Source organism: Anopheles marshallii, chromosome 2 (assembly GCF_943734725.1).
Source record: "Anopheles marshallii chromosome 2, idAnoMarsDA_429_01, whole genome shotgun sequence".
Taxonomy (NCBI): domain Eukaryota; kingdom Metazoa; phylum Arthropoda; class Insecta; order Diptera; family Culicidae; genus Anopheles; species Anopheles marshallii.
Window position 1 is genome coordinate 39969345 of NC_071326.1, and position 72089 is coordinate 40041433.

Below are 72089 nucleotides of genomic sequence, written 5' to 3' on the forward strand. Positions count from 1 at the left end.
TAAATCACTCGCCAGCAGGGCCGAGGTTCATTCGGCTCCCGCTGGGCACGGCCTGGCTGCCCACAAGTCATAAATTTCACTTTATTACAAGGTCCGGCCAAAATCACCCAGTTCAATGGACCGGTTCCCAGCGTGGCCTCCGCCATTGACCATCGCTGACACCATCTTACACCAACGGGGGAAAGGTGCGATCTTGTTCGGTACCTTCGGCTGTACGGAAACGGGATGGGGAAAATTGGGAACCAGTAACGAAGATGATGGTAGCACCGATCGTTCTTTTTTATCGTCCCACCATCAACCTGAGCCAACACCTGAGTGCTTTTTTTTTGGAATCAACGCAATCAGAATGCATTGTAGCACACGGGTGGCGTGTTATTGCGTGTTACATAAAATGGCCAGTAAAAGCATTTCGGACAGAAGTTCCGAAAATGTTCGTGCATCATTTTCTGTTTAAACTATATGTGTTTTAATGTTTCGTGCAGTGAGTTAGCCATAAAACTGTTACTTCTACATTTAAATTCGTTTAAGTAAGCATTGCTTGATATCTGAAACAGTTCAGATAAATCATTTCTTCATTTACTAGACACTAATAATGTATTTTCTATTTAAATCCAATATCATATTACGTGTTTAGTGAATTGTTTGAAATGAATTTGAGTCTTGATACTGAAATTTAGCACTTTTTTTTTAATTCTGAACACTTTATCATGTTTAACTTTATGGCAATTCGATTGTAATGTTTTACACTTCACATAAAACGAACGCCACTAACAAAGAAATAAACGCAACGAATTGGCATTTCTTCAAAATCATATAAAGTCAGTGTTGACATTTCTCAAACCATTTTGAAATGGCACATTTAAGCAGCACAAGCGAAGGTGAAGACAATGCAAAGTCAAGCTTTACAGATGACATAAATCACACCTGTCCCAATGAAAATGTCTGCCCAGTAGGAATGCAACGTTGAATGTTTTTGACATGGGTTGTACTTCAAAAAGAGAAATTGAAACAATAGACTCAATAAGCATCAGTCGACTTTGAAGTGTTTCTTTGAAAGGAAGTGTTTATTAGAATAACAAGTTACTTATTTAATGCATTTGACTATTGTTTACATAAGTGGCGTGACGCCTTAGCACCTTCTACATTTCACTCAAAACTCCATATCCGTGAAAAGTTTTTCTAAGATGTCAACACACTGTAGCTCCAGCACCGGTACACAAGCAGAAACACACACCCAGAAAACTAACAACCAAACGGCCCATACCTTACGTCTTGCAACCTAATACACACCGAAACACACCTGGGCGAACGGTTTCGGTGTGCAGATACAATTTGATTTCTAAATTGTATCGTCCTCGTGTCTCCCGACGCTACCTGGTGGGCCATTTGCTGTGGCTGACAATTCTGCTGGGTTTTGCGGGAGGATTTCCAGTTAGTGAAGCCGAAAGGGCAACGCGTTCGCACGAGCCCTTTTTTAAAATCCTCCAGTCCGAAAGTTCTCCTCCATTGCAGCTCACTCTCTGCCTCTCTCTCTCACCCACACGTTGTGGAATTCTAGCAACCGAAAGCCACACAGACAAATATGCTCCGTATGTTCCCTGACCGTGCGACGGGACCGTGAACTGCATGAATTTTAGATGAGGGCAATTTACAGTGCCTAGTTTTTTATTCATACGGAAGCTTTTCCAAAGACCATCCGAACCGATCCACTCAGACCGACCCTGAGCCAGGGCGGTTGTGCAGGGCCAGAACTTTACCGACCCAAACCAACACGAATGGGAGGTTCGGGCCTGGGGATGGGGAAAAAAATCTCCTTCACAACCGATATTGACTTGAACCGACCGAAGACCGCAGTCCGGAAAGTGTACGTGAAAAATGAACTGGCTGGAACCAAACCGTTGACTCCGTTCGGTGGACTCGCTCCCTAACCAATATTTCCCATGCCCCACCCTGCAGAACGATCATCGCTGCTTGCTTCACATGCGTGCATGCCTGGTCCTTGACATTTTGACTCTTTGGTCGAATTCAGACGGAGGGGATCAAATGGATGGTGGAAGATTTGAACTCAAGCGCGTTTCGCACTCATTCGGAATACTTCCCAAGTTTTGTGAGTATATGCACACATATCGACAGATTCCTCGTGAAATGGAAACCCTTCGCGCTGGTGTATGTGCGGAGCAGCATTGCGTGTGGCACCTTTACGAGCAGCTCTTACATTGCCTCGATCGTAAAGAAGCGAACGCTGGCTTAGAACGTCGCGCGTAAAAGAAGCCCTCAAAAGCTTCCCGAAAACGACAATTCTCGTAAAGTGGTAAAAGTTATGCACATCGTACAGCGCTTTACGTACGCCATTGCGTAGCAGACCCGGTGATAAGGATTACGAGTTCAAGGTATTGGACGGACACGGAATTACTCCTGCACACGTACTCGCCGTTTGGCGAATGTACATTCTTGACCGAACGCATGTCATGAGTGCGATTGTTGGTAAGTTGCATAGTAGGGATTTTCTGGCTTTTGTTCGAGAATCTTCGGCAAGGTACTCGAACGAATACAAAAACTTCCCTGATGCTTAATAAGACACAATCAAGGAGTGGAAGTTAAAATTTAATTCTCGTTTAATTCAACTTACAATCTGAAAAACATTATTTTATTTATTTCATCCAAAAGCGAGGAGTAAATTTCAGACATTTTTGCCAAAGAATTTCTACCTGAAATGGATTGAAAAAACTTTTAAGCTGGTTCTTTGTTAATGAACTTTAATGTTTGATGATTGATTGTTTGCTTAATGAGTGGAATGAATTGATCATGTATATGATTGGGTCATTGGTGCTGTTGTGACTGTTGTGTTTACTTTGCAGCTTAGCAGTAGCACCCCACAACGCTGCAGAATGCTGTAGATCTTAAAGCTGATTTCAAGTCAATCCTTTATTTCGATATTCTTTCAGGAGCAGTGCATTATACTTTCAGAAGAAAACTGAAGACAGAACGGACAAGATGTCAGTTAAACGAACCATTAACTTTAAAAAGAATAGACACTGAACCATTCTCCTTCTCTACTGCTGCATTCATAATTCGAATAATAAACAACTCGTACGGTATAAAGGGCAGTTGGTACTATGCATTCGATCACGGAAATTGAAAGATCATAATTCTAATAGATTTCTTTTCCCTAGCCTTTGTTCTATCAATTCAATCGGGCCGTTGGAGTATTGGTAGTATCACCAGTCTTTCAAGGCAGGACTGGTCTATCTTTGCAAAATTGACTACCCAGCTACGGATAAATAAAGTCCAAGAAAGCAAGGGAAGACAGACCTAGACCTCATGAAGTTGTTGTGCCGATAAAGAAGAAGTTCTATCAATTTTGCTGAGCTGTTCATTATCAGATATTCATTATTGGTATTCAGAAATACAATAAACATAGTACGAAGTTGATTATAACACCTCGGAGTTGGCTCTAGAACTTTGTAAAATCATTCATAATAAGGGATCTGTAGGAATATTAAAGATGCTTTTCCAATGATCCGATGCTGCTACCCTGTAATTTTCTTCCACTATTGCCTCGTTTATAATGCTATATCACTACGACACTTCATTTTATCTCTCTTCTATCTATCTTTTATCTATTTTATCTCCATTTTTCATTCATCTCCAAAACAAGTGTAGGTTGTACAGTTCAAACACAAATAAACCCAAGTGTTTAGAACTGTGTTATGAGTAAACTGAAGCGATACAGAAAAAAAAATCAACGTACTAAAACCATTAATTATACAAACTCCAGAGAATAGACCGTTCTTTTCAAATCCGCCTTACACCAAATTCTTATTGTCCTTCTCTTATACTAATCATCTCAATTTGATTTAAAATGGTGTTTATTTTGTGAGATACATAAAGCTTCTTATTTGAAAATCAGAAAAAAAAATGGTTTTCATTTTTTTCCCCAACAAAACGATTCTCTGCCTGACCCTGAACCGCTCCAGAAAACTTCATTGCAATTCGATTAGGTTACTGTACACACTATGCATGGTTCTGATTGTATTTATTATCATGCTCCGCTTATGCTTTCAGTTTATTCGGCTGCATTCCAGCAAGGGAATCGAGTTGCACAATGCACTCCCTACTCCTAGCACCACCGAATACTGCTTCATCTGCACAGCCACTGCAGTGTAGAAGCGATACAGTATAATAACAGACCAACAAAAAAAAATCCGCCTTGGTCGCAAACAAAACCAGGTTGCGATGATAATCAAAATATTACAGTTTTGAGCATTTAAGGCAAACCCATCGTTGGGTCGACAAGAATGGGGTCGAAAAGGAATGTCCTAATAAGAGTTCTTGCGCTCTCGAGTGGGTTTGTTTTCATCTGAAACCCGAAAGCAAAACCGCTGCTTAATCACCGCTTTCAGCTTGTGTCTTGATTATGCATACGACGTATTCTGCAATCTGAAGCATTATCTTCTGCTTTTTTGCTCCGTTTTGAGCATGTCGGGGAAGCCAGCGAATCCGCAGTGGTGCATTCTTAAACTACTTCTTATTTGATTACAAAGTCCACACCGGTAGGGGAGAAGATTATGGGCACGGAGCAGCAGAATAAGGTTTATGGTAAGTAAGTATTTGAGATGCACTTGTATTAACTTTCGCTCATTACCATCAGCTTGACGATGAAGCACATTCGAGCCTTTTATCTTGGAGTTGCTCTTGTAATATGGTAAGGCTATGCATATAATTCACTTATTTTTAAACCCAGTGAACTTACTTTACGATTTGCATTGCAATTTAGGTATTAAAGTTCGTGGTTTTGATGGTGAGACACTGCGTAGCTAATTGGACCACCTGTAATTTTCGTCTAAACATCAGGAAGAAATCAATAACCATCTATTCTCGCAAATCTCGCAAACATCGACAATTAAACTTCACGCACATTTTGCTTGACGTAACCCAAGTTTATGCTTTTAATGTTACCTAATGATACCCTAGTCAAACCCTCGTAACAACGGCTACATGCATAACATTTCCAGCTAGGGAACCGACTCCACCGTTCCCCGCAATGGATGACGCGTAATGCTGTTAGTTATGATTTTCCTGCTGACTGATTGATTTTGATTGATTGGATATAAATTTCGTGCGAAAGTCGTTATTGGCAGAATGTGAGTAAGTAATCTTTGCTACTGCGCTGGTGCGTTCGTACACTCGTTCCGGTCAGAACGTTGCTTAGCACAAGTTGCTTAGCTACGGCACCAGCATTTTTGCTTCCATCGAATCCACATCCGCCGGCAATGGAGAATTTATTAGAGGAAATTAGATAAAAGCTTATTTTTCGACGGTTCTCCACTCGCACAGAATCCGATTCACCCTTCTAATAAGCAGCTTTCACTCTCCGGCAGGAACGTGATGGAAAACTTTTATTTTTCAACGACGCACACCGCTTGCAATGTTCGATCACATCCCGGGGCAATGTTGGCCAGAAGCCGATATTCCGAGGCACCGTTCGTTCGTTCTTGTCCGTCATGCATGACTTTTCGAGATGATTATTGAATTCTTCGATTTTGCTCCACAAAACTTTGGCCGGGCGACAGACGGCTCAGCGTAACGGTTGCGAGCGCACGGTGAGCATGTGACACAGGAAGATGACGAAATCGTTTGGAAGTTAAATTGAAAAAGTTGCTACGGGCAATCCAAGTTCATCGAATGTGATGGACGGGTGGCCTTGATTGCTACTTGAAAGATTGGAAAAGACCAGCAGTCTAGGTTCGTTCTAGGGCTAGTCACTCGTCTTACGTGTGACACGTTCCAGAATTGCACGAAGTTCGACCTATAGGAGCATGCTTGAAATCGATGTTTTCATCATTTGAATATGAGGTGAAAGGTTGAGTGGGGTGATAAAATGCTCACATGTTCGGGTGTGTGAGAAATTGCAAAACATACCTGAAGCATTATCAAATGGTATATCTGGAATTACTACTAGTCGATGGTCTACACATTCTACACATTATTTAACCAACAGAAGTATGCAAAATTAATATATGCATATTTTCTAGGGAAAGTGTATGGACTACAAATAACATATGCTTTAATTTATTTTAGTTCCTGTAAACTTTACAAAAAATAGTAGAAATATCTTAATCATCTACATGAAGATTTTGATTTGTAAAAATATATACTTTTTGCACGCAATAAATTTTTTTAAGCAAGCTTCTTTGACTTGTAATATCAAACGTTATTTTTCTACTATCTGGTATCATTTTTTTTATATTTTTCGTACAAAATCAATATCTGTGATACTTGATTTGTCAGGTAAACAATTTCGACCTCACCATCGACTGTTTTCTAGGAAAACAACACCGCACACGTCTCACGCCTTGCGATACAATCCCAATATTACTGACCTATGCCAATTTAGTAAACTACCATGCGCCTCCATTCACGTGTACGTAACGCCACTCAACCACCAGGCGTCTCCATCGAATGTGAAATTTTGTGACGGTGGGAATTTATTCCAATTTTAGCTCAATTTCGTACCCGTACAGCAAGAAGCAGATGAAGGGGTGAACTTTAGGAGGAAGTTTGAAGTGCAATAATATTTGCAGCGATCTGACCTGGATGGAGCCGAATGTACCATGAAACTGGTGGGGGACGGAGCTGTGTTTTTGGTTTCCAATATTTTCCGTTCAACGATGAAACTGTTACGAGTTTAACATGGTCGAACGATTTCCTAATTTATTTTCGTCTCATCAAAAACACAACATGGAACCAGCGTTATGACGCATTTTTAGAGCTTTATTTTTAGCGCCGAGTTCGCAAAACATCTAGTCAATAATCAAATTTTGCTATGAACTCATAGTAAATTTTAGGCTATAACGGCAAGCAATCTATGAAGATACGATAGAAGAGAATATGCCAGGAATTGAACATATGAACATTTTAATATACAAACAAATTGATTTGGCTGATCTTCATGAGTAAAACATAATAAATAAAATATAGCTCAGAATAAAAATAAAACCACATATGAAACACATTTCTTTTTCTCGAACAGTATTAGGGAACCATTCAATAAAACAATGATTTGTTAGTCAACTGTAATTGTTTGCAATCAACACCCATCACCACCACATAATGGTCGTACTGCATCCCAAATGGATTTTTAAATCTCCTTGCCAATTATGGCGCTTTTCCCATAATCCCTGTACCTCTGTGTGTACCCGCAATTAAACTGCACTCACTTATGCTTCGGTCTTTTCAAATGAAGCTTCAATTCATCGTCAGCCCCAGAGAAACTATACACACACACACATAAACAACCCACCAGAACAAACCGTCAATTGATTTGTTTCGATTCGTTCCAAACCGACAATGTAAAAGCAAATCGTGGTTTAACACTCCGCCTAATCCGCCCCGATTTTAGACCCCAGGATCGATCGCCTGATGTCTATCATCGGGACCCCCGCTTCCTTCTCGCCCGCTCCCTTCCATTCTCAACAAACAAACTGCACCAAGTGAAAACGTGCCATAATGGTGAATGGTCGCTTCACATGCCGCCTCTCGAAAGCTCCTTCGCTCTCGCATTGGCTAAAAATCACCCAAAACGGCACGTCAGTGACAGGTGCTCGGGATCGAACGGCACTCCCACCCGGGGAGTTAAGGTGGGGTGTCAGGTGTGCAATGGGTGGAACTAAATAAATACGAGCCGAAGCAGCGGGCCGTCCGTCGTCGACACGGCACCAAAATCACCGCTCATCAATCACGGGTGCTGGGGAAATTTTTGGGAAAAATCCGTTCCATTCCCGTGTGCATGATTTACCACCGTTTGGCAAGCGTTTGCCGCGTTTGGCCACTGAAGCGCAAAAGAGGTACCACACCCGTACCCACGTTTCCTCCAACCCTTGTACCCCCTTTCGATCCCTTATCCTGGTTCTCCACAAATCTGGCTATCCGCAATCCACTCTTGTTCGCTTCCTCTATCTACAACATCGTACGCCTGTCAGTTGTTTGTTTCAGTCCGGTGTGTATCGTTTTTTTTTTTGCTTCAATTTCTGTGTGTATGTTCGCTTGCTGCCCGGTTTGCCACCGCTTGAAGGATGATTTAATAACCGAACGCAAACAGATTAACCAAACTACTTCAAGCGGAACGGTGCTCGATGGGGAAAAACATTTCACTCCCTCTCTCTCTCTTCCTTCCTCCTTTTTTTCTCTCTCTCTCTCTCTCTCTCAGCAGAACGTGATAGCGACCCACCTAAGCGACCCATGCACAACGGATTACCTACGCTTTTTCACTAGCCCATGCGAAACCTACTGGGCGTGGGATTGATTGTGCAATGGATTCACCGAAATATGGTTGCCTCTCCGCCCTCCGCTCTTCCACCTTTTGCCCACCGCACCCTCAGCCCCCTTTTGTCACAATCCATTAACGATCGTCTTTTTGCGTTTTGTTTACCGTGTTTGGCTGGTGCCCCGGAAAAAGATGTCACATCCACATGTCCATGAATCTGACACGCAAAGCAACGTCCTTAAACAATGTACAAGCCGCATTGCAGACAGAGAGGATGAGGGGGAGGTGGAGAACCTCAGGTTATTGTGGTACGGCACGAAAAGGGGAGGCGAAAACAAAAAAAAACACACACAAACACAGGCGCTCACACTCCTCGGGCCATTAAATATGATTTCATGTGAAGCTGCATTTGCGTCGATTCGTTACCATTTGCTATCCCCGGGTCGGGACTGATTGGATATTATTGTATTGGATTATTGCAAACAACCGTTCGGTTAAATCGTTTCCACTAGCCCCATAAGCAATCGGGCAAATTGCACCTTCCGGGATAGCGCACACGGGAAGACACGTACAACCGAGGCCGTGGCCGAGTCCAGTTCGAAATGCCTTCAAATAATAACATTATCGGAGCATTGTTAGTGGCCGATTCCGTATCGCGGGTGGTTGGGAATGTCTCGCAAGAGTTTCCACGGGGCCTTGGAATGCCTGGTGTCCGTCCACTCACTGTAGCCAGTTTCCACCGACAGTGTGAAGTGGTACGAAAACGGCGACGTGATCGCACGTTCGCGTTCTCCACTATTTTTCCGCCACTTTAGAAGGTAATCTACTCCGAGCACGCCATCACCCGCATCGAAATCGAGAGCTAAACTTTCCGTACAGCGCTACGCTTTAGCACAACTTTCTAGCGAGGAAATGCTTCAATTCCACCATGCAGTGGGATTGGTTGGTTGAGCAAAAAAAGAAAACCACAGCGAGGCAACAAACTTAGCTCACCCCTAGTATTTGGGTACGAGATCCGATGCTAACCGTAACAAAACACACAGCAAAACCATGGCACCTTATCGTGGGGCGAAATGTGCTTCGCAAAACCCCGCGTCCGCGAAGATCGCATCGTCTTTTGATGCCGGTAGAATAATAACAAGGCTGGATAATTATCCGGGAAACAATCACGAAACGTAATCTAACCCACCCGCAACAAAACGGGACTGTGAATGTGAGCCGTACCGTAGTTTGGCAGGCGGTACCATAAGAAAAACATTATCTTTTCCCACGCGAAAGAACTGCCGGGGAAGAAAACACACATTCTACTGCTGTTTTTCTCGCTGCTTCTGTCCTCCGTCAATGCAATCCTTCACCAGACCAGTGTGTGCAAAGCATCAGCTGGCGGATGGAGTGTAGACGGCACCTTACTAAACTCCCAAAATCTCGTGCCTTTTTATTTTGTTTGAAGCGTTTCCTTCCTTCTCCAACACCAGCTCTGTTGTTTATCAATAATTTCGACGTAATTTTATTTCGTTTCAATTACGGCACACTTTTTTAGCGCTGCCAGCGTTGCCCAACTGCGAGCAGGCTCTGTTTGTGGCCGGAAAGATGCGAGCGTGCGAGGAAACTGCGCAACTTCCGTAGGAGTTTAAATGAAACGCTCCGCTATCTGATGCAAACCATTAGTGAATAAATGCCCCCGCGGGAGATATCTAATAGCTAGCTTGCTTTATTATCGGAAGCACATCGGAAGCAGCCGTATGATGTGCGAATGTGTTTAAGCCATTTTTAAACTTCCAACTAAGTCGCGCGTGGGATTTACCCAGGAACCCGGGGTTTTTCGGGTTTGCCCAGATTAACGATGCAGACGGGTGAAAAAGTTGTTTATGTTGTAGGCGTACGTGGCGCACGGTGGAGGCTGTGAAATCGATACCAGAACGTTGTTTGATCTGCCACTCCACACGTGGGAGATATTTTATATCCTAACCCCTGCTTGGGATGCTGCCGCTCAAGGTTTCTTGTAGTGAAGTTAATTGCTAAAAATCCGCTCTTTTGCTTTGTTTTGACACGATGCTTTGGACGAGGTTTAGCGTTGGATATATTTTTACCCCGCATGATGCCTGGATTTAATTCGCCTACCTTTAAAGAATCGGTCACTAAAGTTTTCCACCCTAAACGTCCGTCCTCGTTTTTATCGTTACATACTAAAGACAGTATGTAAATACAACCAACTTTAAGTATTAGAAATCCCTTAAACCCGACCTGTGTTCTAAAATTCTAAATCATTATAGCAACCAAGTTTATAGGAACCTGACGCTTTCATAAGTTATGAGAAAAATGTTGCTACCATTTTTGGATTATTTTGAAGATGAATATGCAAAGGTAAATATGGAACAACTCGACACTCGTGTGTGAAGTAAAACCGCATTGTACAGAATCGATTTAACCTGTAAAACTCGATTAAGATCAAAAGAAGTCTCCCACTGCATACCACCAGTGTCGTATTCAATGACTCTTTTGAGAAAAGTCATTCATTTGCAGCTCCAGTGAGGAGTCATTCAAATTATTAGTCGATTCTCAAAAAATGTAATGATTCTGCGAGGATTCATGAATCTTTGAGAATACTAAAATCTTTGAAGACTCATGAATCTTTGAAAATTGTTGCATCGTTGAGGACTCATGAATCTTCAAGGATTCATGAATCTACAGAAAAGTGTTTCCGATTCATTCATTCGAGTCAAAAACCATTCAGTTTCTTAAATCTGAATCAGATTCAATCAACACTAGCGTAGAAGGATGCAAAAAACCTTGAAAAATGTGCAATTTAACTAGTAAAGGATCCAGGATTGGCTGAAACTTTAACACTTGAACTTTAAAACGCTGTAATCAATATCAATACACAGAAACTAGAAAGTTGGCAAATTTCCACATTTATCTCTACGTGCTAAGAAATGGTTTCTACTTTCGCACTTCAACTAAATGGCGTCTCATATCGCCCCCATACTGGTGAAGATCATTTACACCAGGGTCATTCACTTACCGGCTACAGTTGTTTGTTCTCAAATCATCACAAAGTTATTGCCCCACGGAATGTTTCCCGTGCTCAAGAAAATTGCATTGTCAGAAAAAAGTCTATCCACGTACACACAGACTCTTCACAGTACACACACACACACACACACGTCATGTTCCGTCTTGATTGACTACTGTCGCACCATGTGCCGGTTGCTAACGTTACGGGATTATCTAGGACACCGTTTAGCTAGCGGGCGAGCGGCGAAGCACTGCCAACAAAAGACTCCATTGCACTCAGCGCCGGCCCAGCCAGAACGCCTGAAGCGCAGCTTTCCCGGTCCCGATCTGCCTGCTATCCTTTTGCACCGCCCCGATTGACCACCGCTAGCAGCGCCCTCTTCCGTACAGCTGCGACATAAGCGCAACGACTCGAGAGTTAAATATAATCATTAAATATTTAAACCATTTTCCGACCGCTCACACATTGCCGCCAGCTCAACACGAACGAGACGAAGCAGAACACGAGAAGCTGAGGTGGGGAGAAAAAAAATGGACCCGGCAAATGTCGGTGATGGTCCTTAAAAAGCATAAGTGAACGTGCCTTACCACCATCGCGCGAGTCGAGAACGGGGCACCGTGCGGAACGCGACGAAGGAGCCACACGCGTCACAAGTATGGTGCGGATGCTCATGCTTTTTAATGTTGATGATCCTTACCGTTCCTCGCTCAAGTGTGGCCTTCAGCAGTGGTTCAACTCCCTTCTGCCGTTCTTGCCTCCTGGAAGAAATGTATAGCGTCTGAGCTATGTAGCCCGGCAAACGTACCATCCGGCCACGGATTCCACGTTTGTCGACCCCATCGACTAACGTCGAGGATGCTCTCAGAGATTTATTACAATCACTCGTAGTTCCCGGTTTCTGCTGTGTTTCCTTTCTTCGTGAATGCTGCTCGCTCCCATCCGAACGCAATGCTAAACTGTTTCACTGCATCCCTGGAATACTGATAACTTTCCATATGTAAATGAACGTTAGTGGCATCGTCCTTGCTGGAACACGAGGAACGTACGAGCAGAGGCAGGTAACAGGAACGCAAGCAACCCAGTGTGACAATACATTTTTGGTACATTTCTGTCCATAGCTCGATCCAGTTTCTCAAGAGTGAAGCGTACGGGCATTGCAACATTGGGAAGGTAAAAGAAAAACAAAGATAAAATGGACCATTCTCCAGCGATAGTGTGATAGCTATACAATTTTATGCGACGAAACACCACACCACTGACACCGGACCCTAGACCGCTTTCCCCAATTGGTGTAAAAGTTCTTGCAAAAGTTCACCTTTTCAACAGCTTCACTATCCGGAAGAAAGCGTAACATACTTCGGACATCGTCACACCATGCCGCCGGCGTTCTGAAACCATTGTTTTCGTACGGTTTGCTTTTCTTTTCGTTTGTGATTTTATGCAAACTTTCGTCAAACACGAAGATTTGCTGGCCAGCTGTAAGACTACCGCAGTGAAAAGAAAAATCAACAACAAGCCACAAACTAGGAGACACCAACGTTGTTTATACTTGTTGTACCAAACGGATGGGACAGCAGTTGGGATAAAAAATTAAAGAGTTGAAAAATTAATGCTATAACGTGTAAAGGAAAAAAAACTAAAGACACAGTGTGCGATGCTACCTTCTAATATTACGCTTCGTGCAATATTAGAAAGCTGCTTGCGTATTACATTTTAACCCCACATCCTCTACCAACATCCAAATAATTTAAAAGAAATATTACTTTAACGATAGCTTTCAGCTCTTTTTAATGCTTAAACTTTAGCGTGATACAAGTACTGTAGTTTATAAAGCTGTCTCGATGACAAATGCTACTTCCCTACCCGTTTCACAAATGATTCAATAACATCTTTACAAGCTCACCACCCGTTACAAACGCATGTGTAGCCGCTGGCAGCCCTATGCCGTGCGGCACTCTTCCATTAGTATTCAACGAGGACCGGTCGTTTCTAAATTTCAATTCAATTCAAAGACTCGGTCTCTGGCCGCTGCTGACTCCGGCACACCCGGCAGTGTGTTGCGCTCCGGATATCCATTTCTTTCATCTCATCTTCGATCATCCGTTCATCGAACGCCATCGATACGGTTGTGGAATTAAATTACATAATACTATCGGCACAAAATGATACATCCGTCAATTTGCATCTAATTTTTTTTTCTTCTTCTTTGGCTCTCCCCAAACATCCAAACAACCCCTAGCCCTGCGTGGCCGTGAACGGTTCGTTAAAGGCCATTCAGCTGAGGACCGGTGAAGCTGACTCATTGCCATTCGGTTCACTTTCGCAATGATGCCACTCAACGATATTAAGCCATTACGGGCTGTAAATGGAATTCTTTCATACGGCTGGGAATGAATGAGCGAGGTGAATGCACTTTAAGAAACACGTAAGTGAATATGATGAAGAGCAAAGTAACACCAACACCAAATCCATTAAAAACTCAGCAAAATGTGTAAGCGAAACATCCATGCACCTACGTATATTCTTCATTACTTTAAACTCGATTCACAATGCTACTCGCATCAAATTGAAAGCTTATTTAGTCCAGAAAATGAAAAGACTCACAATTATCTCGGTATGGTGTCGACAAACGACACCGAAATGAAAAGACACCTTCATTCCCGTGTTGCTTATGTTTGACGCTTACTCCAGACCATATTACACCACAGCGAGATGGGAGGTTGACTTTCCGCTATTCACAGCTCGCCCAACAAGTCGATTTACACGAGTTTCAAGGAAAAAAAGCCCTGCATTTGGTGACAGGCACTACTGACTCGATGCTAACTTACTTTGGTCACAAATAAGAACAGACAAAACCTCTAACAGATATAACCACTCTGGTAGTCTGTGCAGTGGTATGAACATTGAACCAAAACAAAGAGACAGAAACAACTGCTCATTCGAACCTTCCCATCCTACGGCAAAGTTTCTCCCTTCCTGCGGGATAATGAAACTTCACCCTCGTGGTGCCATTTTGTGGTCCTTCATGCACAACTGGCCAATAATTTTGCAACCACAAAGCACGACAACACCGGTTAAATGAACCCCTGGCCCGGGCCCGGGATAAAGTAAGCGAACTGTGTCGGATCTCGGCCCGGCATCGGCTTTAGATACATATAATTGCCCAAAGAACGAAACTGCACAAAAGCATCAAACACGCCGCTTTTTCTATCGCTTGAGTGAAGATTCATTTTCACAACAACAAACTTTCTCGCCCGTCTGCACGGTTCCACATTAGCTCACCTTTCCTACCGATCGGTTTCATAGGGGCAGCGCACAAATTACGCTTCCCTATCGATTCGTACCGACAGCACCTTCCGTTGCCATGCTCGTGATGCGAAGTTTTCGATGCTTAGTTTCACCACAGAACCTCGGATGCTGCAGATGGATGAGTCGGTCCCGCTATGAGGTTATCGATTTTTTCTCCTGGATCCATGCACATCCTTCACCAGAAGCCACGGACCTATGGTGACTGCATCAGTTTCAGCCGAGCCAAAAATAACCTACAGCAACACGAACGCTCACTCACCGTTGTATTCTTCCCTGACATAGCATCCCTTAACGCCCTTAACGATCGCTCTTCGTCTATCCACTACGGTTCCTGGCGCGAGGAAGAGAAAACGCTACAACAAACCTCCAGTCACCAAAACTCAAACCATCCGACCGAAGCGACTTAGCTAAGCTTGAATCATGGCTTAGAATACAAAATGTTTCAATCGCTTTCGGTAAACCATCCGTCGTGCTGCTTCCCGTCGCTGCCGATTGGAGTCTCTGGTTGCATCGGTTCCTGCTGGATGGAAACCGTTCCTTAAAGGTGCGTCACTGCTGCAGGTCTCTAAGGGCGACACTGCGAAGAATAAGCGTTGACTAATGCTACATTTTGCAACCGATACACGGTTGCCATTGGTTACAGTGCTGTTGTGCGGGATGAACTGAAAAGCGTTATTTAGTTTTATTTTGAACAATGTTATGGGAAAGTTAATTTAAGTTGTTAAGAAAGCTTGGTATAATTTTAACATTTTATGGTAAATTTTCTTCGAAAGCGAAATTACATAAATTTAAATACGTAAATCATACATAAATCGCACATTCAAGCATTCAAAACCTCGAGAAAATTGAATGCTCGTGAAATTATATAGACGAAAACATCCTCAAATACTTAATTTTCATTAAATGGCATATGTTTCAAGAGTGAGAAAATGTAGTGAGGAAAGACATTAGTTAAGAACAGGGTGAATTTAAATTTAAAAAGCTTTTTCCGGGGATTTTCGATTCAATCCTTTAAAAGCATTCGAGTGAAATGAAAAATAAATTTCAAGCTGATATTACAGTCGAGTGCACGATGATGTATTTTGTATTATTCATACAAAAGGATTATTCCCGGTTTTAAAAGAGGGTTTCATTTTTCACCTGAATTTTCCTATAAAACAAAACTAATGTTGCAGTGAAGCTCTCGTTCTGTCCCAGTAAATGGTATTGAATGTTGGATTCCCACCGGCAAAACGTTGGTTGGAGAAAAAAAAATTCGAACATTGAAGTGTCTGAAGCAATTCCGTCATTTGTCGGTGTAATGAGTTGGTTTTTTACCAAATGCCGAGGTTTCGATTTTATCCGCGAAATTCTCAGCTTTTTCTTGCTTTGGTTCAAATAGTTCTAGACTGAGTCGAGATTGATCTAACGGATTTGAAGCTTTGTACATTATGTAAATTGTATTTTAGAGTTTACAGCTGACTATGCTTCTTTTTAGAAAGGGTCTAGTAAGCGAACGTACATCAGTACAGTAAGTAAAGTCTAGTATTATTTTAACTGAATCCAGAAAAAGCACAGACTTTGCTTAATACTTCGTGATTCAGTTCTTAGCTTACAGGCGAGAAAAATGTCAACAGAGTTTGTTTACATTTGAACAACATCCAGAAAGTGCGAATGATTTCCCCGATCTACAAGAGGAAATTCTACTTCAACTTTGACAGAATCCAGTAACGGGTCACACTCTTCCAGTTCAACTTGAAAACCCTGTATGGAGAAGTAAATAAGTTTGCAACTAACAAATTTTCTTTTGGTTTCTTAAGAAAATGGAAACTGTGATTGGAAAAATTGATATTTCTATGTAATATATTCACCTCAATGCTTAAAAACCGATTCCTGCGATATCCTGCACTACTATTATGTGCGGAACTGTAAACCGCCGACGTCTTCGTGCACTTACGCTCGCAACGCAAGAACTATATGTGTCCGATGCATGTAAAAGCATCGAAAGCACACGTACCGGTGACGGTGAATGCCGGCCGTCGGCAACCGCACTGCATCCTAGCAGTTGCATGGCCGTGCTAGCTTTACGATGTCGCAGAATCAACCAACATGACGGTAATCCAATCAGGCGGGAATTACGGTACAATTTCTTTCGGTAAAATTACTTTTCAATTTGTAGCGAGCGTCGTAAGAGATGCGACGGGAACGCAAAACCTCAACGCGTGCGGGATGTGCTTAGGATTTGTAATCGAAACCGCTTGATTCCGGTGGCTTATCGTGGAATGAATTTATTTCGGTTTTGAGCGACGCCGGCCACCGTTTAAGGGGTAGTAGTTTTGGGAGGGAAAACAAGCAGAGCAGTGGCCGGAAAATGCCACACCACAAAACGGTGCACACACTCACCGCATGCAACGGACCGTTGAGAAGATCCTTTTCCAGTGGGGAGGTATTGTTGCCCGTTTTAATCCTGCCAGCGATGGAAAACAACAATTTAATGCACTTGTTTTGATGGAAAAGTTTCACCCAAACCCAAGTTGTTTGTCAGTAGCTCGAGATCCTTTGGTTGTTTTTCCTCAATGCTTACAGACTAACGTTGCTCGCTTTCATCTCCATCCTACGGGAGCTTAACTCCAACGGGTTGCATTCGTTTGGAGCATTTCTTCCGAACGATTCCCATTAAATATGGCCAAAGCTCTACCGCTCCACCAACCGAGCAACGCTCATTAAATTATCCATAAATGCTGTGCTTGAAAATGGATTAAGCTCGCAATCCGTTTCGTAATCAAATTGCAAACGATCGCCCAATGTCCGCCTGCTTGCCGTCCGCCCAGCTGGGCCGTTGCGTTTCAATGGCGCCTGTAAAGTGGAACGGCGAAGCGAAGAAGAGAAAAACAACACGCATACTTAAAAGGACACTAAAAACTGGACCATCGGTACCTACCATAATGCCATCTTAATCGAGTTATAATCATACGGGCTATAAAACCTGAAACCATTACATTGGAGCATTGGTTGATGGTTTCCGTGCCGGCCCTATCGGTTCCATCATTTTGTGTAAGGATAGTAAACACACAAACACACACATAGTGCAAACTCTTGCACTTAGTGCATGTGTGTATCAAAGGAAATGTGGAAGGAAAGCGCCCGGTTTTATGGTTAGTTATGGGTCTAAAACCATAAAGTGCCATTAACGGTGGCAATGAAGGTTCTTTCGCTGAGCACGCTGGATAATAATTCTTCCATCGACATTGCATTGGGTTTGGGTTTCTTTTGCCAACCATTTCCACCCCAAAGGGTCCCGCCTCCACGGGTGGGAGGGGACAATCCTTTAAGCTGACTGTCAGAACAGGAACGGACGAACGCGACACTGCACGGTGCACTCTGCCATTTTTCTTTGAAGGTCATCTCAAGTGCCGCTAATGGTTGGAACAGTCCCTCGGGACACGATGGAATGAGAAAAAGACCTGAGGAAGGCATAAAATAAATACTGCTTTGCGAGCAAATCTTAACGAAGCTCTAGAAAAGGGAAGAAATGCAAGATTATTACAGAGGTTTGGCGTTGAATTTCAACCTCGCTCTGTTTGTGTCGGGTTAATATGTTGAAAATACAGAAGATAACAGTCCGAAACTACAGGAACTTCCGTCCAGCTGAAGTTGTGAAATAACAAATTAAAACCTGCTAAGGCTGTGCCTTTTGATGCATCTTTACTGATTTTTTTAAATGGACAATATAACTGTTACAGCTACTACTAAAGTTCCAATAAACTCACAAAACATCATTCAAAACAGTGAAACCGTTTCCGCGAAAGCTTTCATTGCGCTAATGAAAACTGGTGAATGCGCTGAAAGCTGCTACCATTACGTAGCAAACAAACAAGCGATTCACGGTGCCGCACCAGATGACAGAATCCAACACCCGGGCACCGGATTTCACGGAAATCGTTACGGTTAGCTTGCCGGCAAATTTCCATCTCAATGCACCAACGGAAGAAATTAAAATTGGTAACTGCATTGCTATGCCCGTGCTGCACTGTGCAAATGTTTACCATGCATGCACATTGACGATATGCACACTGTCCTTGAATGCGCCACCTCCCGTGGGTTTCTAAGACTGCAGCGCGCTCGGTGTGCTACGTTGCACCGAGAAAGTCAAAAACCCTTCGGGCCACGGTGACGAAGAATGTCACCCCCGTTGAAAGGATGGATTCGGTTCGCTCGGTGGATAATCTTTGCACGTATGCAAAGCCACGTATACATAATTAATGCCCGGGACCGGAGCGAAACTGGGGAAAAGTTTAATTCGCACAACTTTGCAACCGTAGCATGGGACGAGGCGCACCCAAAACACGGCGCTGTTGTTACCGTGTTGTGCGTACGCGACCGTGACCGTTTTGATGCACGGCTCGGTCAAAATGGCACTGCGGCTCGTTGGGAATTGTTGCAGTGTCCCGGTAGCGAATGCGATCTTGTTCGGCAACGAACGTCACTATCAGTGATGGGAAATCGATCTGTTCTAGCAACCATTGGAGTAGCTCAAAAGAGGATAGGGTAGGGGGGTAGAAAAATAGAAGTACACTAATTAATTTGATAATTTCCCTCTATTTGCCCCATTCTTCTGCTCCGGAAGGTTATTTTAATTTTATTTACTCTTTCAGTGCCGTTCAATTATTAAATCTCTTTAAGACTCTTTTTCATCCTATTCTTCCTTCCACATTGCACGGGATGTCGCCAGGTGCCAGGGCCTCGTGGACCTGAGGAAATGTATTGACTCTCTAATCGATCTTGTTGTCTGAGCATCTCTAGAGCACATTCATTAATTTGCATGATATATCATACCGTGCACTAATAATTTCGCTTGAAACGTACGTTTCCGGAAAACAGGACAGAATCTCAATGTTTGCAAGATTCTGTCGAGCTCCACAGGTATTTAAGAGTAGCAAGAGAGTCCTTGTTGGTCCTTCTTGGAACACTTTCAGGGGTTCGGACGTAGCCCAGCTCAGGGTGATTTCATGAGTCTTATTAGAATGATTAGGTTGTTTGTATGCTTGTTCGTTCCCCTTTGACTCTCCAACCCACATAAGATTCTTATGGGACATATCTCATGGGCAATCAGCCACTGCAGATTCAGAATCTCTACACAAAACTTGTTTGCGAAATTCAAGTAAATTGACTTTTACCGAACAATTTCTCGAAGTCGACTCAAATGGCGTCGCTTGTACCAATCGGACCTAAACGTCAATATCATCCAAGTCTGCGACTCTCGCTAGGAAAGGAAAATCCCCTCTTGGCGAATTGATCTAATTCAGGCAATATGAACTGTATCTGACATTTTGTAATCCAAAAATATTGCCTACTTACTTATCAGGCGCTACAACCGCTTCGCGATCTTGGCATGCTGCAGGAGTCCTCTAAACCGCTCCATTATCCATTATACTAGCCCTCCTGGCGGACTCGTCAACGCCAGCTAACAAATTTAAACAATAAAATAAAGTGTAATTCAATCCTCTTTTACCCCAATTAAGAAAAATGCTACAATACATAAGGATATGGATATTGTTTAAAAATACTAAATATTGTTTAGCGTTGTGCCATGCACATTGCACATTTGTGGACCTATTGCTAATTAAGTGAATGTTTTATAAAAGTCTGTACAGTAAGGTCAATTTGGTTGAAAGCATTTACCTCCAGCAAAGACTCCATTAAAGTGTAAAGATGTCTAGTTTCTGAAATAAATATATAAAAATATAGTACAAACAAATTCCCTACAGATAGAGCTTTATTCGTACGTTCGAAATGCCGTACAAGTGAGGTGAATTGCTCACCAATCCTTTTCGGAACATGGAATGATACACAGCGGGGAAGTATAATGATACATTGATACATTAAACTATTCACAAACTGCTTTACGGTTTAAATATTTAAGTTTCCAAATTCTTCATCCGTTCATCTTAATACACTCCCCGCTATAACTTAAATAGATTGGACATCAAGCTGAACCAGCCGAACCAGCTTTTAAAATAACATGCAACCGAACATCAACCCATCCATCCATGAAAACCCCAGAAGCCGAAACCCACTTTTTTCCCGTTGCACCATGTATATGAAAATTGCATTTTCAAATTTATGAAAATCAACCCACCCCGTTGGGTTGGGACCCCACCCAATCGGCAATCGGAGCAACATCGGCACGCTCTGTCTTTTAAGGGGTTGCGGGGAAGGCACCGGAATATGTGGGTCCCCCGTTTCGTTTTCTCCCGAGAGCCCCATCGAGCCCGATGACCGAACCGGATGACCGAACCGGCCGGGAAAGGCCGTTGCCTTACCCCACCGAACCGCGTCTTGTGGCTGCCACAGCGAGTGTGCTCTTTCGGTGCTCTGCTCGCTAGATTGATCATCGGGTTCGATGTAAATGAGGGCTAGATTTCTCGCCTGACCTGACATCTTGCGGCCTTGCCCGGAGCATCCGTACCCGTACCCTGTCGCACTCTCACCTCCGCCCCAGTACACAAGACACCGACGGGGCTGGTTGGGTTAAAACCCGGGACACAAAACCACCATTGTTGCTGCATTGCGGATTTTAAAATTCTCTACCAACGCTAACCGGGAACCGGCTGTTTTCGCCGTTCGTCACACCGCAAGCCAGTTTATCGATGTAATATACCAGGGAATGAGCAGTACGTAACGGGGATAGGGCACTACAACCTGTTTCGTGACTAGATTTTGTTGCTTTTTAGTTATTGTATTGCCAACAATTGGACTGTACCAGCGTCAGGTCACGCAAAGCTGACAAAATCCGTCCCAAGTCCGCACGGTGACAATCATCCCGGTGCTGAGGCCAAAACCACCGGGGAAAATATGCACACATCCAGCACTCCGCCTTCATCCCTTCACTGCCGCACCTTTCATGCCTCCCCGGGAACCTTGAACGCCGGGGCACTGATAGTGTGTGCCACCCTGCTCGGCATGCCATTCAGGTGCAACGTGTTTGTCGTGCTAATCTGTCCCTGTTCGAGACATACAGCAACAACAGCAAAAAATCGGGCGAGGTTTATATGAATTCATCATCCAACCCCAGCACGAATAGTGCCGTGCCGTATCAAACGCTGGACCTACCGCTGCGGCACAAATCGTCCGAGTCCGTGCACGCGTCCCAACGCGCGCCGCATGCAGAAGAATCGACGAAAACGATCAAACTTCCCCAGGGTTCTAGTTCGGTTCACTCACGAAACGGTGAAGCAATGGCGTCGCCGCACTCGGACCGGTCACTCACGGCCTGCCTGTGTACGGTTTTCCCCTGATTGGCACGATGTCCTTTTAGCAGGCAGCCCCAATACGTACTCGTGCTGCGTTTAGCTTCAAGTGCCACCCTTGCAGTGGCGCTCAGGCAACCGGAAATCGTTGCGCCAGGTCAGGAAAAACTCAACGAACGCCACCCCTCCGAACACGTACCCGGCACACGCGTTTCCTTGCATTTCCCGGCGAAATGTTTGCGTTCCCTCTATCTGACGTTATTTTCCAACGTTCGGAGGTTACATTCAATGCCTGTTTCTTATGTTTGTGTGCGGTTCGGTTCGTTCATTCCAACGAGTTATGCAAAACAAAACAAAAAAACACCGTGCGTGCGGCACTCGATGGATGATGATACTCCCCTCGCTTCGATCCACCCCCCTCCCCGGGGGGTAAGTTGTGATATTTTTATTTGCCACATATGTGCCCGCCTACCAAACAATCTTCGATGTCCCACGCATTTCTGATACCGGGCTGATCGATTCCAGCACCCGTCTACCCACGACTACCCGTGAGTGTTTCACATCGATAAATCGTACCGTTGTTATGCCTATCTATTTCAACCAATCGTTCACACATGCCGCTGGAAGATTTGGTGATTTCCTTGGCAAACCCATCCCCACGTCTAGGACGGGTCACCGTCAGACATGGCGTAGGGAAAGTTATGAAAATAGAAATCAAATGTGTGCCGACCTAAGGTGGGAGCCGCAAAACGCTAAAGTTTATCCGTACGCACGAAAAAAGAATACACGGGGATATGGTAAAGTGATAAATAATATAGGATTATTTCGTATTCCCTTCCCTCCAATGCTAATAGAAACGAGTAGCTCTGGAGGCTTTCACAACGCTGCGCCGACCGATGGAGTGTTGCAGCTTTATCGGCTCTATCGCAGGATCTCTCTGAATCCAATCTCGAGGGAACGTTTATATTGGTGGATTTTTTTTCTCTCCATATTGAAGTTCCTCCATATTGAAACTCTGACAACTTTCCCGAATGAGGGAATCCGTAAAAAAAAACCCCCCAAGAAAGAGACGGAGTTCCCGGTTGCGGTTTAATGAAATGTAAACAAGCGTTCATGAATCCATCGAGCCACGAATCGAGCACCGATGCTTGGCATTGATTTTGTTAATTGATTCTACATGACTCCAATTCCGATGTGCGGATCCGCCCTCCCACAATCGAGCCCCGAAAGGAGAAGAGAGACCCCCCTCGTAGGAGAGGGGGCGATATTGGTTTACACAAGCAAAAACTGCACAACCATTCCGGCACGTCGCTTTCAGTTTGCAATCGCAGCCTTCAACCGGTCTCGATCAACCGTTCCCGTTTCCCGGACCATTAATCAATTCTGCTGCTGCTGCTGCTGCTGCTGCTCCCGTTCGTCGGTTACGAATGGCTACACACGCCTTTGCTGTTCGCGATGGTTGGCCAACCGTATCCTCGACGCGTGTTGGGTTTAATACACTAATTGAAAGTTTAATGGTTCAACCAACCGGCAAAGGGAGAAGGGAAAAAAGGAACCATCGCATTAAAGTTCAGACGTATTCTCGGAAGATTATTGGACTATGTTTCGTGATGAAAGATGAATATGTTTGAGTGCGGATTCAGAAGGCAATTCTTTAATTTTTAATGAATATTGCTTTCAATAGACAAGATACAAATTTATGATTGTTCGTTCAAAACATCCGGTAAGTTGTTTATCAAACGATTTGTATGCTCACGACAATTACAAAAATGTTCATACCTTTGGGACATCACAACTTCAGGACGTGTAGTGCTGCCACTTTTGGCCACTTCTAGGAAGTATATTTACATAGCTATTGAATAGTCCGGTCCTCCTTACGAGCGAGAGGCCCAGGATGGGACTCTCTCAACCGGCCACTCTACAGCCAGGCGATTTAAAGTTTTCGCATACCCATCAGAGACACGAACTTTATTCAAAATTTATATGCTCAGTTAACAGTTTCAACCGCAGATGTAATAGGACCTGGAATGGAATAGCTGCTACAATAATACGTTGTACTATGGTCTCACTAGAGTGCAACTAAAATTGTCAAGTCGAGTCTAGGTTTGAGGTAGGTAGGTTGCGTCATGAGCATGACACCGGACAACTCAGCTCGTAAAATCTATTTTGATCAACTGCATGAATAGAGCAGGTTTGATTGAATTCGTGGTTGAGATACATAAATAATGTTCTCCAGAATGACCCGTATTTGCGTTTTTCCGAAGATAGTGGCGACTTTAAGTGGAAGAATTACTTTAGCAGGTAAATATCTCGATACGTTTCAAAAAGCCCGTTAAGTAAGTAAATATATGAAGTGTTCATAGAAATCTCGCAACAAAAGCTAAACGAGATGTTATGCAAAAAGGGTAATGATTCGGAATAAGAATAAAAAAAAAATCTTTAAAAAAAATCATAAGAAAGCTCCAACCACGTAACCATGTAAGTGATTGCATACTATCCAGGCGATTGCAGGGCCCTTGCTATGCTTATGTCAAATCGCTGCAAAATCTACGTTTTTGGTTGCATAGATATAGGCGTACAAATTGTGGTAATTGAACGTGAACACATACATGCTGAGCTCTTTCAAATGTTTTAACAAAACATAAATTAAAATTATAAAGGAACAGGCAATACCCGAGATAAGCATTTATTGAGGACCAGCATAATGCGGGAAACGCTGTGTATCTCTGTTTTCCATGTTGCAAGTTTTCCAACCGCGTATATCGAGGAGTACCTGTAATTAGTTTCCTATTATGTTCTGCGCATTGTCTAGCCTACAGGTGCAAGCATCCCTACAATGTGTGATGATGAGGATTGTTTTTTCTACATATTTCAAAATGTATTTTTACTGAGAATTAGTGAAGAAATGTTGGATCATACCTCTTTTCCGGAAACTTTGATAAAAATATCATTTAATCATTAACTAACATTTAATATAATTATTATTTATACAATTTTGGTTACTTTTGAACCCACTTTTTGACTATGGCAAATAACGAAAAGTCATAACGAACTATGGGATTTCTCATAAACTTACGACCACAAATTAAGCAAAATGACAACCATCATTCGCAGCTGTCAATGGTAAGTCTAAACATAAACAGTGCAAAAATCGAATCACTTTTGGTAGCAACTGTACGCAAGCGGGGTTAAAATTCTATCGCGCAGTTTTTCGTTGCAAACACATCCGATTGCTCTCGTAGAGAAAACGTTAGGTTTGCGGATTTTCCTTTGGAAATAAGCACGAAACAATAGACCCAATACCACCCACGATGGAGGTAAAGCAAGAGCAGGAAAATATTTATCTCTTCGTACCCAACATCATTGGTAAGACAGCATGATGCCATCTATTGTTACAATCAGCTTTGTATGCGTCATCGTAATGTGATTTGTTTATTTTCTTTGGCACCAGGTTACGCACGAATCGTGTTGGCAATTGTTTCCTTCTACTACATGCCCACCGACTATGTGATTGCCAGCTGGTGCTACATCATCAGCGTACTGCTCGATGCACTCGATGGCCATGCGGCACGGCATTTCAACCAGTGTAAGTATTCAGACCCCGCGCAACGCAATCACAGCAAAGAAAATCGACGCAACATTTTGCCTTTTTCCGCACCATCCATTTCCGTGTTCCACCAGTGTGTGTGTGTGTGTGTATAGATTAACTTGATGTTGCATAACGAGCTAATCGAACGCTCGAATTATCTTGGGAATATTTGGTTCTGTGGTGCGGTTCGATAACGAAGATAGTAATGTACCGCCCTTTATCTATGTTTTTAGCCACCAAATTCGGTGCCATGCTGGACCAGCTTACCGACCGGTGCGGTACGTGTGGCCTGCTGGTGACGCTCAGCTACTTCTACCCGAAGTACATGTTCTGGTTCCAGCTTTCAATGGCAATCGATGTAGCATGCCACTGGTTCTATCTGCACACGTAAGCAAACGGGCGACTACGCAAAGATGGGATGGCTCCAAAACGGTGTAACTAATCATAACGATCTACCTTCCACAGCACGGTCCTCCAGGGCAAGACGTCGCACAAGTTTATCGACATGTCCGGTAATCCGATTATGCGTGTCTACTACACGAACCGTACCGTGCTTGGCTTCATGTGTCTGTTCAACGAGTTGTTCTATGCCGCACTCTATCTGCTCCACTTTACACCGGGTCCGCTTCTGCTGGGCTTCTCCACGTTTAAACTGCTTGCGATTGTGTCATTCCCGGTCGCCATCGTCAAAACTGGCATTTCGGTAATCCACGGCTTCGTGGCCAGCTGCAACATCGGCGTAATAGACGTGGCGGAGCGTGCCGCACAGCGGCAACGTGAAGCAAACAAAAAACCGCAATAAATCGCGGAAACTGACCGTCCCGTATGCGGCCAACATATGGAAATGTTTGTTTCCCCTCGTTTTCCCCGCCAAGGGATTTTCCTGTTCAAAAATGAGATGTTCTGAAGATGGATGAGAGGGAAGGCTCTCTGACGGTTTGTCCGGTCTCTAATTCCGCGGCTGACATTCAGACGACCGAGACCGGGAGCTTCCGAAGCTATCCGACAAAATCGATTTATGCCAAAGGACGACAACAGATGGAAACAATCTATTAATGTGTTTAGATGAAAAAAAAATTGTGTATTTAAGTGTTGTTAACTAATGTAGCTGAAATTTATATCCCCTTTCGCTGACGAAACGTAAAACAAGGGATAAAACTTTTCTGGACCTGAACTGCTGTATCGCGCACGGTGAACGAGAATAAGGTGTGAGAGCCGATCGATGTTGGCGAGCTAAGAAAGGGTATGGAAACGGAAACATAGTCATGCACATTCCACTGATGCATCCACAGAACAGAAATTCAACCCGAACAATCGATATTTTGCTAATCAGAAAGATATATCTACACTCTCCCCTCGGTGTGGTACAACATTGTAGCTTCAAAGAAGTATAACTAATCGCAATTATCCCCAGCACATACACCTCCCCCTCTCTAGGAGGACATACGCATAGGTCATCCTGTTTGCTTTAATAGTAGTATGTACTATCGTCCGGAAAAAATAGCAATTGCCGTGAACAAAACTACCTTCATATATCAAGGGTAATCACGTCAAATTGTTTAGAGTAGTTTCAAACCCATTTCATCAATGTGACTTAAAAACCCTCCCTTGTGTCTACCAATAAATAGCCTTTCTCGGTATTAAATCGATAGTTATTGTTACCCAGTATCAAGAAAGAAAAAATCGATAAAATCATTGGCAAATAGTAGTAGAAACAATTAAGCTGGTGCATTTATTATTGTTATGTTCTGTGAGTACAAAGCATCGTTGATGCGTGTGTTAGGACGTGGACTGCTCGTTCCGATACGAGAGATCCAGATAACTTCTATCTACGTCCACGTGCAAAATGAGTTAAGGATGAAATAATAGGTGAACCGTTAAAGACACATAGCTTGAAGGCTTAAACGAAGCAATACGATCGGTAAACGCGATACGATAGAACTCTGCAGACCCACTTCGTAAGCGACTCCACAGCCAAGCAATGAAATTCTTAACCTTTAAGGCTACTCATACCGGCACGCATGATTTCGTCCACCAGCAAAATGTTAACGGCGATAATGGTAGAGGAGTTGAGAATTTGCTTCTTCACGATATAGTTATCGAACACGCCCAGATCGACCGGTTTCATCGGTTCACCGGTAGAAAGATCCAGCCCGATCGGGTCCTCGTTCAGCAGCCCTTCCTCCTGCAGCCGAACGATCGTGTCCTGCGCATCGTACCCACTGTTGACGGCCAGAATCTTCGGCACCACGAGCATAGCATCAGCGTACGCGTGAATCGCAAGCCGCGTCTTTCCCTTCACGGTTTTGGCGTACTCGCGCAATTTGTTGTGCACACGCACCTCGAAAGCACCCGCCCCCGGTATCAGCTTCTTGTCCTCGATCGCGTTGTTGATCGAGCGCAGGCCATCGCGAATCGCATCCTTGATCTGTAACAGCGTGTGCTTGTTGGGGCCCTTCATCAGAATCGTTACCGACAGCGGGTTCTTGCAGTCCTCGACGAACGTGTACTTGTTCTCGCCTAGCACGTGCTCGTACACTTGTCCCGCAAAACCGAGACACGATTCGTCCATGTTGTCGAACGAATTCATCGCCATACCGCCGCAAGCCAACGCCAGGCGCTCCATGTTACGGCGCTTCGCGCGACGCAACGCCACAATTCCTTCCTTCGCCAGCATATCCAGCGACATCGGATCGATGCCCTTCTGGTTGATGACGACGAACGTTTTGTCCGTACCTTCGCACACCTTACGCTTCAGCTCAATCACCTTCTTGACGCGCTCCTGGATGAACTCGCGCTCGGCCAACACGAACTTTTCGCGCTCCTCAGCCGTTTTGTAGAAGAATCCCGAATTCACCTCCGACTTCTCGTACTCCATCGATACGTTGCACGTAAGAATGTACGCATTGTTGACGCGCTTGGGCATGTCCGGATGACGCGCACCATGATCCATAACGATGCCCTTGACCAGCTGTGTATCGGTGGCCGATTTGTGCTGCATCTCCATCAACTCCACCATGTGCAAATCGACCGGTTTGCCATCGCTGCGAATAGCTAGGATCGCATCAACGCACACGTCTGTCAACAAGTCGGCCAGATCCGGGTGCACCTTGGTACGGAGCGATGTGCGGGCAATGTTGAGCAGATTTTCGCGATTAATCTCGATCGGGTGTGCAATCTGGTCCAGAATTTCCAATGCCTGCAGCCGGGCCTGGTCGAAACCTTCCGCAACGATGCGTGGATGAAGTCCATCCCCGATGTACAGATCCGCCTGTTTCAGCAACTCGCCGATGATCAACACGATCGAGGTAGTTCCATCACCGGTTACATCGTCCTGGGCCGTACTGGCACGGGCAATGAGCGAAGCGGTCGGATGCTTAATCTGCATTTCGTGCAGCAGCACATTACCATCCTTGGTTATTTTGATGTCACCGGCACCCGAAACCAACCTAATGGAAAAGTGAGGTTAGAAATGGTCAGGTGAGTCACATAAAAAAGAACCACCATCTGAATTGTAGAGCTTGACCGAACTCAAAATGTTTCTTTTTTCACCAAATAGCGACCAAATGCAGTCGAGCTATACATTTTTAGAGCTTTATTTTAAATTTTAAGCGATTTTTCACGAACAGTTGTTCACATCCTACTCACATTTTCATTGTTCCCTTCGGGCCGAGATTTGTCTTCATTACATCCTGAATGCCTTTCGCCGCCGTAATGTTAATCGCCAACGCTTGAGCAGCACGAGCAAACTCAGCCTTAGGATTTAGCAGACTAATGGAGGCCATTTCCCAACTGTATAACTTTTCTTTACAATTGAACCAAGTAGAAATTCAGCGACACTGCACAGGCCCAGTCGGTGTTTCGAAGCTAAACCAGGTGTTTTCTTCGCTTCTTCGCTTCTTTATAAATAATCGGACTGTCAAACGGAAATGTCATAAGGGGTAGGAAAGCTAGATATTTTATTGGAGCAAACAAAACCAGTATTTTTTGAAAAAAATGCATAGAAATGCACCACTTTTCAATTTATAGACGCAAATAAATAATATAATCCGTCTGAATATTAAATGGAACACAAAGGGATCAATTCAAGACAAATTGGTACACACTACACCCAATGCAAACAGAATCTCTCGAGTATTCAACTCGCGCTTGTTTACCAGTAACATTTTTTCTCCGGCAAATCAGCGCTCGCACGCGTTTTGTGCAACAATTGTAAATAAAGTGCATTTACCAACGTTGTGCATCGAAAACTTGCGAAAATGACCAGCAAAAAGTTAAAAGTTGAAACCGACAATGACGAGGAGCATCGTATGGAGGCGAAAAGTGGCAGCGACGATTCGAGCGACGAGGAAAATGAAGAAGCATACGAGGGTGATGAAGTGAGTCGGGCAGCAAACGCGTGGGGATTCCGCGCCGGAACTGATCCTATGATTTGTTTCCATTTACTTTAACCAGGGCATTACCGTTGACTTCGAAGGACGCAATCCAATCGATCCTGATTTGGATGGCATTAAGCAGCTTTTGGGACAGCTGTTTGTAAAAGCGCACATCGATCTGACCGAGCTAGCGGGAGTTGTTGTGGGTTGGTAGATATGCAGCAAGGTGTATTGTTTTGCACTTATAATCAACATGCATTGTTTTTGGTTTGTAGCTCAAAACTATGTCGGCAGTGTGCTGAAGCAAGCGTACAATGATGCCGACGATGACGAGGAAGACGAGGACACAGACATGGGTGATCCCTGTCAGGTGGTGTTCGGCGTGACAACGGTTATCAATCTGGCCAACAAGCAGGAGCTTGCAGCCGTCCGTCAGCTAAAGAAGTTGATCTTCGAAAAGGCGGAAAAATATGCGACCGAGCTAGTCATACAGCAGTTCCGTGAAGCACTTGAAAGTGGTTCGAAAACGACGGGACTGTTGCTGAACGAACGTTTCATCAACATTCCGGCTGCGGTTTGTGTGCCGATGTGCGAAAACCTACTCTCAGAAATGGAACGCGCACGCACGAAGGGAATGCCATTCACGTTCGACTACTATCTAATGTTCGTGAAGTACTACCAACAAGCGGCCGATGGAGATAAACCCGCCGAGGTACTGTACAGCAACGATGAGGAAGAATATTTTATCAAGGATTCGTGCGCAAGCTTCGACTATTCCGTGCAGAAGGAAACAACCACAGCCCTCGCCGGCCAGTGGCAGAAAAAGGACGCCGAGCTGCAACCATTCCGTAAGGTGCTTCTGATCGAGGCGAGCAAATTGCCGACCATTATATCGTCCATCAAGAACCTGGTATCATCAGTCACCAGCAAGTAGTTCAGATTGCTTCATATTATTTTCCACATTACGTGCGTGTGTCTAATATAGTTGTATTTTTGTGCTACATGAAATGAAATAAACTAAAGTTCCTCGCTTACGGGTACGATGGTATCGTACCGGCGATTCCGTAAAACGAAGCGTTTTTCTGTCACTTGCCGCACCGCACCATCTCCCATTCCTCGCCCGTTGATGATTCATCCACAAGCGGTTTGTTTTGGTTATTTGACACTTGAACAAAACGCAACTCAGCACAAAGTTGTTCCCGTACCTTTTTTACCGTGAATCAAGTGATATCGGACAAGAAAAGCCGAAAAGTTTCCGCATAAACAATTGCCGGCACTTTATAAACGAAAAAGGTGTGTAGATACATCGAAAGTAATGGTAATTTTGTTACATTTCAGAATGCAAGGTATACTTCCACAGTGCATCTTAACCTCAAATATATCGTGACGCTGGACTACGCGATATTCGTTAACCCTTCAGTGACGTTCATGTAGCCTTTGCCTAACAAAATGAAATCAACCAACCGATCCATGATCGCACTAACTAGTTTTTGCATATTTGTTCATATTTACTTTGGATTTATTTATTGTTTTCCATTTGTGGGCCTATCGTACTTATTATACGTAGATTTTCCAACACAAAAAAGTGCGGTGCAAATGACCCTCGCTCTACGAACGGTCGAATGACTCAGGCACAGTTAGTACGCAGCTAGCACTTACTGATCGTGCCGCATAAAAGCATTATCAATCGGTAGAATAAAAGTAAATTGATTCATTCTAGTGCGCCGCAATGGTTGATTGAATCATCTGTTCGTGCGTCAAATTTAGTGCATGCCATGATCGATGCTATGCCGTGGTAGAAGAACGCTAGTTGTGGACGTGCCGTTTCGCTACACATGCTACCTGCAGGTGAACTGGAAAGGCTCAAGGAAATAGAATAAATTTTTCTTCAGAAACGTTTGATTGCTCTACATCCAAACGGAGACACCCTGCAGTATAAGAGCATGTATGCTCGGAGAACAATCGTTTACTTAGCGATACCAACGCAATCACAACAGTTCAGTGCTGTGTTATCAATCACCCGACCGTTTCATACAGAGTGTGCATTATCTCCGGGAACACTCCCTTCCATTCACAGATTACGGTTTCAAGTGGCTCGAAACGATCCACATCTGGACTGCAGATTCTAGTGGGCATCGGATTCCGAGCGTGTGTACAGTGGAGCAACGCTCAGTGTAGAAGAGAAGCAGTTTCTGGACGATACGCGCCTCCGATCCAGCAACGGCTAAACGATGAGCGTCGAAAGGTAAGATAGGCTAAGTAAAGATAGTAGTGCGAATCCAAGAGCAGGACTAAACCAAGCATTCATCTGTTGCTATGCGTATTACACCGTAGGAAACAAGTGAATGACATGATTACTGCTTCGCTTACATTCAACCACGTTCTTAATCTTCCTACACGCCCCACCCAGAACCGATTGGTGTGTTCTCCAGCGAAAGCAACCCAGCTCCAGCGTCCAGCTCTGCAATTTTGGTGAAAGAATTGCCGTTAGTCGAAATGTAGTCATTAACGGGTTTTTAGACGTACATCAGACAAACTCAGACGCTTCTCGTCTCGTACGTGAGATGCGTACATTTGCGGCAAATCGACGGTGGTTATATGGGCCTATTACACAGACACTAGATGAAAAGATCCTAGCTGTTGGTAAGCTGGTGGTGCGCAATTTTCTCTACCACTAGTTCCGCAAGATCCGCTAGACTGTGGGCCTGCTACCCGTTACAGTTTCGGCCGTGTACAGCTGGCTGGCGATGGTCAACGACCTGTAACGTCGTTTTTGGCCCCCGAAATGAACGGATTTTTTTTTGGACCGTATCTGGCCGTCGGATTCTTGGTTCTGCTGTAAGAGCGATGATTGATTGCGATTACCATGCAGCATGATTGATCGTTAGATAGTAGGGAGAATAACGTATTGTTACGGGTCATCCGAATGAATGATATGTTCTGGCAATTAATCACATAAATCATGTGATGTTCGCAAGCTGTATCAAATTGTCTTTGCATAATGAACATAATGTTTCGTGATGTTGTTGCAAACGATGTAATTTTTGTTGTAACATCGTTATCTTCTGCATTTTAAACATTTTTAACAATTCCCTTAATGAGTGCAAACATGTTGCGTTCTTTTTGCACTGCCGTCTCTCTTTGTTCTCACTATATCGCTTACTTTCACCAGCGCAACATCGTATCAACCTTATCATGAATCAGTCTCTTTGTGTTGTGTTTGATTCATGCTTTTAAAGCGCAGCTTTCAGTAACATGATAGCAACATTCTTGTCACGTTTTAATTTACTCGGTACTTTGCCAACCGTCTCCTTGGAGGATCACCCGTACTTTGTTCGCTCGAGCTTACTGTGACTGCGTCGTTATTGTTGCGTGACGACCGAAGGCGACGAACTCCCGAATGGTGGTAAAGCAAAAACAAGCTGTTCGACGTTGACCCAATTTCCAAAGCGTTGCACTTAAAGGTGGACCAGAACTTTCCCAAAAAAATAACAACAAATTAAACGCAGAGGAGCTTAATTGAAAATATGGGGTTAATTGGGTTGTTGGTCATCATTTCGTGCCACGACATTTGCTAGTTCTTGCTGAAGAAAGTTCAGCTCAATGTCAATGTTACCAAAATAGAACCAGAAAGAGCCCCAGATTCGTGTCGTTAGGTTTTGTGTTGTGGAAGTTCAGCATACCGTCTGTAATCGGATCACTGTTCAAGCATCCTTCGGAACGAAATGATCCACGCGACTGCTGGCAGTTTGTACGACACTCAACATAACCGATCGCGATCGTGGAACAGTGGAACAGTAAAATGAAATCGTCAAATTTACCGTTAAGCTTTCCTGGCTCCTCCCCTCCTCGCAAAGCCGTCGCCCCATTACCCAGCCGATGAGGTAGACCGTTCTGAGTAGGAATGTTTCCATCCTGCAGGCGCGTAAATGTGCATCTGTGTCTTGCGCACGGTGTCCAGTCCGGTGGGGGTCACCCGGTACCCGGGATGATGGTGTATGCGTTTTATTATTATTTTTATTAGTGTTGCTGTAGGGGCCGCAACGCAACGTAAAAAAGAAAAACAAAAAGCCTCCCAGCTTGCGGAGTGTATCCGACGGTGTGGATGGGCAGCAGCAGATATTCCTAACCTAGTTTTCCGTTTCTCCCGTATTCGCTCGGTTTCGGTACGGGTGGTGTGGCAAGGGGGATCGGCCGGTGCGGTGGGTTCTGGACGGACAAAAAGCAAACGGGTTAAGCTTTTGCCATGGCGTACTGCAAAGGTGTAGTTGAAAAGAAGGGACGCACACAGTGTATAGTTTGTTTTTTTTTTTATAGCCAACCGCCCGCTGGATGCGAGAAGGGGCAGGGTGAGCTAGGTGAATGGTAGGTCGGTCGCGGGAACAGAATAAGATGCGGAAGCGAATCGTTGGTGCGCGCCCGGTGGTTTTTGGAAGAAGACGAGCAAACGACGCGAACCCCGGGATGGGGGATTTCTTTTTTTTTTGTGTGTGTTGTGTTCGCTGCCGTTATTGCTACGGTCCCCAACACACACTCTGGCTCTTCTCGTTCGGGCTTCGCGTTCTTCATGATCCTCCGTTAATCTGTGTGTTTGCGACCCGGCACACCACGGTTCAGGTGCTTCGTAATGCACAAGTTCCAAGATCGAACGCGAGGGTACGTGATCGCGCGTGCGCGGGTGAGCGAGATCGGGTTGGCTCGATTTGTTCTTGTGTGTTTTGCTGCATGTACCTTCCCCCCACAGTTGTGTCTTCCCTTTTGGTGGCTTTTAACGCGTTTCTCGCGTGATGCTCTGTTTTTTTTTTGTTACCGTTGTTGTTATTGCTTTTCTTTCGCTGGACTCCTTGAACTTCAGCGTTGCCGCCGACCTAGATTCTGAAACTCTTGTCTTCATTGTGGATTGAGTGGAGAGGGAGAAAGAGAGGGGAGGGGAGGGTGGCGAGGGAAACAGAGCGTTCAAGAAGTGGGTCGTAAGGATTGTTTGGGTAGGTGGGTACCAGACAGTTATACCATTGGACCGTGATCAGCAGAAATTGACGCAGCAAAATGCATATTAAGCCATCCTCTTGCTAAACCAAAGCGATGCCAAAGAGTACGTGGTACGAGATGCGAAACGCTGTCTTGCTGATTACGTGTAACAAATGATGAGCTTTTTTTTCTCTACTAGCTGGCGTGCTCAATAGAAACAGATAGAAAACAAAGCAAAGAAGATCAAGGAGAATTAACATTCATTGCGATGTAAAGCATTACATTTAGAAGTAACTTACCCTTTCTTAACCTTTTAACCTTATCTTCAAAGATAAATTAATCATAATGGATGCGATAATCTGCAAGCATTCATATTTCCCGAATAATAAATTGAATGGCAAGAATTAATTAAAAAAACTCAAGAATTCTTAAATCACCAAAGAATTCATGAAGCTTTAAATACTCACACAGGATTCTTCAGGAAAAAGAGCAAAAAAAAAAATGCTTGAACAAGATATTAAGAATAATTTTTTTTTTTTTCATATTTTCAAGCATACATGCTTTTTCTTAAATTCACAAATTACTCCTTGTAATAAAACTCATTATATCATATATCTCATTCAACTGTAATTATAAAATAAATTGATTCTTGTGCAATAATCATACCTTCGAATGACGGTACAGTAATTTCAACCAACGTTTGTTTTCCATTCGAATCGTTTGCAGCTATCTTCCCTGTGATGTTGTTCCGGTGGAGAATTTAACTGCGTCGCTTAACCAAACCGATCGTTACGATACGCTGTGCGTAATCGATGGAACCGCACTACCGAAGGAATTGGTGCGTCAAATCGATGAGCAGAAAAAGTTCGATGCGGGTATTACTTCGGAAGTGAGCTGCTTCCGCCTTCAGCTCGATAAAGATACGGTTCGTGTGGTGTACAACTGCGTTGGGGAGTTGACAGATTTCGACGATGTGCGTCGGTACGCGGAAGCGGCGGCTGGCGCTTTGCGCAGAGCATTGAAAGCCGGTTCAAAGTATCCGGTGCTTTTGCTGCCCATTCCTAACGAACGCTTCCCGAATGCGTCTATCGTGGCCCTGCTGGGTGCTCTGCACGAGCTATACGTTCCACTGCAGCTGCGCGAAGATGTGCCGGCTAGAAGTCATCGTTTTAGGAAAATTGGTGTGTACTTTGAATCGCACGCACATAAACTACCCGATCTGTTACGTATGGTGCAAACGGTGGAAGCTGGTCGGTTTGTAGCTCGCGATATCGGTGGTGGCGATCCGGAGCGTATGGCACCGCCACGTGTTGCCGACTATGTGCTGCACGCGTTCAAATCGGGCCCGGTCAAGGTTACCGTCGTCGATGATCCGCGCGTGTTCGAGCGCGACTATCCACTGTACCAGGCTGTGAACCGTGCGGCAGGGACGGTCGAACGGCACCGTGGCCGAATCATCTTCCTCGAGTACAAGCCCCCGAACCCGGCACGCAAAACGGTTGTGCTGGTCGGTAAGGGTGTGACGTATGACACCGGCGGTGCCGATATCAAGGCGGGCGGCATCATGGCGGGTATGAGCCGTGACAAGTGCGGTGCAGCGGCTGTGGCCGGCTTTATGAAGGTGGTCGAGCAGCGCCAACCAGCCGACGTGCATGCCATTGGCGTCCTCTGCATGGTGCGCAATTCGGTCGGCGAAGAGTGCTACGTGTCGGACGAAATGTTGACCTCCCGCGCTGGGGTGCGGGTCCGCGTCGGCAACACCGATGCCGAGGGTCGCATGGCCATGGCGGATGCACTTTGTCAGATGAAGGAACGCGTGTTGGCCGAAGGTCTGCCCGATCCGCACCTATACACGATCGCCACACTTACCGGGCACGCCGTGCTGGCCGTCGGTAATAGCGCCATCGTCATGGACAATGGTCCGGCACGGGCCGTCGATCATGGGTTGCAGCTGCAGCGTGCCGGAGAAGCGGTTGGTGATCCGTTCGAGATATCCGTTCTGCGCCGCGAGGACTTTGATTTTCACAAAGGCAAATGTTACGGTGAGGACGTACTGCAGGCAAACAATCTCCCATCCAGCAGAACTCCCCGAGGACACCAGGTACATTGGGCTTTAAAAGTTACGTATGTGTTATATGCTTATTCTGGTGTTTTTTGTTCGGTAACAGGGACCAGCGGCATTTTTGATGCTTGCCACCGGGTTGGACAAATGCGGACTGGGATCTTCTCATCCGATCAAGTATTCCCATCTCGACATCGCAGGCAGTGCCGGAGACGTTCCTGATACACCGACCGGATCACCCATTCTGGCCCTAGCGCAGGCTCACCTGAACATAGTTTAGTGTACCCAGTGAAGCCGCGGCAATTATTGATCTGGATCGAATTTCATTCACATACATGAAATAAAGCTACGCATTTGGTAATGGTGATGGTTTACTTTACAACATCAACTACAGTCGAGTTATGTGAGATTTTGCTTTCGATTACCACCTTATGTCTGCAAATTAGCGATTGCTGTTTTCTCTTGTCTCCCATATGATGCTACATTACAATTTCCGCTATCCGCAACCGCGTTCTCATTTCCAAACTCAAACCGGGGAGCAGCTGGCACTGCATCCCAAAAGCACCTCGTGCGGGAGTGGCATTACACCAAGTGCAAACGATCACAAACCTGACATTGTGGACACGGGGCTGTCCGCAAAACGCTTAACCATTGAACAGTTACGGCGTGTAAGTTGCGGTCCCACCAGTTGGTAATAGGTGGTCCGTTAGGGAAACCGAAATCTCAACGCCGCGAAACAATCTGTTCGCTCTCGCTCGCGGTTACCTTTCGCCCCTGGCTGCTGCAGGCCGATCGTTGGCTCGCTGGTGAAAGTGCTGCAACACCCAGTGCGGGAAGGTTCATTGAACGCGGAAACGGTGTGATCCCGCGAATGGAAACCCACCAATACGCAATACCGGGGTGCGGTTGGTGTGGCGTACCGGGTGTGTGGTAAATAAAACTGTGCTTAATGTGCGTTGCCTTAAGTGCCTTTCGCAATGTCCGAAGCGCATTCGCTGTGGTTGTGCGAGTGGTTCATTTCATTCGGTTTGCTGCTGTTATGTTTCTCTTACCGTTTTATGTTTTTATTTATATTGCCGCGAGAATTTCAATGGCACGAACCGGAACATCGCTCGTTCGGGCACATTTCGCCCACCTTTCACGCTCGGGTCAAAGGTTAGCTCGAGAAGCTCGGTTTGCAGTGTTCGGAGATAATCCCCCGGTGGGTTTAACGGGTTTGCATTCGCTGTCCTGATGTGATGAATAAATACATTCACCCAAACGGTATGCCCTCGGGGCTATTGTGCGCTGGCGTCGTTTACTACATCTTCCACCCGGCACCATCTCGCGTGGAGCACCGCGGCGAGTGCATTGACATTTTCCAGGTTCCGCTAGTTACCGTGTGGGCGGAAACGTCCGTAACGAAGCGCTTTCTAATGCGCGACGCGGTCACCCGCTGCCCTTGCCGCCGTGTTGCTGTGGCCTCGCCTTGTTGTCATCATCGAAACCTCTGCTGTGACCTCTTGGGCCGTACGTTACGGCGATACGAAAGAGCTGAACGCTCAACCGGCTACGAACCTTCCCGCGCGAGTGGCGTAACGGTGGAAGAGAAAACCCGCCTGCCTGCCATGCTTTCGCGTGCATTTCCGCATTGTTTGTGTGGGCTTGGCCCCACCGGATTGGGGTTGTTGATCTCCAGACCAAACCGTCGTTGGGGCTCGAGACCCTAAGAAGGGCACTCTCGGGAAGGGACATAAATCTTCCGATTTAGTACAGGACAACAGGAAAGAAACAGCGGGTGGAAATAACGTTACTTTTGTACCCTTTTGCCCGGGCTTTCCTTCCGATCTTGCTCCATGCCCGGATTCGGTTCGGCGTAGAACTGGTTCGTGGGCCCGTGGGAGACTACGAGATCGTTCGGTGTGCAGCGATCCAAAGTAGGCCAGCCGATGCCCTTCTGGTGGCGATACGAACAACAAACTTTAAGCTTCCCGTTTTTGCACAGCGACACGCTCTGGATGCAGCAATTTTGCGACGCTTCGCGAGAGAAGCGTCATAGAGAGAACGGAAAAAGCCGCACAAGTTCGGTCCCCAGTGTGTGCGTTTCCGTGCCCGGCTGGAAGATGGAAGAAAGCTAGAAAATCGGTTGCGCAAAGTTTGCACCTAATGATTTATTCCAATCGCTTCTATCCCTGTATTGCTGGCCGCGATCGTTCGCAAAAGGTGCGACGAACTCGGGGCCCAAAACAAAGAACTTCTTTCCGGCAAACGGACTGTTCGGTGTGCTGGCAGGGATGGGAAATGTATAAGAGCGCTTAGAATTATGTAACATTCCCGCAAACCGACACCCGCCCGACCGACAAACGATCGCCAGCCCACCGAGATGGACATCTCGTTTCAGCGTGCATGCAGCGTGAATCCCAGACCTGGGCAGGGCCTAACTCCCATAAAAGGTTCGATGTCGATTGCGCGCGATCTAACGGATCGTCGCACCGCTGCCCGCTGGGAAATGGAAGGTAAAGATGCAAACATCTTCCCGTTTGCCAAGACCCGGTGCCCTTTGGCTTGGTGGACAAGAAATTGGTTCTTCTGCGCTGCCTAGCGTCTAGCGTTTGGCCGTCGTGATCCACGATCGCCACGATCGTCCGCTGGTGGGGACGTCTCTGCGCTGATCATACGTGTGTGCCGTAGATGGGTATAATTTTAATTAAAGACCAAACAGGACGGGTGGGAAAAAAAGAAACAAAAGCACCCCGAACCGTCCGGTGGCGAACGTGTAGGGAAGCAAAAGAAAGCCGTCCTCGGTGCGAGCACGCCAACTTTGTCCCAACCTCGCCTTAACCGTGGGCCGTCTCGTGCTGGGTGCCGGGGACTGCGTTCACCCTTCTGCCACCTTCTCTGCACATCCGCATTGTCGGTCCGGTCTCGGCAAAAAAAAGCGAACCGTTGTGTGTTCAACGCCGGCCGCGGGAGAGGCGCAATGTTGGGGCCCATCCCCCGTGCAGCCTCGGCCGGTGTGGTTTGAAATATTGTACACGGAAGCTGCCGTGCCTGTGCTGGAACGGGATGGACCACGGCAACGGGAGTTAGGTCGACAACGGTCACAGAACTCTTGGCTGATGTTCAAACGGGAAATAGAAGCAACTGGGAAGGATGCACGGTTGTTTTAATATCAATAAATTTATGGCAAAACGAGATGATTATAGACATTGTTGCTTTATGGTGTGTTTGGTAGCGATGGGGGGAGCTGCTGCAATCCTGGTGGCAACGCATAGTTGATTGGCGATGTGGCTGGGCACGCTTGCGCGGGGTATTCATCCAGGCTTTAGGCTAGCCATCGCGATGCGTGCGAGAGGTTAATGCTTCCTTCGGAGCTATCTATGACCGGTTGGGAGCATTAGAATATGCTCTCGTACTTCTGTGCAAAGATGCGTCCTGCATACGGAAATCTCCCCATGTTGGTGTTGTACCTTTCGATGCTTTTGAGAGGAGTAATTCATGTGAATCAGTTAAGTCATTCGAATCACTCAACTGGTTAACGAATTTCGAAATATTATTAAGCTGTTGTGATCTCCTATTCATCTGTAACGGTTCATAGTTTTCTCACGAATATTTAAAATTTATTAATCTGTTTAGAATCACGCATCTCCAATGATTTATGAAACTCAGAATATTAAAGTTCCTTGCGCTAGTTTTGCACATATTTACTAAAGTTTCCGCCATCTAAGATCGCTTGAGATTTTCTGGTAATAAAAAAAATAGTTGAAAATCGGATAACAATAATAATTATCTTTGGTGATTCCTCTATTCTCTTAGGCTGTTCATAAATTCTTCAAAATTCATACATCTCGGAAGAGTTATGAAGCATTAATATCCCTACTCTACGTCACATAAATTTAGTCAAGCTAGTTTAACCGCTTACTTACTTCTTTACCGTCGCAACAACCGCAAGAGGTGTCAGTGTCAATGTCAGCGAGCCTGCCATTTCTGGTTTTATTAGACTTTTTCGTTTAACCCGTAGCCGGATAGTCAGTCCTGCAGTATGGAGAATTGATCCGGATGGGGTTTTGGACTGGTTGTATCGTGTGAAGACCGGCGCCGCTACCCTTAGCGTAGCCCCAATATACCTTGATCGTTTACTATTGTGACAAATTCTTCGATCCCAGCACGTAATGATCGCATCTGTCTTGATCTTCAACAAATCGTGCATATTGCGAGATTAAGAATACCGTTTTGTAGTCTAGTTCGATACTCTTGTCGGGTTTCTCTAACGTTTCTTTAAGGCCTCGTTTCTGCATGCTTCCTCAATCGGTTGCAATGTGTCTATGCTCAATGTCCATGCGGAAGCTAAGACGTTATTAGTCTTCTATTTTGTCAACGTAAGATGGAAGCTTAGATGAGATGGAAGTTTTTTTTACGAATGATATTGGATATTGATCATGATCAAGCAGCTTAAAATGCATGAAATTGAGAAGAATCATTGAGAGACCGTAAATATTGTCCATGTCGTACATTTTATTAGCCGGAGATATTGCCCCTTTTTTCTGACTGAGCGTCGACTACTGCAGACAGAAATAATCCAAAACCCCACAGCAGACCGGTGGGACCACGGCTTCTAAGATCGGTTATGGGATGTCATCTTGCAAGCAGCAGCACCGGAGAAATGTTGCAACCATCCTCAGGAAATTTGACCCCGGACGGACATCCCGGCAGCGATCATCCGCCTAGAGAAGCAAACCTTCAGCCTCCTCGAAGATCTTCTTTAATTTCCTTTTCTCGTCGGCAAGCACCAAAACTTGACCGGGGTGGGTTGATGGGGAGGAACTGAGGCAACGGAGGAGAGGGATGATGGCAGTGTGGCGCACCATACGACGAATCATTCAGGATGCAAAAAAAAAAACACTATTACAGATTGTGATCGAGATTGCGAAACCGAACAAAACCGACAGTCATGCGATTTTCATGCGGTGTCGTCGTCATTTTGGCATCGATCGCCTAGGTAATGGGTAGGAATGAAATGGCACAGAGGGAAGCAAATCCCAAAACTAACGTTCGATTGCCGTACGGACGTGGTGGAAGGGTATGGAAACGAAAAGAGTTGGATACAAAAAAACCGAAAAGAGTTATCGAGCTAGGAAGATCATTCCGTCTTTATAGAACGCCACACCGTACACGCATGGAGCACACATTCTATCCGATCGAGAGAACGAAAAGAAAAAAAATCTCCGTCTAGCGAGAAAAACTGCTGCTCGCAAATGTTGCCGGGCCGGCGATGGGGCCAACGACCGGCACTAGCAGTGACCTACTAACATCGGCTCCACACTTCAGGAGTGCATTCACCTCGGCCACGGCCAGAACCTTTCCGGATGGCTCGCGAGCAACGAACGCGTGTGACGTGTTGTGGATTGGGAACGGTGAGGGGAGAGGGGGGAGGGGTTTGAGGGAGAAAAGGGAAGCGTGAAGGCGGGAGGGGGAGCTAGAGGAAGATCGTTCAGATTGCTCTCATCGTGGAAAACGCTGCGCGAGATTTTCTCACCCTCCCGCTTTCTCTCTCGCTCTCTTGATTGCACTGGTGCTGGGATGGGAAAATGGAGAAGTGAGTTGAGCGAAAGATGAAGAGACAAAGAGAGAGAGAGAGAGAAGAAAAGAAAGAAAGTAAACAAAAGCAAAACTCGCGATCGCGATTTAAACCAACGCGTGAGTTCCGGGGTGCCCATCGATCGCTGAGTGGCGCGATCTACGAATCCTTTAAAGATCGACGAGCGCCTACCGTGGGCAGCGGTATCGGCTTCGTCTGGTTGTCTTTCTTCCCCATTCCAAAGTCACCGCATGTTGGTTGGTTATTATGTAACCGGTGATGCATCGACCGCGTGCAGCTTCTTCCGCAGCCATGGATGCCGCTGATGCAAGGGAGTAGAAGCGCGCGAGAGCGAGGGAGATAGAAAGATCCATACACAAAAACAGGTCGCTGCGATGCGGTAGGCGCGAAGGTTGAAGCGCACCAACACCACCCTAACCTTGCCGGCAGGTTCATTCAGGATTTCGTTCCATTCTACCACACCCGGTTCAGGATGCACCGGGCGTGTGGAGGTCGCCGTTTTACGATTTGTTTTCAGTGCTGCCCTTCCGCATGCCACCCACGTCAGTGGGGTCTTTTTTAGTTTTGTTTTTTTTTTTGTTTCTAACTCGTTCCGCATTTTTTTTTTCACAACGGAGCTTATTATGGGCCATCAGTGTGGGTTTGTTTCGCGTGCCCTTTGGATCTTTTTTTTGGTTTTAAAAGCAGTTTATCTGCTTTCTTCATGTACCGCAGCGAGTATACCTTCGTTACCGGCTCTGGTGACCCGTGCCCAAGGCAAACAATCATACGCGTTCGCAGATGAACGAGAGCAATTGAGGAAGACGGAAACGGCAGTCGAACGTACATGCAGATCGTGCCGCTTGTTGAGGAAAATGTGCGGTTGGGGAAAATTTCTCGTCTTTCTGCCAGCTTCCTGGTTCGGGGCGATGATTTACGATCGCAATCACCCCCCACCGCCCCCAAAGCCCGTGACCTGAGCGGATGTGGATGTGTCGACTGTCAGAGGGATGAAAGTTACAGCACGGTAAGCACTGTATGACGATCGTTCCGTTTTGCTCACAGGGAAGCCAGTTTGCATCACATAAAAATAATCCGTTAAGGGCGTTGCATTTAACCGAAAAGGGCAAAAATAATTTAAATATTTAACATTCGTTTCGTGGCACAATAATTTGAAGAACATAAATGTACAGAACATGTAGGTAAACAATTAACCAAATTATCATTTTGCATAATTTAACTTTACATGACGTTGTTTTATTACTACAAAGCTGTATTCAGTTGCTGTTACAATGGTGCAGACGCAATTTAATGAACGATCAGGGGGCGTCGCAAGTAAATGAAAAACATACATTTCTTCACTACAGTAAACGTGTCGCATACATTTGTTCACTATTGTCTAATATTTTAGTTTGTTTTTGTGAATTTGATGTTGTTATACCATATCCCTATGATCTCTCTACATATATCCAATATTGCTACATTATTTAATAATACCTTCTTCGATGGTAATAAAAATTTGTTGAATTACAGTAATAAAATTGTATCCATTTGCAGGAACAGATCCAAAATCTAGAAATCTACTCAAGTTGAACTGGAATCTGGAATCATTACGGGTTCTTTGTAAAAATTTTGCAAGCTGAAATCAATTCTGTTCAACACTTTCTCGACTGTCACAATGAGAGCTTTGCAATTGCGTGAATTAAAATCATTCCCGATCCATCATCTTTCCAGCAAGGTTAAACCTATTCTGAGAGCTTTACATAGAATCTATTTTATTATGGTTAGGAATGAGGAAATAATTCCTACTCAACAAATGCCAGAATTCTAGACTACCTCAACAGTTCGATTACAATTAACAGTTCAATTAACAGTTCAGTTCAATTTGGTAAGAATTCAGATATGACTCAATCTTTACTATTTGAACTTGTTATCTACAGGGTTCGTGCTAGATCTCCCTTCATGAAACATACTACATTAGACATTGAAATGATAAGTTTGCACAAAAGCAATATATTTTCCAAATATTCTTTTTGGATTCAGACGAAAATTCCGTTCCGTTTGTTGCTGAACATATTTTCAACCGTATCTTGCATTTTACGTCCATGTTCCAATTCTTCCTTTTATGTTCAAGCTATTACTCAAGCCAATGGATTTGATTTTATCAATATTTAGATTATTGTTAATTAGTCATCTCACTTTTAATATAATTACCTGATTTCTGAATCTAAATGTTGCAAATTTTCTGCTAAACGTCTTTATATCTTTACCATCGTGCACTACTAATGTTCAACAATTGGGTTCTTAAATATTAAAGGTTTATTAGTTGTTCACTTTACAAACCGTTACTTTACTTCAAAAAGGTTTTTAATGCAATTTTTCGTTAAATCACATCAACACCTTACTACGGGATTCGGTTATCCGTTACTATGTATACGATCATTACATGATCAATCGCTTGAATCACACGCACAAGTTCAGCAGTTCATGGATGCCCAGCTGACTGCTCTTATCTAATGTTCGTTGCAACCGCATGCAACTGGCGCCCCGGTGCAGCAACCGAGCGGTAGCAACCGATCGATTGTCGATAATTGTGGGTTCACGCGCGGCTCCCGGCCCCCCTACCACCCACCGTCCCACCGTGTGCGTGTACGATCGAGCGCACGCGCTCCATAGTTCCCAGCCGCTTGTGGGAAATGCGTGACGGTAAGGGCGGCGGGACGGGTCATGGACAGGAAAAATGGGTGGAGGTGTAAAAGTGTATCGAAACGATGTCTACCTTTTCCTCCGTCCTGCTGCGCGGTTGCGGCCCGCGCTCGCACACGCTTACCGACTCGTCAGGGCATTGACCGGTCCCAGTGCCCGCGATGAAGCACATGCGAGTGCTCCCGTCCCCCCTTTACCACATTCCCTTTCCACATTACCCTTTGGAACTGCTGGATTCCCACTTTTCCGAGGCGAAAGAAAGAGCACGAGAGTTGTTGGAGCTCATCCGAGCAGGCGGAAGTGGGTGGAGTCGCTAGGGGGGTGTTCCACAGGTAAAGAGCAGGGGGGGGGGGGGTTGATGATTTTGGGGGAGCTTCGCGATCTTATGAAAGAAAGTAGGAGAAAGATAGTTGAAGAGAATAAGAGAGAAAAAGAGAGAGAGTGCATGTGAAAGAGAGGGAGGTCCGCCGGTGTGCCGAAAAATTTTCGTTCCAAGTTTGACGAGATGCCAACGAGCTGGGAGCAGGAACCAGCGACGGAAGCGACGTAGTCACCGGGGAAACCAGCTGAGAGTTCGGGCATCATAGCATCACCAGTGCCGGGAGTGAAGGGCTGACGGAAGGGCAAGTGCGTAGCTGCGGCCACAAAACCTGTCCGACGAGAGCGCACGAGCGAAAGGGCCAGTCCTTCTGAACGGGACGGAAGAATCCGTGTTGAGATGCGTAAACGCGTTCACCTGTCAGTTGTCGTGTTTGGACGATCAGTCGAGTCCCTCACATCGAATGGCAATCGGCATTCGATGGAAGCTAGTCATGCGCCTCAAAGGAAGGGCTTGAATTAATTTATGGAAATAGAACCGATGGGAAATGCTTTCATTTTAAACACAGAACACACACACACTCACACATATTCGTCTTCGTCGAACCCATCTATTCAGTGCGGGGTTTATGTGAGTGAGTTTATTTTTATTTTGCAAATACCAATATTCCCATTCAGTTCACTTCATGTGACCGTAGCCATTTCAATCCAGACCCGGGGTCCAAGTTTCGGTTGATTGGCTCCCATGGGGTTGGAAATTCACCCCGGCGAACCATCGTTTTACGATCGTTAGGATCGGTCTCTGGCAGGATGCCGTACACAGGCTGATGAAATGTCTTATTTGTGAGTAATAATTGAAGAACGGGTAACAATGCGTTGATAAGCGGGAAAGAAGAGGAGATTTCTACCTCAATATGGTGCAATTATTGTGCAATGCTCTTTGCTGTCCAGCGATCACGATCCTGCCAGGTGGGCAGTCGATGCATTCGATCTGCATCTTTCGGATGCAATTACTCATAAATCAATCACGGCAGTTCATATCATTTTCATTTTTTTGCCGATCGATGATACCTTGTTATTTTATGATAGCAGGCACTGCTTGGCAGATGTACGAGAAGCTACTTATACAGTGTGTTATTTTAGCGCTATGGTAGAGACTGCAGCCATCTCAGTCTCTGGTTTACTAATATTAAGAATATTTTAAACTATTTTATATAATGAACAACTTTAGTGATATGTTATTTTAAAAATGTTTTTCTTTTTACTAAACGTTGTCTAACGTCTTAGTTAATCTAAACGATAAATTAAAATTAGCATTAAAAATATTATAAACCACCTCGGAGCTACTAATGTTTGCCTTTTTTTCAGTGTTTAACATAACCTGTTTTAAAAATTCTAAGAAAAGTTGAAAATGGTATATAAATACAACGATCTACACTTTATAATTAAAACAATAATACAAAAGATTAGTAGAAACAAATATTCTCTCATACTCCTTAACATGACAGAGTAGAACAGAGCAGTTCTGTATTCGATTTTCGAAAATCACGTGGCATTTAAAGCGATTTACATCAAATTTTTCTTTACACTTCGCTTGATAATATAGTTATATATATTATAATTAAATATAAATGTGTTACTACTTTTACGGTCTGACCTCTCTACCGATAATTCATAAAAAATATGACAATTGCATAGCATGGTCATACGCTTAAATAATAGTTTACTTAAAAAAAATATTCAATTTTTTCAAGATGTTAGACAAATTTTCCATCTTGAGAGTGTTTTTAAAATTATTTCACGTATCACATGAAGGATTTTTATGTAAAAATAGGCAATCTTCATGGAAAAACGTATTATATTGAACTTACAGCATAACTTGTAGCCTCGTAGAATAACTCTACAGCTATGTCACTCACTGTATTACAATCAGCTTCACTAAAATAAGTACGGTAATATCATTAATAATATCATGATTATTTTTCTTGGACTTGGAAGGATATACTTAATGATATCTACTAAAAAATCATAGATCATAAAACAGATTATGTCACATTTATGTAATTAGAATATTTGTTCGTTAACAACAGATTAATCGACACTAATTTAAGTCCCATTCGATGAATCTACCCTACCGGTTTAGTATGCAAACGGTCGCAAAGACAAATATTTCTTCACTGCTTTGAACGATTGCCACCATTCCATTACGATACCATTAAAGCTTCCATGGGCAGAGATAATCGGGCACGATGTAATCGGTTCGGCTCTAATTTACGGATGCGAAACCGAGAGATAGATTGGCGCTACAGCGCCATGTCGTTGAACGGTCAATCATAAAACCGTTTCCGGGATGCTGAGTGACGACGATGTGCCCGCCCGGGGGCCATCAGCCTAAACGTTCATCCCCACCACCCCCAAAACAAAGCTCAGCTGATTTAGCGGCCACATTCGCCACATGGCCACCATGGAACAGATATGAATCTTTCGTTCGGGCCGCGCAGCTTCGTGGTCGCTCAGCAAGCTCGCTCACGACGATGCGTGAGTGCTGGTGTGTTCGCGTTTTTGGCTGCTCACGCCCGATCGCCCAAGCTGGATTCGATAGCCGGAGCCTGCTGTTGAGTGCGGGCTGCGGAAGGGGAGACGGGTCCGCTGTGCATGCTGAAAAGGCAGGGGGGGTGGCCCCCAGATGTGGGTCAGAATTTGCCATTGAACCGATGACGTCACGCAGTGCAATGACCCAGCAGTCGTTGATTCTTGCCACTCTCTTTCTCTATCTTCCCTTGTACTGTGTGCTATGCTCTCTCGTTTTCTTTCGCTCATTCTCGCCGTTGGTTCCTCTCGTGTGGAGCATAAATTTTATAACACTTACCTCATGTTCTTCCTCCCTTTCCTCCTGCACTGCAACCCTTTCCTCACGTACTACATTTTCCCACCACTGTAGTTTTCCTGCGTGTATTTGCCACGGTTTTTTTTTGTCGGTAGGAGCATTCGTCGTGATGCGCCAGAAGAGATCTTTTCTCCATGCCTTGATTGTGTGTATCTGTTTTTTGGCGCGTAAGACACACCAGGAAGAACCTGGACGTCACAGCACAGTGTTTATTTTATTTTACAGTAGTTCGCTAGATCGCCATTCGCCCCACTTGATGCAATGTTACGGATGCGAGACCCATTACATGATCTCGGTGCTTCGATCCTCTTGATATGGAAACGCCAATCTTCATCTGGTCTGTGGTTAAGCAGAAGAAGTGCCCGAATGCCCGTTCGATTTGATACACTCACCTTTTTTTGGCGAAAGGAGTATAAAATCGCTTCACGCGAAGGTAACGCTTTACGGGCCAAAAAACTTCCAGGCTCTCCAGACTCTTTCATGATGATTCTTTTCTTCCGTTCCAGCATGGAGTAATTCTCGCTCCCGGGGAAAGTATGTAAATGGAAAGGGATACATTTCTTTATGATTTTCGCTATTTCCTTCAGACTCCTGTTTCTTTCCATATTTTTTTTTCTCTTAGCAACAGCGATCGAATAAAGAGGAAATGGGTTTTTTTTTATTTTACCATCGAATTCTTGCGTCCCAGTTTTACCAAAACGCCTCTACTTGATTCAACTGTCATTCTATTTTATCTGGTTTCTTAACGATTACGTCAAATGTGTAGCAAACCTTTCTCATTGAATTAATATTTAAATTTAGATACAGTATTGTATTTTCTATTTGCATAAAATTGCATATTTGTCATCAAGAAATCGGCAAAAAAGAATCTTCATATTTTTGTGACAATCGACTTATCCTTTGACAGATGACAGTTGTTTGACAGGTGACTGTTGATAGATGAAGTAGTTGATTGATAGTATAATTGTTTGTCCTCACGAAAACTATAAGATTAAATTGATTATATTATACTGTTTCCAGTTGATGAAATATTGCACAATATCACTTCGTAATCCGTTTACTGGTACGCCCAATTCTTCAGTCAAATATCTTAGCCTTGTTGGAAATAACTTACTATTCGGCAGAATCTACCGGCAGATCACGGTTTACTATATTAGTAGAATCTAATTTGGGGTGGCCGGTGGTGTATTGGTAGCGGCGCCGGTGTTCACACGACAGGACCGGTCCAAATTCCCATCCGGAGATGATTATCCAGCTACGGATAAATAAAGTCAAAGGAAGTCATAACTGGCAGGCCCAGACCTGATAAAGAAGAAGAAGAAGAATCAAATGATCAGTTATATTTACTGTTGATCATTGTCAAATAATTGGGAAATTTAAACTATTCAAACCTAAATAGTACGCCATATAAAATTGTGCAATTGAGTACCTAAGTTGATAAGCTTTATCAAACGTTGTATGTACAGTGGCTGGCTTTCTGTAAAAGATGAGAACAAAAGTGCTGTCCTCAAAAGTTCGGCGCTAAGGCATTTACTTTGTTTAACCAACAACTACTACCATTGCTACCCCTGACGCATTCTGGCTGCTTCTTCTTTCAATGCATAATTTCAAGCGAATTTCATTTTGCCATTCCTTTGGGAACAAGACCGGCAAACGTGATGGCCATTTTGGCCGTTTATGCGCATTACCCTTGCACGGCAATGTCGTTATTTTTAGCCACGTATCGAAGGGAGAATCAAATTGAAATATAATCAGAATAAGTGAAGCTCCCCGCCATGATGTGCCTGCGTGGGTAGGGCGGTAGAGGCGAATGGCGACGCCCAACATGAACCACAACAAGGGAAAGGAGCAAACAAAAAAAAAGGTTGTGCGAGTACATTGCGCCCCAAACATAGCGAATTTTGGTCCGGAGAAAGGGCAAGAACAGAACGACCGAAACAGAAATCACTCTCGCACACACACACACACACCCGGACGCCCCAAACCGAAAGTTGGAAAGTTCGTTGCGTACCAATTAAGAAATCGCAACATTCGGCTGACCGCAGCAAAAGCCTTTGCATACATTGCAATTACCGATGGCCGGCAGTGCATCCGCCATTGCCCAGAACGCTCGAGCAAAACCTGACCTTAGCGAGGAATCATCATTTGCCCCGTTCGAAGGTTGGCTGGCGTTGTTTGCTTTGCGCTTTAGCGCGCACTCGAAAGGAAATATTCAATCTGCGTCCTCATTTCTCGGTGTCATCTCGCTGAATGGTAATTATAAATCAGCTATCTCGCTCCGTTTTTGTTTTGTTTTGCACGCGTTGCAACGCTCGCGCTGGCTTCACCGGTTTCTGTCCTCTTCGTCCTGTCTCGTTCCACCGTTCGCCCGATAATTGGTGTTCGCAGGACGAAAAAAGGGCCCCAAGCCCTCGGTGGAGCAACCGGAGCCGTTTCTGTGCCGTTCTGAGGTTTTATGGTGCGTCGGTTACGGCCCGAGTAGTAAAGTGGGAAAAAAATCCAAATGATACAACGCGTTAGCGACTTACAGTGCGAGCGGAAAAAAAAGAACAGCCAACGCAAAATAAAAAAAAAAAATACGCACACATCAAGCAATGGAAGGAAATTTCGACGCAAACTTGTTGCCCAAAAATTTGCGCAGCAACATCGTGGTTGGTGGTGTGGACGGTGGTCGTCGAGTTCATTGCACCGTGGCGAAAGTCCTTTGAACTTTTCCCCTTTTTGAAGGGGCAATTGTTTCGAGCACGTCAAATTATAACTCACTTGCATCGCGCACTCGTATGCATTTTTATTCAGGGTTTTACATGGCCTGGTACGTAAAAGTGTCAGAACTCGCCAGAGTGATGATGCCGTTCAACCATCTTTTGTTTCGGGTTTAAATTAATCGGTCAGAATTGAATGGTTTGAATAGTTGTGAAACATGGTTTCAGGTGTTCTATTCGCTTTTACAAATGTCAAAGCTTTCTTTTACAGGCGACTGTTCTTTGATAATTTAAACATAGATTTGTTGTGCTAACATGAAATCTTCCTTACAAAATTTTGAAACTCATCACGACTGATTGATATACACCAATCGGTTCAACATTCTCCGATTTATACCCATTTTCTACATAATCTAGAACCTGACAAAACTTAATTAACCATATATCTCTCGTTTGTATCAGGTTTTGTTTAAAATAGAATGCATAAATGGTCTCAATAATGTGCTTCAGATGACAGGACTACTTCCAAACGACGCAAAAAGGCTGGCGTAAAACTATTATTTAAGTAGACATTTTTTTTTCGTTAGAACGGCCTGGCCGTATCGACTTATTTTACCACGTAGCCGGATAGTCAGTCCTTGCTACGGGGGATTGGCCCGGATGGGATTTTGGTCCGGTCCGTTCGTGTGAAGACCGGCTCCGCTACCATCACGCCGCCGGGCCGCCCCAAGTAGACATTTTGTTAAAGCAATAGAAAGATTAACAACATTAAAACAGTCATATAGGTCCATTACTCACATGCGCCTCTGAGACGTGGATTTTGTCCAAAACGCTCTGAAGGATTTTTGCTCTATGAGGCTCTATGAGCTCTATGAGTAGGACGGCGTACTCACTGTCGTACAGCGGATCAAACTCGTTAGGTTCCGGTGGGTTGGTCACGTCAGGAGAATGACACCAAACGATCCAGCTTCATTCATTACGTTCTCATTCGTGAGTTGCATATGAAAATTATTCAATGCAGTAAAAGTTACTATCAAAAAAGTAGTTATTCCATTGCATTCCATTAATTCCAGAACTAATTCTAAGCTAGCGACAAGAAACAATATCTCTAGGATCTCAAAAGCATATCTTTACCAGTAATAACTGTATTAAAGCGCCGTCATGAATTTTCAAATCATAGAAGCGACGAAACAATGGCTTCACAATAGCTTCAGGTTGAGGAACGAGCCGTTCTGAGTGTTTGGTAGGAGATTCTACATTCCTTGATCACTCCCAAGCGACTCACTGCGCCTTCGTCATTTCTTCCAATAGACCAACCGTGTGGTGCGTGGTCTGTTCTGCGTGGCAAAAGGGAAGTTGGTAATAGAATCTTGATACGTTTACTCCCATCCCATTTCATCGTCGGGTGTGTCCCAAGCTCCACGTACCCACTGTTAACAACTGGCCCAGGAACTCTCGTCTATCCCCAGCCCGTACGTTGACGATGAGCGTTCTGCTTCCGAAAAGAGAACCATCGGCATTTCGGGGGGGGGGAGTGGATACCCACATTTAACTCAACCCACATCGCTGCCTTTTCTTCTGCCGTGAGTTGCATTCTCGTTCAGTCGTCGTTTTGTTTAATTCATCCAGCGAGCGAGCAAAATGAGATAACGCCGATGACTGTCGAAGCCGCCGATCTTTCCCGAGCACGGTGCATGGCGTGCATCCCGTGTCCTATGATGTCGTAGTGCGTATCCATAGCTCTCCTTTTCGCCTCCATCCATGTGCCGTCTTATCTCATCACCCGCAGCATCATATCGCGCTTATGCATGCATTGCTGTATGTGTGAGTTTATTTCTCTGGGCGCGAACGCGCGTGTTCGTGAAAAAAAAGCACACAACGACTTTTATCATTAATTAATAGATCTTGATTAAAGGTCAATAACACCTTGCCGAGCATGGTGCCGAAGGGGTGGTGATGCACCAGACGCAAAGGATGGCGAACTAGACGGGGTCGGCCCGGGCAGATCCGACGCCTGATCAGCTGGATCCGGGCAAGTGTGGCAAACCGGGAAGCTGTACACGTGCACGTGGTGGTCCCGGAGCAAGACGAGTGGTGGGAAGGGGATGTCCCCGCACACCTTCGCATCGTCCCAGTGCCGTACGGTGGGGCGCGATCAATATAAATACGAGGCGAGAAAATGTGAATAGCGCAAGGAAAAAGGGTAGAAGCACATCGATGCAATATGTTTTTCTTGATGCGTTCGCGACTATGAGAAGATGCGAAGATGACGATGATGGTGATGATGCGGATGACGAGACGACGACGAACACGATGACAGTGGGAAGCGAAAGAACAAAAAAAAATCCCCACTAAGTAAAACAACACGGCGAACGATGATTACACGATACACTCGCGATACATTGAGACGTCTGTTGACTTCTGCGCCGCGTTTATTATCAGCCCTTAATGTTGCGATGTTGTAGAGCAGTGGTGTCCATATGTGTACATGTTTTGTTCTCAGGCACCGCAGTTCCACCATCCCCCGCTTCCCCAACAGCTTCCAGGTGTGACAGAGATGGGAGATTTATGGGTGTGTTCTGGTGAGGAATGTGACGTGCTGAAACATTGATTCCACGCGAGCTTGGCCTGCTGTAATGCAGCATTTTCCGTACGCAGCACCTATGATGCACCGGGTCTCGCTGCGGTTTCCGTTTGTCAGGTTCAGGGAACTTCATCGGTAACGCGTGTTTTCGCACAATCCATCGCGATAGTGTAGCGACTGTTTCAGTAGAGTATTATAGCACTATAATTTCAAGGCTGGAAAGAAAGAATTTGTGCTCAGGAATATCTAATCGAGTCGTGAGAAAAAATACAACTGCGTGACGTTACAATGGTAACAGTTTGTATCACTAGCTCTCAATTATTCGATCACTAATGGATTCTGTTGAAAGCAGCACATTAATTTATTCTGCCTACTTAGAGACATTGAGTCGAATGGATGTGCAATATGAGTCTTTGTTTAGTAAAGAATTTTGCTTCGCAGAGTCAGATCTGTTTTGTTGCTTAGCTTGCCCTAAAATTATGTACGTTGGTAAATACGTCGTAAATCAATCCATTTGTTGACATAAACAATCCGATAGGCGCAGTGTATTGATGTGAACAACAGAAACACAAAGCTAATCACAAAACAGCTCACAGTGGTAACCGTGCATTGTTTATCGATATTCTAAATTACAAAACTTCTTATGGTAAACAAAACATACATTGTGATTCGTTTGTGACTCTGTTAATTTGATCAACCGTTACCGTAAGCGTTACCGCAATTAATCATTGTATACCATTTTAATTGAAAACTTATCGAATTACTGCGTAAGTAACCTCAATTAAAGTGATCACCATACCTTATAAGAGCAGTAACAACCATTAACGAGAAGCTAGTTATAATAGAACAATTATACGAAAACAAAATCGCCTCGCCACCGTTCCCTCACGATGCTTAACGTTTAATTTCACGTTAAATTAGTCGTTCAAAATCAATGGTTAAAATTACACCCGATTCACGCCGATCCTTCACTTGTTATCCTCTTATTATCTCGTTTATCTTACACCCGACCATCCTGCACCGCATATTAACCGCTTCCTGTCCTGTCTGTTTCACGTTTATGCTTATTTTATTCCGTGTTTTTTTTTTCTCTTTGCCGTACTCCAACGATCGTTTAAGTACGTCCCGGAGGGGCTACACTACACACACACACACACACACACATGTACGCACGCACATTTCACACAGAGAGTTTAGAAATATAGGGTAATTAATTAGCTCCAGTGTCGGCATGAAGCAGTTAAAAAAAATTCCTCCCTTCTCTAAAGATACAGCTCAACCGTGGTGGATTGCGAGGTGTTCCCCACGGCTGCTGACATCTTCATCGGGCGTAAGGTGATGATCGGGCAGGGTAACAAACAACCACTTGCCCAGTTTTGATGATGCGTTTGGAGACGCAGAGGGTTTGCACCAAACTAGCACGAGGTGCTGCTATTTGCTTATATCGTTTAGTAACCTGTGACGTGTCTCTGTGCATGTGTGTTTGTGTATGTAGGAATTGTGTCGTAGCGAACGATGGATGGAATGTGCATGGCATAATATGTGGAAGCCTTTATGCACTGCGTACGAACGTTTACGACTTACGAAGAATCCCACCTGTGAGAATAATCAAACGAGACGGAAAACCCTGCACGGCAGGTTAAGGCTATGGCTATGAAGTCATAAACGTGAAACGATCGATGGCTATTTCGGCATAACATAAAATTTGACTTTGAAGACTCGATCGTAAGAAATGGTGATCAAATAACAATTTCAGGCTGAACAGAAGCATAAAAGGCCACCATGATTGGGTTTAACTTAAATTCATAAGAAACATGCGGTGTTTCAAGCAACGAACCATGAGTACTAAACCCGAACAGTTCCATTCGATTTAAGGCAGGTTAAACAAAGTTTTTCATTTCGCAGTCGTACGATCTTCCTTTTTTTACAATATGACCATCTGCACTGAAAGGAATAAAAGAAGGAAAACAAATCGTAACGAAACCGTCGCTCAAGTGTTTGTGGCGTTAGATCTGAACCGAGGATGGGGTTGGACGCAGGCGTTAATTACCATTTCGTGTAACATTGTTCACACAATGCACTTGTTGATGCTTTAATGGTTCTTTTCGGTCCGGGAGGCCTATTACTGGCATGGCGCACCATTGACTAGTGTCCATTGTTTGCTCATTCGTTTCTTGTTGCATTCCGCGTCTCTAATGCCACTCGTCATCTTTTAGCCGTGGCGAGAAACTGTTCTTATATTACTTTTTATTTTCAATCACGCAGATAATGGTTTCTTTCTAGGGTGAAATTTCATGTGTGATGATTGAACGTTAGGCAAGATTCTGTATCTTACAGAGGCAATCATGCAGTATATTGGATAATCGTTCGGTTTATTTTAGTTTAGTATAGAAGTGCAAATTCTACTCGAAGATATCCATATCTGCCAATTACACTAGGCAGTTGGCAAAGATCAACTGACCAAAGTTCAACAAAACTGGAAGTAAACGATGTAGCTACTAATCGTAACCTCATGCTCACTAAAAAGGACTGTTGTTATTTCATTTTGCACGGCTGGTAATATTCTTAGGGCATCTTCCCATAGCATTCCTTCTGCCTCACAAGCACTAGATTATTTTTATACCCTTATGTAACCCTCCATGCTCTTTAAGGTTATTAATGAAAGCCGCGCCTTGTGTGTGAAAGACTGCCCGAGCACTCACGCTAGCCTTACCTCATATAATCACACATATCAGGCGCTTTAATGGCCATTTCGTTCGCTCGTAAATGCACGCAATGCATCTTAATCTTGATGGCTGACTCCAAGAGCCTTTCTAGCAATTGACTAGAAGCCGAGATTGGATCCGAACCACCGGAACTGATCAAGCAGTTACAGTCTTCCCGACCATAGAATCACGGTGTCCAATCCCTCCCTTCTTCCCTTCCCCCTTCCCTCCAACATTCCCCGTCCAATCACGGCGTCCACGTGCAAACGAGCCTCCGTGCCCGATCGTTAGGGGTCAAACATTCCACGCTGCACGTGACCCGCTCCCGAAGTGACTGCAACCCCGTTGCAAATGCATCATCTTCCCGAGCGCATCGGCTGGGGTTGTCGTTGTCGTCGTCAATAATGGGCTCCTCTAGTTTCTGGATCTTCTGGCAGCAATAGCAGCATCCCGCTAACCGTCGCCTGCCTGTTTTTTTTTTCGACCGCCCATGCACATGTGTTTGTGTAAGTGGCTTTTGATGGTGCGAGGAGCGGAGGAAACCACGGGAGCCTTCGGGTGCACGTGGATGACCGGATCTCGGGACCCGGAGCCAGACCCCCCTAGCGCATCGCATAGATCGATCGAACGAACGGTTCAACGACCGTAGCTGCCATCGGCCGAAGCCAGTTATCTCTTGGCGTGCTTGGTCGAGCCCGAGCCGCTCGAGGGTTGGGTGTGCGCGCGCGCTCGCGTCCGCGAACAACATCGAACGGCCTCGCGACCGGCCGCAGGGGAATTATGCGGAAAGGTGAATCTGGTCCTCTCCGCTGATCTCCACTATACCTCCCAACCCACTCCCTTCCCCCGCCATCCCAACCTACCCTCACCCCTTACCTCGGTAAACAATCATAGCGATGGGCCAAAATGCATCGTGCTTAGTGAAAAACGCCAAGAGAAAGGTTTGAGTTTGGAGCCTGCAGTGAATAAGGTTGTAGCGAGTTGTTATGACGAATGGGAACAGTAGCTTGTGCATATGTTTCGAGACTCGAAGTTTTTTTAAACATTAAACAATGAAATAATTGATATTTACAGAAAAAAAAAATTGTACAATTTCTTTATTATTTTTAATATACGACTAATAGATTTAGTTGGGCAAAGAGATCTTTTATTTTATTTTTATATACGGCGAATTGTGGTTGATGAACATGAATTACACAAATTTTAAAGCTCATTTTTTATCATTTATTTTATATATTTTTTTAATTTTTTTATACTGCAAGCTCTAGGTTTACAGTACAAACATCAAATTTTACAAGAAAATCATATCATATCAACGATGAAAAAATAAGCAGATCTATTTATGCTAGATTTTTACATTTACACTTTTAAACTTAAAAGTGACGCGTAGTAATACTTAACTCCATTTCCATTTTCTTAACTCCAACTTCACACTGTCACTCTCAAGAGAATTAAATAAATTCGTACAAATTCTTTCAAAATACAAGTAGATTTCAGACATTTGAAGTAATGAAATTAAATTTCGAATATTTATTTTTTATTGCTGTATTGATTTCAAGTAAATATTTTGTGTTTTGTCCAATTTTGTCAAGATTAAATTTTAATATTATTTTCTTCGTTTGCAGTGCGGAACTGTGGAAATTCGAACTTATTTAATTAACTTTATGTAATGTTATTCACATCTCTGCATATTATCTGCTTTGTTTATCTATTCAAAGTTGTCTTTGTTAGTTCGTGACTAATTACTGCATTTGTGAATGGTTTAAACATGAAAAATAGTTAACAAACAAATCACTACGTAAAACCAATGTAATACTTCCGTGAATCGTTTGGAGAAGTTTTTAATAAATTGTCCTTCTTTTTTATCAGTTCTCATGCTGTCGTAATTGAGAATGAAATGTAAGTTTTAATTGTCCTAGAGCATTTTCCTTATTTTCACTTTCCTAACCACGGTCCGACACATGGCGTCAGCATTGTAAAAGAAAGTAAAACTTAGATTTTTTTTCGTTCTATCATTAGAATTCAATGCAACAAAAAATGCAAAAGTGAAAGTAGCAAAAAAATCTGCACCAAAGAATTTCGGCACACAAGCTGGCTGCGTGTAATCCAACATGAAGCGTGCTACTTAGAAAAAAAATGATTCAGGTCAGTGCTTTCGAGGCTTCCATAAACCGCCGGATGCAAAGGCATTTTTTAACAAAAAATAACCTTAAAACCACGAATGGTAGCACACCGATTCTTCGGAAACAACAAGAAGCGCGTGCGCGAGCCGTATGTTCGCGTGCTATTCCCGGGCATCCTCCCACTTCCTAAGTTGCAATGGTGTAATAAAAAAGCAGAACTTAAATATCAAAGATAAAAAAAAAATCGTTCTAGAAAAAACAGCTATCCAATCTTCGCTAGTGTAATAGAATACTACACTAGCAGGAAAGCTGACGAAGGATGTGAACTGGAAACAAATGACCTAAACCATGACGCTATAGGATAGCTATAATGATGATCCTGAACATAAAAAAAGCTTATTTAGAAAAAAAAGAACGAACAGATTTCCGATGGGCGTATGCTGCGGCCTGCTTCTCAACGAGACAACAGTACACAAACGTGCCACCGCAGGAGATGGTGATTTGCGGAAATTGCTGCACATGCGTGCCTGCAGAAGGCACCCGTGCCCATTAAAAACACGTGTTTCCGTGCGCATGCTAACCGCGGATCGATCGATTAACTTTAAGGGATGACCCACGACCGAAACATGTGCGTAGAATTGCATTTGATTTTGGGTTTGTTTGGTGGTGTTGTGTTCTTTGCCCTCCTGCTTCGCCAGAGCACTCGTGTTAACAGTATTGTTTGCAGGCTTCGATGGTTTTTTTCTTCATAGCTATTATACATTAGATCACTTTTTCCCTTGGTCCCGAAATGTTTCCCGCACATTCGATGAGGAACGGCTATGTTTGACTACTGGTAACTTCCTTTCGCTTTTTTACCGCTGTGTTCCTTTTTTCCCGCTTCCGTGCGGAACCTTTTCGATTTCTGATTCGTAGTTCATATTTGTGACTGTGAGTTTCTACGGGAAGCGAAACGAGTGGTAGCATGTGATTGATAATACATTGTTTCGTCCTTTATCGGTAGGAATTGTTTAAACATTTAATAAACTCTATAGCTGATTCTAATTCTATAACTTCTAGCACGATTGTACGGCCTGTACTCGTTTGCTGGAACGATTATTGATAATAGTTTTATTTGACTGATCGTAATAATTAATAAATAAACATAAAAATGAATAAAAATATCAAAATAGTAACCTAACTCGATAACGTAGCGATTGTTTTCGCTTCAGCTATATTAACACCTCCGTTACGGCTAAACGAAGTCTTTTGTACGCAACAATATTTAAGCGACGAACCCCACCATCAGTGCACCGCAGGAAGCAAATCGAACGAATAAAAAACAAAACGCAGCCCACAAACAAAAGCTGCACAAGCGCTGACGGTTTTTTTCTTCTTCTTTGGCTTCTTCTATTTTTGCTTCTCCCCCGCATCGATCATCTTTGGAGGGCTGTTTTTTTTTGACGATTGCTTCTGAAATCAAGATTATTTCACCTTCGGAACAACAACAAAAAATCAAACACCCGCCACATGGCACATGCCATCGGGCAAGATTGGAAAATTGCGGGTGTCGTACAATTGCCGTTGTTTTCATCCCTTGTGCCGTGCGGCTCTTGAAGAGCGCCTTCTTTTCACCCTGCGGGACGATGCGTATCCTTTTGTGTGCGTGTGGGTTTCGTTTTGTTTTTTAATGCACTCTTCGAATTTCTTGTTATTTCCTTTCGTTTTCTAAGGGTTTCCGATTTAGCGGGAGTTCCGGTGTACCGCTGGAATCGGAGACGCGACACCAGAAGCTAGATGACTAACAGTTTTATTGCGATTTTGATTTCGGTTTCATTCGGGATGCTTGAGGAAAGTTGTTTTTTTTTATCGCAATCAGAAAGGATTTTTTTTTTATTTTCGGGAACTCTGCTAGGTTTTATTTAATGGGCATAGCCAAGGGTGAACAGTTGTTGATACATAAAAAAACTAAGTTTTACAGATGATCAGATGAAGCGACAGCTTGTCGCATCCGCGGTTTGGCTAAACCACCATGCTATACCTATTTAGGAAATTGTCGTGAAATTCACGTGATACTTGGGGCATTGGGCAATTTTTATTGGTTTTTATTTTTTAATGGAATGATTCATAGTTTGCATGATCAAAATGTTCTTAAAATTTTTATTACATTTTATAGAGCATTTTTATTGGCTTTAATGTCAATATCATCTGATAAATATTTCAAAGCATTACCAACAAATAACAAAGCTATGTTCATAATTGGTGAATTTTATATTTTAAAAATTTTTAATATCGCCATATTTTCGAGCTTTTGAGCGTATGTCTTCCTATTGAACCATGCTAGAGATTTTAGTAATTTTATTATTTGCTTTATTATCAACAAATATATCATACGTTATATATCATCGTTATATCAACAAATATGTTCATTTTGGTGTCTTTAACATCAGTTAACTGTTTGCTGCTGTTTGAGTATACCGAATGCTAGGGGTAGCTATAGCAGTTGCTAGCTTTAATTAAAAAAGGAAATTCCAAAATATCATTTCTTGAGAAATTATCAAATGATTAATATTGGATCGCAACTTACCGCACTGCTCTTCAACTTTCTTTCGGAGCGTTTCTTTTTCTTGGAATTAAAACAGCAGTAGGTACGAAAAAAAGATACTCCCGTTCGAATCGATGCAACGGTACCTCCGGTTCGATTCGGCGTTTCTATTTGCATTAGCTTTCATCATTCCGCTTCTGGATACCATCTGGATCCGTCGCATGTTGCACCGGCCGGGTACAGTTTGCATCCAGGAGAAGGCCACAATGAGCGCCGATTCACTTTCGTCTTTCGTTTTCCCACTCGCTCGCTTGTTCCGTCTTCCACCGCTTGCACAACTCACATCAAGGAAGTACCCGAAACGGATGTCTCCTTACTACGCAAAATAGCGCAACATGTTCGATTTCGGGAAGCAAACCACTTTAAAAGACAAAGAAGGAAAATTTAAAAATGCAAAAAAAAAAACACGAGAAGAGAAAATGAGAAAACACCTAAATTGATCTAAAACCCCAAGGGTGCGCACCCCGATAGGGCACGTTGGCAAAAGGTGCGAAGAGGCTGCCAGAAGCTGTTTGCTGGTCGCAGCAAACAAAAGCGGACGATGCTTGGTTTTGATGAATACGGCGAATTAATAATTGACAGATTTCACCGAATCCACGCTGTCCGCTGTCCATCCGGTCCATTCGGGATGCTTAGGTAGCGATGGTACCGGTAGCCTAATAATCGAATCCCAAAAAAAAAAAGACACACACAGAAGGACCATATTGCTGTCCCTTCGGCGGCGCCTGTGCATCCTTCGTTCGGCTTATTAATATGCTGCCAAATCTATTTGGGCAGCGGCAACGAGAGGTGATGAAACGATCGGCAAACCTACCAAACATTAGCACCGATGTGACCACCAGTGCATCCACCGGAAGGAAGATGGATGGCATTCATGTGCAACCAATTGGGCGAAATGCGTCGAAACGGCTGTCCGATCGATCGGAGAAGATCGAGTGCCAGCAGGCATTACCTCTGCTCGAGACACCGACAGATGACGCGGACTTGGTCCACTTCCCCGGGCATACGGCTGGACACTGCAACAGTGGCTAAAGAATGCAAGAAGGTGTTAATAATGCGATTATCCGTTCATCCAACGCCTGCGGACCAGACGGCCCACATGATGATGCTGATGAGGAACAAAAGCCATGGATCGCTCTGGGCTCGATCGATAATCCCGGTCAATAAGGGGAAGGATTATGGTCAAATGAATGCCTTCATCCTTTCGCCCAGTCTATGGTCCTAGGCTGTAAGGTTATGTTATGCTTCCACACGCACTCACCACTGACCATTGACACTTGAAGATTTGGGACTTACTTTGTGGGATTGATGTGATATTGTTTTGTCACCATTATTGGCCGCACGGTGTATTCGTCGCACGGCTTTGTACCGATGTCAACCTTTGTATACCAGGTGTTTCCAACAATTGGCACATCATAATGATATCGAGCCAAATGTTGGTTGACTCTATTACTGATATTAAATCACTTACGGTTGATTGATATTAAATTAGTTTGAAGAAGTACACTGTATCATGAGAGCGAACTACGTTGATTCCAATAATATTATCTGAGTAACGTAGTGATCGAAGTAACAACCCAATATAGTTAAATGAATCAAAGCAAATGAACTATAACAATGAGGTTACTCTATAGCTCTCTTTTTAAAGAGTTTAAATATAATCGTAATTCGTAATAACTAATGAGTTAATGCGGAGCGAAGTCCCATTCTAGTTCACAAACTCGTGAATGAATATAGCAGTGATTCAACTCATTAGGACTAAATAGATAATCCTTTTAGCGAGTTGAATCCCAATCTATTTCACTCATTCTTACGAAACTTACTAATAAATTTTACAACTCGGAACTGTGTTAATTCACAGCGAGTGAGTTATTTTTAAAGTAAACCATGAAGATTCTCCATAGAGATTCAAATTAACTCACTCCTTCCTTTACTATGAATATCTAATAAAACAGTGAATATTAAAAAAAAATATACTCAACGCACGATTTTTTAGTCTAAATCTACTAAAAAAAACTTAAGATTGCTTTTTTTAGTAGATTTAGTCAAGTTATCAATATTCGGTAATGTTGTTTAATGCTAATGCTAATTGTACATTAAAAACTATTAAATATTTATCCAAAAATCACATGGAAAAAGTTGACAAAACCGTAAATAATTTGCTTACAATTAATAATGCACCAACTTCAAACGTCCATCCAACCTGCAGCACATTAGCTGCGTAGGCACTTCCTACCCCTGGTGGTGTGCCCAATCGTAATCGACGCAGTACCTAATTCTGTCACCACCCCCTCTCTACCCCAAATGGCGCCAAAGCTGATTTGTGGTTCGATCGATGCGCGCCACAAAAAGAGAAATCTCCCCTGGGCACTGCCGTCCTACGCCGGCGCACACAAAACCAAACAAAGCAACACAACACCGCTTAACACGAAACGGAAACGAAAACGTCCGAAACCTAATGACGGAAGGAATGGCGCGCATTGCATTTCGCGGAAGAGAAAAGCCTACGCCACACGCTGCAAAAATGGCCACCCGTTCGGGGCCCCGTCGGGAGTGGAGTTTGTTTTTTTTTTTGTTGCTGTTTTCCACCACTTCCTAGGAAAAAAATAACCTCTCCGCTTGCACTTCTTGCTGGGCAAGCATGGCCGAGACGGGACGGTCCCCACTACTATCGACCTGGCATGCAGTGGCAGCATAATCCGGTTTCACAATATCCGCTTTTATCGATTACACCTGCGCAATCGTGATTCATTGGGCATGATATGGCTTATCTATGGCTTATGGATTATGGCTTAAAAATCCCACAGCGGCGGGTAGAAATTTAAAGCCCCACACACACTGGAGCACGGAGTTAATGAATGAACTCGACCGTCCAACGAAAATAAGGCGAAAGATCAACAGCCTCACTTCGGATTGTCTAGGACAAAGTGTGGATTTCCGCAGCATTTGATGAAACCTCTCCGTCTATGTTAGGGCTAGATGATGGCTAAATTGCACTTTGCCGTCTGGCTCCGGTTCAGACTGCATGCACGCTAATATAAACTATCTTCCTACACTAGCAACGCTCCACAGGCAATGATGCTCCGTTCGCGGAAGAGTATTCAACCCGAGACAAGCTCGTGACGTGCGGATTAATTTGTGCTGACACTGCTGGTCGCTTCGGGTTTTCTGCTACGATCTACCAACAAAACCGCTTTCACACGTTTAGACCGACTCGACTCGACTTCCGAGGAAGTCTCACCCGACCGGACGGTGCGGTCTGTTGCGCCAATGAAAACTCACCACAGTCCGTTCACCAGGAACCAGGAACATCTTCAAGATCCTACCTTTAGTAGCATAAACTGACACCCCCGGGCGAGTACGGGAGGGGTGGGTTGGGCACTATACACAAACATACGCTACACCGGGTGCGGTGGCTCCAATGCAGAAACCATACGATGGACGCGTATGGCGTTTCGGTTCTCAAACCGCAACCGACCCGGAATGAAAGTGTGCGCACACACTTTATAAACACCGGCGATTATTTAATCACTGCTTCGGGTTTCCTGCCGGTCCGGCTATATGCTTCCGAGACGAGATTTTCCGCAAAAAGGCTTCGGCGTGGATTTGTTTGTTTCGTCAGCTAAAAACGCCACGCCACCGACACGCGGCACGGGACAAATCTGTGTTATTGTTTAGCCTGTTGTAAGGCGCACAGGGACTGGTGTTGATACAACAAGTAGAACCAGTTCGGTTCTAGATAAATATTTAGTCGAAACACATTTGCCCACCAGCGCGCGTGGACAATAAATCTCGATTTCTCGGAAATGCAAAGAACCGTTCACTGTGCTTTTGTAAACTGAAGGCTAGCTACAAAGGAAATAAACAAACAGTTTCACTAAACATTTAAAAATGTCTTTTCAACATTAAGGCAAACGATTGAAGTGAATTTGTGTGGAAGGTCCCGTTGACAATGTTGCGTATGAAATATCGGGGGTTTTTTTTTGCGCTCTAAGTCAATTCGATTACATCCACAATATTTACGCCAACACGGGGCTTCACGATCTGTTTTGATTAGCATGGTCCGCTCAAGGTTATGCTGGTGATACCAGTTTCTTCGGCAATAGGGTTTTGGTCCACGTATTCAAAATTACCCCACATTGCTTACAACGAATGATGGGGGATCTATTTGTAACTGATTACATTTTAGGAGTCTTACTGTTTATTAAAATTGTATGTAGAATGCGATCGTGTGCATGAATCACATTCATTGTTTTACGCAGTTTCGTTGATTTAGAGAGAGTAATTTAAGATTTGGAGAGAGTAACAGGATGTGGAGTTTTTTTATGCAGATTTCAATGTTCCAATTGGTACAATTTATCAAATATTCTCTTAAATACTTAATTGATATTGATCATGTTTACTTGATATTTACGATTTGTTGAAGAAAAAACATAACAATCCTGATGGAAAAAAAATGGTCCTGGTCCCATTCACGCAGAACAATCGGATCAGAAGTGCTAGAAACAGCAAAACAGCGTAGAGAAAGTAGGTGAACCGTTATTCAAATAATCTACTACGCCATCCCGAACACTCGCGACCATGACTAATAACGATGCGGCGCTGCTTTCGACACCGTTTCGTCGTGTGAGCAGCACGTTTCCTCCGGCAAACGTGCAACGAGTCACATTTTGTCATCATGTGCCGGTGACAACACGGAACGGGAGGGATCTGCAGGACACGTTTGTTTTGTTTGTCTTACTTTGCCAGTGAGCAGATCCCACGAAGGTGGTCTGCATTATTAATAGCCTTAATGGCGTTTCCTAACATTTCGAAGTAGCACACGAGAGACAATCTGACTGGAGTGCATCCGGGTGCGTTTTAACCGGGTGTCAACGGCGATTGGACATAACACCTTCAACACCACTTCAGTTTTGTTATGCTCAAGTTGCAATAAATACCATAAATACCCCAAGCTTTAATACATATTACAGGATTTCTTTTGCATAAATAATCACCCTCCATCTGCACATGCTTATTGCACAATTCTTCATTTCTCTAGTTAATCAATAATGTTGACGGCTGTTGAGCATTAAAATGAATTGTATTAAAACTGTTTTCTACCACAACAAATGCAGAGTTTATAGGAATCCTCTTACTCCTACCATTGCTTCTACTTCACTGCGAACCAATCAACAACCGTCGATTAGAGCTTATAAAATGACTGGCCGAAGTAAGTACTCATCCATTGCTACGTCAATAATTTCTAACCCATCCCAAACTACACATACCTTTCTCGGTGTAGCGATTATTCTAAACGAAAGTTCGTGCTTCACGCATTCGATTCGCTCGCAGTTTGACTTGCGTAACGGCGCCGATGCGCCGGTTAGCGGTCGCTGCTTCGCTGCCTCAACCCCATCCGACATGTGACCCCACGATCGAACGAGCTGGAAGCTGAGCGGAGCGGTTTTATTTTCCTGATTATGATAGGCCCGTATCCCGCGCCATGCCCGGTCCGAAAGCCCGTATTCCGCTAGGTTTTTGCGGATTTTTACCGAACAATTGGAACCGTTAGCTTTGCCGGCTGTGTGGGCAGCGGGATTTTATTGCCCCCCCCCCCCCAACCCCCCCCCCCCCCCCCCCCCCCTCGGACGCCAGCTGATTTGCTGCCCTGCCGTTAGTGTGCGTAATGACCGATCAGGTGGTGGTGTTCTGGTGGGAAAATCCCGCCAAGAACAGTAATCGGGTTTGGTGGTACCAAAGCATCCCGGTTCTTCGAATGCCAACGACTTCCGACCGTAAACGATTGCTTCTCCTGTAGGCTAGCCTTACTTTACCCGCATACTGATGAGAAGAAAGTTTCCTTTCGAACCCTTCTTATTGTGCGTCCGTCGAAAAATCGTTCGCAGAACGCAGAACTTTCTTGGCTCGCAAGCTCGCTATCCGGTTTGCAAGATTTAGGTCATGCAAAATGAAGCAAAAGGTTCGCCAACTCACACACTCCGTGGCGCGTACGCCTAGAACCGTGGACCGTGGATACCATAAGCGCTCCACCTCATCAGAACCCAAAACAGATACAGCAAAACGGGAGGAAGTGTCGGATGCAACGGGGTGACGCGCGGCCAGAAACGGGGAAAGCAAACGCGAAAAGCAAACTCCGAAATGAGGACACGGTGAATGAACTCCGGACTAGACACTCATTAGACGGTTCGCGTCGGATCGGGCCGATCGCGAGTGGTTCTGTTCCCCTAAGGCAGTTCTGCCTTCTTTTTGTTTTCTTCTTCTGTTCTGTGGCTTTACAATCCGTCACAAGATTCCCCGACCAGGGGTACGGGATGCGTAAGACGCACGACACGTGACACGATCCGGTGCGATGAACGGCTGATGCACGTGGAGCTTCGCATGTTAATTGCTGATGCAACTTGCAACCGCACTATGCTAATCCGCACTCCATGTGTCCACGCTGTCATCTCTCGGCAGCGTCCTCTGCTTCCCTGTGGCCGCCGGTTTACCGCCCCGTTCAAGCGCTCGTCATGCAACCCTAGAATTATACAGCGTTTCGATTGCTTTGCCCGACCAGGCCGCAAGAATTAACCGTAGCTTTTCCTATGCAGTTTGAACGGCATAAATTTCCCTCTGCACATGTGCCTGTATGGAAATTTTGCCCCATCAATTGCACCAGTAATCGCATGAGCAAAATCAAAAGGAAAATCGATGGAAAGTATTTTAGTGCCCCTTTGGGCTGAAGACGCTGTTTGGCGTTGTTTACGCCGTCGTCGTCGTTTTTTTTGTGCAAATTAGTGAAACTGGCCTGTGGTTTTGACATAAGAGTTCAAAGATCCGGCACACCGAGTTATGGCACCAGCGGCAAAATCTGTCCCTATTACACAATTGCTGAACCATTCTGTCTCGGGTAGGACAACGCTACAGGAAGGGCGCTGTGCTTCAATCACATGTTATTACGTTAGATTGTCAACACGTATGTGCATTGTTTCGATCCTTAGCTGCGGGCCATCTCGGCGTTCGGTATGTGTAGGGAAGTTAGTGACTTTACGAAATGGTTATATCTACGGTATATGTTAAGCATATTCATTTGTATCACTTAGCGTACCATGTGGAAACCTTTTCCAACAACAAATTTGAAAAAGCTTAAGCTTAAGCAATTGTACGAATTATTTCGTTTTAATCAGAAATTATTGGGAAGAAAAATCCAACGGATCTAATAAAGTTTAGCGTTGGGTTTGATGAAATTTTTGAGAAGAGTCTTTCACATGAATCTTTAGTGCGGAGTCGCTCAAATTAGGAATCGACTCTTGAAAGCTTCGTGAATCCTCAGAATAGTCGCGGATCATGTCCTGAGGATACCTAAGTTCATAAGTGGTTGCCATAAATATTGGATGCTTCATGAATCAGAGAAAATTCCTGGTTCTTTGCAATAGCGATTTCGATTTGATTATTCAGTTGAAAGATTCAATCAGATTCATCCATCTCTAATAAAGTTGATTCTATATCATATCATAAGTTAGGATAAAGCTTTTTCTACCAACAGCTTATTATATGTAAATACCATAGGTATGATAAATAGTAAATTCTATTAAATCTTATTCGTATTCGGTAAATGACAAGAAAGAAGCCATCTTTTAAAAAAATCTAAAGCAAAGGGTTCTTCAATAAACAAGTAACAAGGAACCTCCAGAATTTTATGGCATTTATGGCCCTTCTCTTTTATTTGGTGTCATGGTTTTACTTTTTCAATCTTGTAATCAACAAAGACAGAGATTTACTGTCGATTGTCTTCGGTATCCTTCGGTTTGTTGTTTTTCAAGTGATTCCTTCTCGAAACATTGTTCCATTGGCCTACTGTCGCGAAGATTATGTAACTCACTCACGCCATAGGCAAAGACACTCCGTACGCTTGTCGCTGCAATCCAAGCAATCCTTTCACTGGAAGATCCTCCCTGTGAGCAATGGGGGTTTTCCCCGAATGTGCTCATGCTCACCTTTATGGCTCGCACCGGAAGAAGTGAAAGGGTTATGGGAAATTGAACCACTTCTAACCCTTTCGGTGATGGTTGCGTACCCGGGAGGATCCTAAAACAACAAACCTTGCCCATGAAACAATACACAGCTGTAAAGTAGAACGATTTCGGCCAATGTTGCAATGGAACTTTACGTCGTAAAGGATCTGTAACGAACACGAACGACACCGATCACAAATCGAATCACGGCGAAAGGGTTCCAAACCATCCCCGCAATAAAGCACTCCCATAGAACGACACCGTGTTTACCATCGGCAAGAGACACCAGTGGCTCGACCCTGTCCCATGCCATGGTTTAAGGTAATGGTCTGCCAAAACACACCCACGCACACACCAATGCGCTGTGGAGGTGCATGGTGTGCACTTGTTTTTGCTTTCGCTACTGCTCGGGTTTGCTTTTATTTTGTCGCCGTCTACACGTATCACATACATTTCTCCCTGCGTGTAGAATCAAAATATTGACACGGACACAGGACCCTTTGCGCTGGTCGCTCTGGAACGGGCACCGCGTGAGGCGAGTGCGGGGTAGAACTTTTAAGTATTGCGCTATCAGGTAGTGAGCATGGGAAATTCCAACGCTTGCAATGCACTGTTCGCACGTACAGTGGCAACGGCAGCGGTTGCTACCGGGGAAAGTTGCGTGGGAGTGACATTGAACGGTGCGCGACATCGCCACCAGCAGAACACCCTTCCTAGTTTAATCGCTTTGCGAACCATTCAGGGACCTTGCCGTAGACGCCTCTGGTTCACACTGCCGGTGAGCTTAAAATTAGGGAAAATTTTGCTACAAATGTGTGGTAAACGCAACATTTGTTTATTGAGTTAAAGTCTTGAGTCTTGAGTTTGAGTCTTTATATTCAAATTTGTGTCACTGAGAGATGCCACTGTAACTCAAAAAATTAATGAGTGTTCTTAAGCAATTCAAAACCCTCCTAATTCTACCGAGTGTTGGTACCTCTTGATGCGATAATGCGACAAATTCGGTTTCAAATAAAAAACTCCCAAAAACAACACACTGTTTCTGCTCTTTTCAAAGCTGACTACACTGGCAGGACGAAAGTTTAAAAGAACGGGTTTGCAACCGGGACTCGAAGAACAATTCAGGGTAAATATTTATAATGTAATTAAGCGCAGGGAAGAACTGGCCCCCGGGTACCCGGAGGAGTCCCGGGTGCGAGCCGCACAATCGGTAACCGGTGAGTAAGTCTCTTGGCCTACTTTCAAACCCGGTTTTTGGCGTTGATCGCGTACTTTTGGTCAGTTCTTCGCACCGCACAACGTCCCAACGATTTGACACCAATTGGTTGTGCGTCATCGATGGTTCGCAGTATGCATGGGGTTGGAAATAACACGGCGTGGAAGTTGGTATTAGTGCGTCGCTAGGGATCACACTTTTGCGCATTATGCTGACCCGATGGCGTGATGCAACAGTTGCTCCTTCAATTTCCCCGGTAATATAAAACGGACGCCTCAAGAAGCCGCAAGATATCCCCTAATTTTAATAGTAATAGTTTCCTTCTTTGTAACGGTGCATGCAGGAATATAGAGAATGGTAACTTGATTTACTTCCTTCCCCAAAAACCGATGCTTTGTTTTGGGACATTTTACATTCGCTTTACATTTTTACTATAATGCCAATGTAGCGTAGGAAAACCAAAGACGAAAAAAACCCACCAGCACGTGTGTTTAAAGCTTCAAGATACATCTTACGGTAGCCATCTGCTTCCACATTTAGTGCGCAGAGTTCCGACAGTTTAGAACGTTCTAAAAACCCCCACCAGCATCCGTTCCGTGCGGGCTGGGGAAATTCGATCCAATCCTGCCAACAGCGCAGGACACTCGCAGCTGCTCGAAACTAGAATTTAGAAGAAGAGACGAGGGATAGCAATCAACCAACCGACGGCTCCTCCTAGAAACCGGCTCAGTGCTGTTCCATTTAGACGAATCAGAATCCTCCATAAGAAGGGCCCAAGGAAACACGGCTCAAGGAAGCTTACCTGCGGAAGCTGCGCGATGCATTCCTGTGACGTTTGGTTCGGCTTTGCTCGAGCGAGAGGCATACAGCCATGATTAGATTGGATGGTGGACCTTTAACGTCCGCCTGCGAGAATGGGAGAAAATCTAAGATTCTAATGCTTCCTGTGAGGTGTGCGAGCGGGCACGGAACCATACCCAGAGCGGGAAGCCAATAGGGAAGACAGCACAGAGTGAACAAAAAAAAACCGCACGATCACGATCGCTCGAAACCGGAGTGGCTGTAAACGCGTGCAGCTGGCATTCGAGCTAGGAACGTGGTTTCTCTTTCGCACGATCGCTCTACCCCGTTGCCAATTCCCGAACGATCGGCTCACTTCCACCCGTTTTCTTTTCTTCCAAACCACGGAACTGTGCGTGTAGCCGTAGCGAAGGTTGGGTGTTCTTTTTTCTTCGGCGTGTGCTTTTGTTTCGAGCAGCGCTTACTCTGCACGCGGTTTTGCGTTTTCCGGGCGGTGCGGGCAAATCGAGCAGGAAAAGCGAGCACCCATCGGGAGAGCGTACGCAGCGGCTCTCGATTTAAGAGCATCGGTCGCGCGGCTAAGGGTATCAGAACAACAGCGTCAGCCGAGTAAGCAACATCGAGGCCATCGCCGAACTGCAAACACCATCCGCAAGCGCAATCTCCGCGGTGTTTCTCTGCCGGCGTCCGAGTCGTAGCTCTCCAGCAACGCGCATTCTCAGCGCTCTCGCGGACCCATTACGCATCGCGAGTTCAGTTTTCCTTCCTTCCAAAATACACCGAACCACAACGCTGTTTTTCGCGAGATCGCGAATCGCAACATAAAAAACAACTCACGATCGTGCGCAGCGTGTGGTCTGAGTGACTGAGTGGCATAGTGCCGTGCGTATAGAGTAGACCGAGCGCAACCCCGAACGATCATTCGCTACTGTGAGTTCGAGCCGAACGGACGTATCAGCTCCGGCCGCAAACTTCAGGTGCCGAGTCGTGCTCTTTCCTAACCACTTTTTCTTTGCCCTTCCGCGTTTGTGCGTGTGCCTTTCCGGACTTCTACGACTACTTTTCGATTCCACCGTTCGTCTGCACATCGTTCG

At 44.5% G+C, this 72089-nt stretch overlaps 4 protein-coding genes across 4 annotated transcripts; 3 read left to right on the forward strand and 1 right to left on the reverse strand.

Moving 5' to 3' along the window:
- Positions 1–25131: 25131 nt before the first annotated feature.
- Positions 25132–26211, forward strand: LOC128719734 (CDP-diacylglycerol--inositol 3-phosphatidyltransferase). The gene is made up of 4 exons (XM_053813364.1): positions 25132–25186; positions 25272–25406; positions 25643–25796; positions 25875–26211. The coding sequence occupies exons 1-4, from the start codon at positions 25132–25134 to the stop codon at positions 26209–26211; spliced, it is 681 nt and encodes a 226-aa protein (XP_053669339.1).
- A 1188-nt stretch (positions 26212–27399) lies between these two features.
- LOC128719621 (T-complex protein 1 subunit zeta) lies at positions 27400–29194 on the reverse strand. The gene is made up of 2 exons (XM_053813249.1): positions 29058–29194; positions 27400–28858 (listed from the first exon to the last, which is right to left on the reverse strand). Exons 1-2 carry the CDS (start codon positions 29192–29194, stop codon positions 27400–27402), a joined length of 1596 nt encoding a protein of 531 aa, XP_053669224.1.
- A 474-nt stretch (positions 29195–29668) lies between these two features.
- LOC128707196 (protein BCCIP homolog) lies at positions 29669–30719 on the forward strand. The gene is made up of 3 exons (XM_053802146.1): positions 29669–29788; positions 29865–29991; positions 30061–30719. Exons 1-3 carry the CDS (start codon positions 29669–29671, stop codon positions 30717–30719), a joined length of 906 nt encoding a protein of 301 aa, XP_053658121.1.
- A 1297-nt stretch (positions 30720–32016) lies between these two features.
- Positions 32017–37095, forward strand: LOC128717954 (putative aminopeptidase W07G4.4). Its single transcript, XM_053811629.1, has 3 exons — positions 32017–32030; positions 35480–36854; positions 36922–37095. The coding sequence occupies exons 1-3, from the start codon at positions 32017–32019 to the stop codon at positions 37093–37095; spliced, it is 1563 nt and encodes a 520-aa protein (XP_053667604.1).
- The last annotated feature ends 34994 nt before the right edge of the window (positions 37096–72089 follow it).

What these genes read in the sequence shown, in the direction of transcription:
- LOC128717954 (XM_053811629.1), top strand. An exon ending in GAACTCCCCGAGGACACCAG is followed by an intron (nt 36,855 to 36,921) that starts GTACATTGGGCT and finishes GTTCGGTAACAG; the next exon opens with GGACCAGCGGCATTTTTGAT.
- LOC128719621 (XM_053813249.1), bottom strand. Translation starts at nt 29,194, where the DNA reads ATGGCCTCCATTAGTCTGCTAAATCCTAAGGCTGAGTTTGCTCGTGCT. An exon ending in CCGAAGGGAACAATGAAAAT is followed by an intron (nt 28,859 to 29,057) that starts GTGAGTAGGATG and finishes CTTTTCCATTAG; the next exon opens with GTTGGTTTCGGGTGCCGGTG.
- LOC128707196 (XM_053802146.1), top strand. Translation starts at nt 29,669, where the DNA reads ATGACCAGCAAAAAGTTAAAAGTTGAAACCGACAATGACGAGGAGCAT. An exon ending in AAGCATACGAGGGTGATGAA is followed by an intron (nt 29,789 to 29,864) that starts GTGAGTCGGGCA and finishes TACTTTAACCAG; the next exon opens with GGCATTACCGTTGACTTCGA. An exon ending in GCTAGCGGGAGTTGTTGTGG is followed by an intron (nt 29,992 to 30,060) that starts GTTGGTAGATAT and finishes TTTGGTTTGTAG; the next exon opens with CTCAAAACTATGTCGGCAGT.
- LOC128719734 (XM_053813364.1), top strand. Translation starts at nt 25,132, where the DNA reads ATGGAGGTAAAGCAAGAGCAGGAAAATATTTATCTCTTCGTACCCAAC. An exon ending in GGCACGGCATTTCAACCAGT is followed by an intron (nt 25,407 to 25,642) that starts GTAAGTATTCAG and finishes CTATGTTTTTAG; the next exon opens with CCACCAAATTCGGTGCCATG. An exon ending in CACTGGTTCTATCTGCACAC is followed by an intron (nt 25,797 to 25,874) that starts GTAAGCAAACGG and finishes TACCTTCCACAG; the next exon opens with CACGGTCCTCCAGGGCAAGA.